The sequence below is a fragment of the Gorilla gorilla genome, chromosome 20 (assembly GCF_029281585.2).
Source record: "Gorilla gorilla gorilla isolate KB3781 chromosome 20, NHGRI_mGorGor1-v2.1_pri, whole genome shotgun sequence".
In the NCBI taxonomy this organism is placed as follows: Eukaryota; Metazoa; Chordata; class Mammalia; order Primates; family Hominidae; genus Gorilla; species Gorilla gorilla.
The window spans coordinates 67423927-67486531 of record NC_073244.2 but is presented as its reverse complement, the minus strand read 5'-3'; the positions used below and the strand labels follow the sequence as shown (position 1 = coordinate 67486531).

Sequence of the window (62605 nt, the reverse complement as noted above, 5' to 3'; positions counted from 1 at the left end):
GCCATTTTGGTCTCTGCAGTAGTGAAAGGGGCCCTCAGCTCAGCCCCCCTCATTTACCTGCCCACGCAGAGGCATTACAAAAGGGATGGGACACCCAGCCTGGGCAGTATAGCAAGACCTCATTTCTACAAAAAATAAGTTTCCTGTGGTGTACATGCCTGTAGTCCCAGCTACTCAGGAAGCTGAAGTGAGGGGATCGCTTGAGCCTGGGAGGTTAAGTCTGCAGTGAACCAAGATTGTACCACTGCACTCCAGCCTGGACAAGAGAGCGAGACCCTCTCAAAAAAAAAGAAAGAGAGATTGGCATGGCTAAGACTGGCTCTTACTCTCCTTAACATTCCCCACTTTGCAGCCAGAAGGTGAACAAAGGTTTTGAAGTCAATGGCCTTGGGCAACCTGCTGTCTCTGAAAAGGTGGTGTGGATTCAACAGGTTTGTTTTCAGAACAGCCTCGCAGCCCCTTGGAGACAGTGACGGGAGGAAACTCAGGCCAGCCTTGTGTCCAGCACTTTCCAGGCCAAGGAGGAGTCTCAGGGACCCAGATGGGGAGGTGGGGTTGTCTCCCAACCCCCCGGAACATCTGTGTAGCCCTTCAAGGGATGTTGTCAGGTCCCTCATGCTGACAAGTAAACAGAATCAGCTGGGTGCAGTGGCTCACGCCTGTAATCCCAGGCCTTTGGGAGGCTGAGGCAGGCGGATCACAAGGTCAGGAGTTCGAGACCAGCTTGGCCAGCGTGGTGAAACCCCCCCCCCCCCCCCCACCGACTCTACTAAAAATACAAAAATCAGCCGGGCATGGTGGCGCGTGCCTGTAGTCCCAGCTACTCAGGAGGCTGAGGCAGGAGAATTGCTTGAACCCAGGAGATGGAGGTTTGCAGTGAGCCGAGATCGTGCCACAGCACTCCAGCCTGGGCGACAGAGCAAGACTCCATCTCAAACAAACAAACAGACAAAAACAGAATCAAATAGCCAAAAACATGGATAAGATCACACAGAATCCTCAGCTGCAGCTGTTCCAGGCCCAGCAGCGCTCCCACTCACAGTCCAGACCAGGGCTCCACCCCAGGTCCTGCCCTGGGAGCTGGGTCATAGCAATGTGGAGGGGGAAAACCAATAAAAAACTTACCATCCCAGTGAGCTCACAAAACCTCCCAGGGCATGCAGTGGTAACAAAGAAGACAGACTACCCGCTGCTCAGTGCTGCAGGGAAAAACCCAGCAGGGGATAAAGCTCCAGGGCAGCAAGGGGACCTCCAGAGCCTCAAACGCAGGACCAAGCAGACGCCCGGATGCGCACCCCTGCACCCCTGCAGGCCCCAGACGTTTCTGTTTCTGGCCAACAACACCTCGCACCAGGTGTTTTGGGGGCACGGTTCCCCCCACCCCAACTAGATCAGCCTCCTTGCCCAGCCTCAGACTCTGAGCCCTGCCCCCTGCCAGCCAGGTAAACCATTCAGCCCCTCTAGGTACCCACCCTTTCCTGGGGACTGCGCTGTCACTTCCACCCAGAGGCCCTGCACGCACTTGGGAGATTCTTCTCCATCCACCCCAATCCCAGGAGGATCAGCCGAAGGCTTTAGAAGGGACCTGCCACTCCCTTTCCCTCCCTCTCCAGAAAGTGGGGTCAGGGAGTGAAGGAGGGATCTGGGGTAATGACTGGATTCCCAGGGCCAGCGACAAAAAATAAAACGTCCATTTCCAAACAAGTTGGGTAAGGAACCAGAGATGCATTTTAGGTTGAAGGCGGAGGGGACGGGCAAAGGGAGTCAGCGGTTGCCGGCCATCCCCCAGGACAGGGGACCCAGGGGGCAGGCCCATGCCTCCCACAGACTCAGGATGCTTCCTTCTTTTTTTTTGAAACAGAGTCCCATTCTATTGCCCAGGCTGGAGTACAATGGCACAATATTGGCTCACTGCAACCTCGGCCTCCCGGGTTCAAATGATTCTCCTGCCTCAGCCTCCTGAGTAGCTGAGATTACAGGCATTTGCCACTATGCCCAGCTAATTTGGCTGGTCTTGAACTCCTGACCTCAGATGATCCACCCGCCTCGGCCTCCCAAAGTGTTCAGATTACAGGCATGATCCACCGCACCTGGCCAGGATGCTCCCTTCTGACATCTCTTAAGGCCCCCGTGGCAGCCCCAGCCGGCCCCAAGCTAACGGGCCTCTCCACTCAGAAGGGGTGTGATCCCCATTTCACAGTGGGGTAAGGCAAGGCCCTCTGAAGTCTCATGGCCAAGCCACAGAACCAGGAAGTGATGTAGTGTCCTGTAACCAGGAAGGAATTCATACAGCCCAGAAGTGGTTGGACCAGGAATGTGCCCAACCCCAGAGTCCACCCACTTCCAAGGCCTATCGAGCAGGTCTCACATGCATGGTCAGGCACTCATGGAGGCTGCCCAGGACATGGGAGCCAGGGGAGACTCCTTGTGCATCCTGGGGGAAACCAGGGCAGACTCCCTGGAGGAAGCAACAATATACAGCGTTCCATCTGTACAGGTAAAACATTCCTCATGCATCCTGGGGGAAACCAGGGCAGACTCCCTGGAGGAAGCAACAATATACAGGGTTCCATCTGTACAGGTAAAACCTTCCTCACGCAGCCTGGGGGAAACCAGGGCAGACTCCCTGGAGGAAGGAACAATATACAGGGTTCCATCTGTACAGGTAAAACATTCCTCCATTTTAAGTGCAAAAACGGACAGGGACAGATACATGCTAAATTTCCTCCCTAAGAGTGGCTGCTACCTTCTACGATGACCCCCAGGGACCCGTGCCCTTGTGTGAGTGCCTTTGCATCATGTGGATGTGATGGTTATGTGATATGGTGAAGGCAAGGGGGGTCTTGGCAGATGCAATCAAGGATCCTGAGGCCAGGCGCGGTGGCCTACATCTGTAATCCCAGCACTTTGGGAGGCCAAGGCGGGTGGATGACCTGAGGTCAGGAGTTTGAGACCAGCCTGGCCAACGTGGTGAAACCCCATTTCTACTAAAAATACAAAAAATCAGTAGGGCATGGTGGCGGGGCACCTGTAATCCCAGCTACTTGGGAGGCTGAGGCAAGAAAATCGCTTGAACCCAGGAGGCGAAGGTTGCAATGAGCTGAGATCGCACCACTGCACTCCAGGCTGGGTAACAAGAGCGAAACTCTGTCTCATTAAAAAAAAAAAACTAGGATCCTGATTAGTGGACTTTGAGTTCATCAAGGGGAAAAGTGACGGTTAAATTTTATGCATGTACTGAACTGGGCTGCGGGATGCGCAGATACCTGGTTAAACATGATTCTGGGTGTGTCCGTGACAGTGTTTCCGGAAGAGATTAATTGGCAGCATGAGCCAAGCAGGCAGCCTCCCGCAGGGTGGGTGGGCCTCAGCCTCAGGGGAAGGTGGAACTCCATCCCTGCCCTCAGGCTTGAGCTGTAGCATCAGTCTTCTCCTGCCCTCGGGCCTCCTGGTCCTCCAGCCTTCAGACTCATGCTGGAATCTACTCCATCAGCTCCTGGTTCTCAGGCCCTCCAACTACACCACTGGCTTTTCTGGTTCTCCAGTTTGCAGACAGCAAACATGGGGCTTCTTGGCCTCCATAATCACATGAACCAATACCTTCTAATCACTCTCTTTCTGGAGAGATATATCTATATTGTTGTAGCTATTCATATCTATCGCTATCCTCATAGATCAATCTATGGATAAATAGATGGATTTATAGGTTGATTGATGGGTGGATAGACAGACATAGCCTATTGATTCTGTTTCTCTGGAGAACCCTGACTAATACAGGAAGATTACCCTGGGTGGATCTGACCTAGTCAGTGGAGCTCTTTAAAGCTGGGCCTAGAGATCAAAGATGGGAAGCACTGAGGTTCTCCTGCTGGCCGTGAACCCAGGGCTCCATGCCTTCCTCAGAAGCACGGAAATGAGGCCGGGCGCGGTGGCTCACGCCTGTAATCCTAGCACTTTGGGAGGCCGAGGCGGGCAGATCACGAGGTCAGGAGATCGAGACCATCCTGGCTAACACAGTGAAACCCCGTCTCTACTAAAAATACAAAAGATTAGCCGGATGTGGTGGCGGGCGCCTGTAGTCCCAGCTACTCGGGAGGCTGAGGCAGGAGAATGGCGTGAACCCGGGAGGCGGAGCTTGCAGTGAGCTGAGATCGCACCACTGCACTCCAGCCTGGGCGACAGAGCGAGACTCCGTCTCAAAAAAAAAAAAGAAGCACAGAAATGGATGCTGCTTTGTAAACTTGGGAGCGGACCCCAACCTCAGATGAGACCACAGCCCTGGGTCACTCGAGGATTGCAGCGATCCTGACCAGAGGACCAAGATAAACCATGGTACTGGACTCCTGGCCACGGAACTGTGAGATAATGAATGTACGTTGTTTAAAGCCATTGCATCAGTGGCTATTTCTTACACAGCGTAGATAGCGAATACACTCATTATATATACGAGTCTGCTGGGACCCCCATAACAAAGTTCCACACTGAGTAGCCCCAACAACAGAAACTTATTTTCTCCCGGTTCTGGGTACAGAAGTCCGCGGTCAAGGTGTCGGGAGGGTTGCTTTCCCCCGAGGCCTCTCCCCTTGGCTTGCAGACGCTTGTCTTCCTTGTGGGGCCTCCATGGTGGCCCCTCTGTGTATGTCTGTGTCCTAATCTCTTCTGTAAGGACACCAGTCAGATTGCATTAGGGCCCACCCTAATGGCCTTGTTTAACTTAATTGCCTCCCCTCCCCTCCCCTCCCCTCCCCTCCCCTCCCCTCCCCTCCCCTCCTCTCTCCTTTCCTCTCCTCTCTTTTCTTTTCTTTCTTTTTTTTTTTGGGGATGGAGTCTCGCTCTGTCGCCCAGGCTGGAGTGCAGTGGCCCGATCTCGGCTCACTGCAAGCTCCGCCTCCCGGGTTCACACCATTCTCCTGCCTCAGCCTCCCAAGTAGCTGGAACTACAGGCTCCCGCAACCATGCCCGGCTAATTTTTTGTATTTTTAGTAGAGATGGGGTTTCACCATGTTAGCCAGGATGGTCTCGATCTCCTGACCTCGTGATCCGCCCGCCTCAGCCTCACAAAGTGCTGGGATTACAGGCTGAGCCACCGCGTCCGGCCTCTTTTCTTTCATCGAGACGGAGTTTCACTTTTGTTGCTCAGGCTGGAGTGCAATGGTGTGATCTCGGCTCACTGAAACCTCTATCTCCCAGCTTCAAGTGATTCTCCTGCCTCAGCTTCCAGAGAAGCTGGGATTACAGGCATGAACCACCACATCCGGCTAATTTTGTATTTTTAGTAGAGACGGGGTTTCTCCATGTTGGTCAGGCTGGTCTCGAACTCCTGACCTCAGGTGATCCACCTGCCCCGGCCTCCCAAAGTGCTGGGATTACAGGCGTGAGCCACTGAGACTCAGATTAATTGCCTCTTTAAAGACTTTCTCCTAATACTGTCTCACTCTGGAGCATGGGGGTTACAACTTCAACATCTGAATCTGGGGGGACACATGCAGCCAAGGCCTGCCTTCTCTCAGAAGAAGAGTTGTGAACCAAATACGACAGGGTTGGCCCCTCTGCGTCTGGGTTGGGAACACTAGGGTGATACATTGTGACTCTGCCATCTGTACATTTTTATAATAAATTTTAAGGGGGCCGGGGGCGGTGGCTCACGCCTGTAATCCCAGCACTTTGGGAGGCCAAGGCAGGCGGATCACCTGAGGTCAGGAGTTCGAGACCAGCCTGGCCAACATGGTGAAACCCCGTCTCTACAAAAATTCAAAAGTTAGCCGGGCGTGGTGGTGCACGCCCGTAATTCCAGCTACTTGGGAGGCTGAGGCAGGAGACTCTCTTGAACCCAGGAGGCAGAAGTTGCAGTGAGCCAGGATTGCACCACTGCACTCCAGCCTGGGCGACAGAGAGAGACTCTGTCTCAAAAAAAAAAAAAAAAGACTAGTCATGCAGTGGCTCACGCCTGTAATCCCAGCACTTTGGGAGGCCGAGGCGGGTGGATCAAGAGGTCAGGAGATTGAGACCATCCTGGCTAACACGGTGAAACCCCATCTCTACTAAAAATACAAAAAATCAGCCAGGCGTGGTGGCAGGCACCTGTAGTCCCAGCTACTTGGGAGGCTGAGGCAGGAGAATGGCATGAACCTGGGAGGCGGAGCTTTCAGTGAGCCGAGATCGCGCCACTGCACTCCGGCCTGGGTGACAGAGCAAAACTCCATCTCAGAAAAAAAAAAAAAAAAAATTAAGGGAAACAAGGTCCCACAATGACCGGATGAGAGGGAGCAGGTAGCAGATGAGCAGGTGGGGACAGGGAAGGACACACCCTGGGTTGTCCCTGGCTCCCTGGCCTGGCCCTGACACCCCCATCCAGATTGTAGGGGGATTGGAGGGTGGAGTCTCCACATTCCAGCTGTAGCAAGGCCTGCAAAGAAGGTTGGGTCAGACCCTGCCCCAAACCCTCTATGGTTCTCCATCATGCTTACCCTCATAGCCCAACCCTTGCCTGGCTCACAAAGCCCTGCAGGTCTGCTCCCCGCGCCACCTCGGCTTCTCTGACTTCACCTCCTCCATTGCTCAGTAAAGCAAGGTGCTCAATAAATGTTTGTTGAATGACAATCCACCCCCAACACACACACAATTTCAAGGGCTGGGATAGGGGAGAGGAGGCTGGGGAAGACCTTCCAGCACCTGGAAGTGCAGGTCCTCAACAACGACCCCATGAAGCCAGCTCCCTGCTGTGGCTGATTGTTCTCAATGACAGGAGACAGGAGAGGGCCCCAAGTTCTCGGGCCGCACCCCTTGAGCCGGGCCGCCCAGCACCGGCCGGGTGGGCGCCCCCTGGTGGACAGTCCCGAGGCCGCAGCCTGCAGGCGGCCGCCCTGTGCATTCCTGGCCGGCCTGAGTGGGACAGAGCTGGCCGGCGGATGTTGCTCTTGGCCCCTGGACTGTGGAATGCAAATTTTGAAATAAGAGCTACCAGATGTGAATACACACGATAAAGTGTGTATCAAGGTAGCAAAGGTCATACCCCAGCCACGTGGCGGCGGCCCCTTCCCGGCCCTCAGAGCCAATCCTTCCCTTCCCATCCTCCAGAGACCCAGGGGTCTGCTCCCTTTGGCCTCTTGCCAAGGGACCCTGGACCCTTCCCTCTGTGCCTGAGACCTGGAGCGGAACAGGACAGGAAACCTTCACCTTCAGGCCACCCCCAATACCACAGGCGTGAACCAGACTCACGGACATCTTGAGGCAGGAGAATAGCAGAGGAATTCGGGGGGCGAAGGGGACCGTTGGACATAGGTTAGCTTAAGCAGAAGCAAAACGTGTCAGATGGCAGAAGCAGGACATGAGAAATAAGGGAGGAAGCAGTGAGTTGGAACATGCAGGATAAGGAAAATAAGCCAGAAGGACTTGCAGTAGCAGTTTGGCCACGAAAAATACAGCTAAAGATGAGCAATTTTGTCAAAAGAGATAAAGTAAGATTAGGCAAGGATGAGCAATTAACTTACAAGAGATAAAGTGAGGTTAAGCAAGTGATGAAAAACATATAAAAGACCATGAAATGTACGGCCGGGCGCGGTGGCTCATGCCTGTAATCCCGGCACTTTGGGAGGCCGAGGCGGGCGGATCATTTGAGGTCAGGAGTTCGAGACCAGCCTGGCCAACATGGTGAAACCCCATCTCTACTAAAAACACACAAAAGTTCGCCGGGCATGGTGGTACATGCCTGTGATCCCAGCTACTCTAGAGGTAGAAGCAGGAGAATCACTTGAACCCGGGAGGCGGAGGTTGCAGTGAGCTGAGATCGCACCACTGCACTCCAGCCTGGGCGACAGAGCAAGACTCCATCTCAAAAATAAAAAATAAAAAAAAATTTAAAAAGAGTCCTTTAAAAAAAAAAACGCCATGAAATGTAACAAACTGGGGCTGATCTCATCTCGGAGAGCTCAGTCCGCTCTCCCCTCTGAGAGTGGAATACTGTGCTTCATAAACGTTCGCTCCTTTCCTTTGCTGTCTGTGCGCGTCTCATCCAATTCTTTGTTTTGGACACCAGGAGACTGGAACTGCACAGTACCATCCAGTAACAATCACACATGTGCACACACACACACACACACACACACACACACCATGCCCTGGGGAAGACAGAGAGACAGAAACAGAAAAGCTGAGAGACAGGCAGTGAAGAGCATCCAGAGTCTAAAACATAAACACTGAGAGAAACTCCAGAGACTGTGAAAGAGACAGAGACAGGGAGAGGAACCAGAACACAAATGGGAGAGATGAAGTCAGAGAGACAATACAGAGGAGAGAGGCTGGGCACGGTGGCTCTCGCCTGTGACCCGAGCACTTTGGGAGGTCAAGGCAGGAGAATCACTTGAACCCAGAAGTTTGAGACCAGCCTGGGCAACATAGTGAGACCCCATCTCTACAAAAGAAAAAAATTAGCCAAGCATGGTGGCAGGTCCTGTAGTCCTAGCTTCTCAGGAGGCTGAGGTGGAAGGACCCCTTGAGCCCAAGAGGTCAAGGCTGCAGTGAGCCAGGATCACACCACTGCAGTGCATCCTGGGTGGCAGAGCCAGACTCTGTCTCTAAAAATAGATATATACATACATACACACATACATAGATGATAGATCCATAGATAGGCAGGTGATAGATAGATGATAGTTGAGAGAATTGTGGATAACCCAGGGATGGACAGAAAGCCAGGAGGAGCAGAAGAGGAACGAGCAAGGGCAGGCGAGATGGAGAGATAGCAATGGGGCTAGTGTGAGTCACAGACAGCTGGCAGGCAGAGGGACCAAGGGGCAGAGTACAAGAGGCTGTCTAGGAGGCTGGAGACCGTTGGAGACACCCGAGAGAAACATGGGAGGCCAATGATGTCCCCAACACAGACACCAGCCACACCAGGCCCAGCAGCCCCACCTGTGCAGTGGTTCAGCACAGTGGTAGTGTTGAGCATGGCAGGGGTAGCAGTCAACGTGTACGTGCCATGGCTGGTGAGGGCACTGGGTGTCTGTCTGTCCTACTGCAGCTGGTCTCACCATGTCCTGCTGACAGGAAACTGGACCTCTGGCAACATCACTGGCTGCACTCAGCCCCAGCTCCCAATATGCCCCCACCTGCCTGCTGGCCCCCACCCTAGGCCTGGTAGGACCTCAACTGCTGACCTTGCCCATAGTACTGCTGGCCAGTGAGTGGGCCTGGGAAGCAAACTCATGCTGTCAGCTTTAAATCCCTGCTTCAGGCAGGAGAATCGCGCGTGCGGTTCTAGGTACTGAGCCGTGGTCATTTGTTACACCAATTTCGGGAAACATCCTGGCTTCCCAGAGCAGACCCCCGAGGGTAGGGGTCCAAGCAGAGACTGAGGCTGTCACACCTGGTGCTCCCCTACCCAACCTGAGACCCAGGGTCCCCGCTCCAGCCAACACCCTTCCAGAAACAAGGGGACCCGGCCCATCCTCTGCCTCCCACAGACACCAGGGGTCCCAGTGCCTCAATAAAACACCCTGGGGGAGACTGCGCCCTGTTCTCCCGTCCCCTCCCGTCCTGCCACACCCTTCCCCTCTCCTCCCTCACTCTACTGCTCAGGATTCTATGAGCCCCAGGATTTCAGGGGTGACCCTCCAGGAGCCAACCCCTCCTGCTGGCTGGAGACCTCGGCCTGCACCAGCCCCTTTGGGAGCCTCGGTTTCCCCTCCTAAGGTGCCGGGCTGAGCAGAGGGAGGGAGGCACAGGTGTGTCTGAGGGTGGGTGGGCAGGTGCAGCCCAGCTCCCCTCCCTCCCAGCCCCCTCCCCACAGCTCCAATTAAGGGTCCTCCACGCTCAATCGCTGCATTTGACTTACTGGCGGCCTCGCCTCCCGAACGAGGCCTTTGTTCCCTTAATTGGCCATCTCCAGGCACCATTCTCTGTCCCCCGCCAACGCACGGCGGTTCCATATCCCAGGTCCAACTATGCGCTAATTGGGCACTTAGAGGGTCCCAGAAAGCCTCCTCCCCTCCCTGTTCCCTGCCTTCCTATATTAGCCCCCACCTGCCGCTCCCTCAGACTTCAGGTTGGGCTCCTGGGAGGTGGGGACAGGGTTAGGGCACAGTGGGGAGGCCTTGGCCCAATTCCCAGCCCTGCCTCCTCCCCAGCCTGGGGTGCCTGGGCCTCCAGAGTCCCCTGTCCCTCCCTGCTCACAGATTTGGGGGGCGCTTTGGTCAGCAATATTGTGGGGAGTTACTCCAGACCACCCTGGCCATGCACCCCGGGGTCCCCGAAGGCTCTGGGGTCTCCGAGCCCGGCCCCCGGGAGCTGTGTGCCTTTGTGAGCGGGGCGGCCGCCCACATGCTGCGGGCCCTGCAGCCCCGGCGCACCCGGCCCCCCAAGAGGCGGCCCAACCACAGAAGGTTTCTGCACAACCAGATCTGCAGGTGAGGGGGCTGGTGGGGAAGGTGGGCACGGGAGGGGGAAGAGGGGAAGGAGCAACCAGCACCCTTGGCTGGGGGAGACCAGGTACAGACAGAGAGGAGCAGCCCCCAGGGCTGGATGCCAGCAACAGTCAACGTGCATTTATTGAGTGCCTACTGTGTGCCAGGCCAGTTAGCAAAGCAGGTAAAGTTCCTTGCTGTCGTGGAGGTTGTGTTTTCATGGGGGTGGCGGACGGTCAGGAATCACCAAAATAAATAACTAGCATGATGTGATGCGACCACATAGGTGACCCTTGCAAATATGCTGGCCGGGGGTGGTGGCTCAAGCCTGCAATCCCAGCACCTTGAAAGGCCGAGGCAGGAGGATCACTTGAGTTCAGGCGTTAGAGACCAGCCTGGTCACATCTGTCTTTACAGGCAGTTCACCAAGATTGAGGCCGCCACCCAGCGCCTGGCCCTCTCCATCCTGTCCCAGGAGGCACCTCCCCAGAGACCCTCGCTCCAAAAGCCACCCCCGCCGCCTCCATCCCCCTTCCTGGGAGTGGCCTGTGCTGTGGCCCCCACTGAGGCTCCCCATGCCAGCGCCAGCCTGAGTCTCGCTGCCCTGGACACCTCTACCCTCGACCTCTTTGACAACATTGCGCTCACCCCAGAGTGTGCCTCAATGCCATGGGACTCCTCCTCTGGTCCTGATGCTCCCCTGCCAGCGCCGGGTCTGTCCTATCGCAACCTGGGCCAGCTGGACCTGAGGCAGGTCCCACATTTCTGCGGCCCCCTGCCCCTTCCCCAGCATGCCCTGGGGGAAGAGGCTGATCTCGTGGCTCCCGACTGGGGTTGGGTGGACTGCTGGGAGGTGCCTCGTGCCTGGGATTCTCAGGGGATCCCCGAGGGTTGGGGGACCAGCTCCCCATGAGGCCAATCACAACCCAGCCCAGAACCCAGGACAAGCCAGAGGCCCCTCCACGACGGCTCTACAGCCCTCTCCAGGAGCCCCCAACCTATCCACTCCCTTCCTGGCAGCCCCTGGGAAAATAAACCAACCCAGAACCCCACTTCAGACCACTGCCTCAGGGGTCTCAGCCCAGGGGACCCACGTCCACCTCTTCTTGCTTTCCTGCCTTCCCCCTTCCTTCTGCCCAGCCTCATCTCGGCATCCACCCCTCACTCTCACCCAGGCTCACCTCTGCCTAATGTTTGTTCTCCTGTCATTTATTCCCAAAGATGTATCGAGTGCCTACTATGGGCCAGGCCCAGGTCTAGGACTTGAGGATTCAGCTGTGAACGAGGCGGATGGGACCCCTGCCTCAGGGAGCTCCCTGTTCTGTGTGCATGTGTATGTTTTGGCGGGGAACAGACAATAAAAGAGTATATCCATGCATTTTTCAAAAAGCAAGATTCATTTCCAATTCAGATTGGAGTTAGTGCTGAAAAGAAAATAAAACACAAGGCCGGGTGCGGCGGCTCACACCTGTAATCGCAGCACTCTGGGAGGCCAAGGCAGGCGGATCACTTGAGCCCAGGAGTTCAAGACCAGCCTGGGCAACAGAGTGAGACCTCCATCTTTACAAAAAAATTAAAAAATTAGTCAGGTGTGGTGGTGCATACCTGTGGTCCCAGCTACTCAGGAGGCTGAGGTGGGAGGATCGCTTGAGCCCGGGAGGTTGAGGCTGCAGCAAGCTGTGATTGTACCATGGTACTCCAGCCTGGGTGATAGAGCAATTTTTTTCTTTTTTTTTTGATGTTTCAAAAAAAATAAAAACAGCGACCTGATGGAAGGGCTACCTGACACCAGGTGGTCAAGAAAGGCTTTGAAAGCCTGGAAGTTTGGGCCATGGGGAGTCCTAGGATTCCAGGCTGAGGCAGCACACGTGCAAAGGCCCTGTGGTGGGACATTGAAGGAACAGCAAGAGGAGACCCATGTGGCTGGAGCGGAGTGAGCAGGGGGAGTGGTGAGAGGCGAGGTCTGCAGGGACCAGGAAGGCCGACCATGAATTGGGAGGAGTTTGGATTTATTCCAAGACAGATAGGAAATTCTTTCTCTCAACCTCCATTTCCAAGCACAGAGTCTAAATTATTCTAAACACCACCGGAGGAGGCAGGTGCTGTACAGATGGGGAAACTGAGGCAGCACAGAGCGCAAAGGACAGGGGGGCGTCAAATTCCTCACTTGATCGCTCCCTCAGCCAGCCCCTTCCTGGAAAGTGCTTGGGTATCTTTGTAAGCCTCCATTTCTTGAGAGAGGGCCAGGGTTCGAACCGCAGACATGCCTCTACTCTAGGTAAGACCCCTCTCTCTCTCTCCCGGCCTCGGCGGTCTGCTCTATGCAATGGGGCCGGCCGAGACGCCCTCTCTCCAGCCAGAGTCTGACCCTTCGGAGACCACCGCGCGACTCCGCCCCGTCGGCCGCCACTCACGCCCTCTACGGCTCTCCATTGGCAGAACGACCTGCTGCCCCACCCCCACGGCGCCTTTGCGAGCTAATCATTTTCTTGAGACTGACAGCCTTGCCGGCACCGCCCCTCCCCTGGGGCGGGAGCAAAGCAGCGGCATATGTGGATTGGTTGAGAGGCAGGGGGCGGGGAGAGTTGGTGAGCGCCGATTGCGGGCAGAGGCAGTGGCACATGCGGATTGGCCGGAGAGAGGGGCGAGGCAGAGCATGATGAGTGTCGATTGGACGGCTGGGCCCAAGTGGGCGGAAAACGGACGGTGCAGGGGGTGGGCCACGTGTCCAACCCTAACGAAACGGTAACCAGCCCTGGGAAGCCCGCAAGAGGCCTCAGCGGTGGCCGTCCGAGCGCCGAGAGGTGAGGGTGCCCCCGGCCTCACCTGCAGAGGGGCCGTTCCGGGCTCGAACCCGGCACCTTCCGGGTAAGTCCTCTCTCGCTGCCGGCGCTATTTGGAGACCGACCTTACCGCCTAGCAGATGGGGAAACTGAGGCTCTGCCTGGGCGTCCCGGGCCAAGGTCACAGGACCAGAAGGAGGACTCCACCTGGCCCCGCCAGAATTGGCTGGCCAGAGATTGGAAGCGTCCCCGGGTCGCGCCTGCCGCCTCTGTAACAGCGCTGGGGGGTGGGCAGGTTTAATCCCCATTTCTCCGACGAGAAAACTGAGGCTAAGACAAAGAGAAACTTGCCCAAGGTCACACAGCCAGGAAGTCCGGGCTCCAAGGCCGGGTTTCCGAGACCGGGTGGGGAAATCAACGGCCCTACCCCGCCCCCTGTTGCCGCCCACCTCCAGCCACGCCCCCTTTGGCCTTGGGTACCCTCCACCCAGGCTGAATCTCTCCTCGTTCCGCAGGACACGCCCAACCCTCTCCAGCCCAGACCTCCCCTCCACATCTCTCTCTCTCACACACCTACCCTCACCCCAATTTTTCATCTCCCAAAAACCAGTTCCCCTCCCCGGGATCCCCTATGAATCTTCAGATCATGCCCCTCGCTCGACCAGAAACTGGGGGCCTTTCTCCCCGACTTTCCCCACCGTCCCAGCTGCCCCTTCCTGACTCTCCCCTGTCCCACTGGGCCCCAGCGCCGACCTCCTGCTCTCTGGCCTTTGCCTCCAGTTCAACCGCACGGCGGGGGCCTGAAGCCATCTTTGTATTTTGCATTTTGAACACTTTTTCTGGAATAATACCACATACGCAGAAAATCGAACCGTTTGCAAATACACAACTTAAATAAATATTTATAAAGGGAGCACCCTGGTGTAAACAAGTATCCAAAGAAAAAAGTCAAACATGCGCCACATCCCAGGATCTCCCGCCCTCGTCGTTTCCATCGCTGTGGTCCAAGGGCAGTCACTGTCCTGGCTTCTGACGCCATAGATCAGTTTTGCCGGGTTTTGGCTTTATGTCATCCCTTTATTGTGTATAGTATTGACTAGACAACTTGTTGCACATTGTCCAGAATTCAGAAGAAACAGAATAGGACCCAGTGAAAAGGCTCCTACACACTTCCCCGGTGCCTGGTTCACCCGCCTGAGTCTCCCATTTCTTGCTTGTTTGCCAGAGATAGCAGATATAGATATAGGCAACACAGACACATTTTCCTCTCCCTTTTTTCTTTGGCACAAAAAGGAGCATTCCATACACACTGTTCTGCTTCTTTTTCACTTCTCTCAAACATGTTTTCGTATTGTTACTTAAAGAGCTTCCTCGTAATTTTTTCTGGCTGCGAGGAATAACAGAGTATAGTTATGGCATGACTTACGTAACCAGTACCCTCATTGTGGACATTGATACTTACTTCTGCTCCTTTGCTCTGGGGAAGAGTCCTGCTGTGTTGTTTCACATGAATGTCTGTAGGATAAATGCTTAGGAGCAGCTTTTGAGGTCAGAGGGTTTGTGTATCCATCATTTTGAGAAATGCAGCTGCTCGCCTGTCCCTAGGAGTTGCTGTGACCCACACTCCTACCAGGCCAGAGGGGAGTTCCTGGGTGCTACACATGCCTGTCCTAGGCTTTTGGACATGCTGGCCCCTAGATCTGCCCCTCCATGGCTCCTCACTGCCCTCAGCAGAGAGACTCCAGGACCCTTGTGACCCACCTGTCAGCTCTCCAGCTCCTGGTTCCCTCAGAACCATCCCTTGGGGCCTGGGTGTCCCAGGTCCCGCCTCCTGCACAGGGGAGGAAGAGTTAGCACATGAGTGGGCGTGAGAGGGTCACTCCATGGGGAGGAAACCGCAAGGGCTGTTTGAGAGGAGGGAGTGGCTGGGCTGAGGCTGGAGGGTCTTCAGAGCAGTGCGGGGCCGGGGGGAAAGGGGTGTCTGCATCTTAATCCTGAGGACAGAGAGAATCCACGGGGGTCAGGGGACAGTTTGAGACAGGGGAGTAATAGTCAGCTTTGTGTTTTGTGAAAAGATCATTTTTCTGTCTTCAGTTTCTCTAGGAGAACACTGCAGCCCCTGCCACGCTGTATCTGTTTCCCTCCAAATCCCACTTATCACAGCTGTAATTATGGGATTAATTCACTGTGGTTTTGTTTCAGAGGGAGTTTCCATTCAATTTTATTTAATGAGATAAAATTTGCACAACATAAAATTGACCATTTTAACCATTTATTCGTTTTTAAACTTGAGATATGGTGCACATAGAAAACATTTGCTATGGTAGATGGATTATGTTGAAAGAATAATAGGCCAGGCGCGGTGGCTCACGCTTGTAATCCCAGCATGTTGCAAGGCTGAGGCGGGAGGTTCGCTTCAACCCAGGAGTTCGAGACCAGCCTGGGCAACATAGCAAGACCCTGTCTCTAAAAATATAAAAATACAAAAATTAGCCAGGTGTGGTGGCATACACTTGTAGCTCTAGCTACTTGGGAGGCTGAGGTGGGATGATCACTTGAGCCCAGGAGGTTAAGGATGCAGTGAGCTATGATTGCGCCACTGTACTCCAATCTGGATGACATCATGAGACCATGTCTCAAAAAGAAAAAATAGTACAGGGAGGCCAAGGCAGGAGGGTTGCTTGAGGCCAGGACGAGAGAGAGAAAGAAAGACAAGGAACAACAGTGTCCTCACTACCCAGCTTTGAAAATAGCAGCTCAAGGCCAGGTGCGGTGGCTCACACCTGTAATCACCAGCACTTTGGGAGGCTGAGGCGGGTGGATCACGAGGTCAGGAGTTCAAGACCAGCCTGGCCAACATGGTGAAATCCCATCTCTACTAAAAATACAAAAATTAGCCGGGAGTGGTGGCACAAGCCTGTAATCCCAGCTACTTGGGAGACTGAGGCAGGAGAATCCTTGAGCCTGGGAGGCAGAGGTTGCAGTGAGCCAAGATCGCGCCACTACACTCCAGCCTGGGTGACAGAGCAAGACTCCATCTCAAAAAAAAAAAAAGAAAAGAAAATAGCAGCTTCTTGTTGAGTGCCCTGCCTCCCTCAGCTTCCCAGAACACCTTCTGTCTTGCTTCCAATGAGCCTCCAGGGTCTCCCATTTCCCTGGTGAATTAATGAATAAATGAGTTAAGTACAAACAAATTGTACACACAGACGGGGAGAGAGCTGCAGACAAAAGCCCAGCCCAAACCCTCACTTGTGCAGCAAACTCGGAGACCCAAAAGCACAAGCCTCCCAGGGACGTAGGCCAAGACGTGCTGATTCAGGGCCCCTGCGGTATAGACACTCTGACAGCGTAGACGCTCTGACCGAGTGGAAGTCAGGTGTGCCCTGTATGGCTGCAGGACCTAGGGCAGGTTAACGGGCCCTCTGGATCGAGGTTTCCTCCCCTGCAAAAGAATTGCTGGCCAGGTGGCTTCACCAGCCTGTCCTTTTTTTCTTTCTTTTCTTTCTTTTTTTTTTTTTTTTTTATTGTAGTAAAATGCGCTTAACATAAAACCCTTTCAGCCATTTGAAAACGCAGTGGAGTGGCATTCATAGTCATGCTGTTCTGCAGCAGTCACCACCAAGTCCCAGAGCATTTTCACCATCCCAAACTGAAAACTACACCCCCCAGCAGTCAACCTGAATTCCTCCCAGCCACAGCCCCTGGCAGCCAACCATCTGCTTTCTTTCTCTTTTTTTTTTTTTTTTTTTTGAGATGGAGTTTTGCTCTTATTGTCCAGGCTGGACTGGCAGTGGTGCTATCTCTGCTCACTGCAACCTCCGCCTCCCAGGTTCAAGTGATTCTCCTGCCTCAGCCTCCCAAGTAGCTGGGACAACAGGTGCGTGCCACCGTGCCTGGCTGATTTTTTGTATTTTTAGTAGATACGGGGTTTCACCATGTTGGCCAGGCTGGTCTCAAACCCCTGGCCTCAGATGATCCGCCCACCCCGGCCTCCCAAAGTCCTGGGATTATAGGCGTGTGCCACCAAGCCCAGTCTCTTTTTTTTTTTTTTTTTTTTTGAGACAGAGTCTTGCTCAGTCACCCAGGCTGGAGTGCAGTGGTGTGATCTCGGCTCACTACAACCTCTGCCTCCTGGGTTTCAAGCGATTCTTCTGCCTCAGCCTCCCGAGTAGCTGGGTTACAGGCACCTGCCACTGCCTGGCTAATTTTTGTATTTTTAGTAGAGACAGGGTTTCGCCATGTTAGCCAGGCTGGTCTTGAACTGACCTCAGGTGATCCGCCCGCCTCAGCCTCCCAAAGTGCTGGGATTATAGGCGTGAGCCACTGCGCCCGGCCCCATCTGCTTTCTGTCTGCGGATTTGCCTGTTCTGAGCATTTCAGGAAAACGGGATCGCACACTCTGTGGCTTTTGTGTTGAGGTCTATCCAGGTTGTGGCCTCTGCAGGGTCCCCCTTCTTTCCTATGGCTGAAGAATATGGCCTTAGTTTCCTCTTGGAGCGGGGTGAGGATCAGGGTGGACCCTTCATTCAGGAGGCCCTGGGGAGTGGGCTGGCCCAACACAGGAGGACGCCCAGCAGAGCCTCCGTTTTGGGGCTGATGGTAACCAGGGCTGACAGTAACTGGGGCTGATGTAACCGGGATCTGATAGTAACCGGGGCTGACGGTAACCGGGACTGATGTAACCGGGATCTGATAGTAACCGGGGCTGACGGTAACCGGGACTGATGTAACCGGGATCTGATAGTAACCGGGGCTGACGGTAACCGGGACTGATGTAACCGGGATCTGATAGTAACCGGGGCTGACGGTAACCGGGACTGATGTAACTGGGATCTGATAGTAACCGGGGCTGACGGTAACCGGGACTGATGTAACTGGGATCTGATAGTAACTGGGGCTGACAGTAACCGGGACTGATGTAACCAGGATCTGATGGTAACCAGGATCTGATAGTAACGAGGGCTGGTGGTAACCGGGATCTGATGGTAACTGGGGTTGATGGTAACCAGGGCTGATGGTAACCAGGATCTGATGGTAACCGGGACTGATGGTAACTGGGGCTGTTGGTAACCTGGATCTATTGGTAACCAGGATCTGATAGTAACGGGCTGATGGTAACCAGGACTGATGGTAACTGGGATCTGATAGTAACCGGGGCGGATAGTAACCGGGGCAGATGGTGACCAGGGCGGATGGTGACTGGGGTGGATGGTAACTGGGGCGGATGGTAACTGGGGTGGATGGTAACCGGGGCTGATGGTAACTGGGGCAGATGGTAACTGAGGCTGATGGTAACCAGGGCTGATGGTAACCGGGACTGATGGTAACCGGGACTGATAGTAACCGGAGTAGATGGTAACCGGGGCGGACGGTAACCGGGATCATGAAGCACTCCTTGACATTGTGCACAGTCCTCAGCAAGGAGAACGCAGGGATCAGGAGAAGGACACCCAGAGCCACGTGTGGATGTGGCCCAGAAGGCTTCCCAAGGAAGTCACCTCCCTGCTGAATAGGACAGAAATAAGAAAGAAGCCCATTCCAGGCCCAGGGAACAGCAGACACAGAGACCTGGAGGTGGGAAGAAGGTTGGCAAGGTGCCCCGGGCCCTGCCAGGCTGAGTGTGAGGACCTGGACGCCAGCTGGAGACACTGAGAGGAGCCCTCGGGCCTGACCCACCGTCCCTCTGCCCACCCCCAGAAAATGGCGGCTGCCAGGCCCAGCCTGGGCCGAGTCCTCCCAGGATCCTCTATCCTGTTCCTGTGTGACATGCAGGAGAAGTTCCGCCACAACATCGCCTACTTCCCACAGATCGTCTCAGTGGCTGCCCGCATGCTCAGGGTATGACCTCAGCCCCCCACCCTCAGACCCAGGATCCAGGCTCAGCCCTCCACCCTCAGACCCAGGATACAGGCTCAGCCCTCCACCCTCAGACCCAGGATCCAGGCTCAGTCCTCCACCCTCAGACCCAGGATCCAGGCTCAGCCCTCCACCCTCAGACCCAGGAGTCCAGGCCCAACTCCTCTTCCTTCAGACCCAGGGATCCGGGCCCACTTCCTCTTCCCTCAGACCCAGGAGTCCAGGCCCAGCTCCTCCTCCCTCAGACCCAGGAGTCCAGGCGTAGCCCCTCCTCGCTCAGACCCAGGAGTCCAGGCCCAGCCCCTCCTCCCTCAGACCCAGGAGTCCAGGCCCAGCTCCTCCTCCCTCAGACCCAGGAGTCCAGGCCCAGCCCCTCCTCCCTCAGACCCAAGAGTCCAGGCCCAGCCCCTCCTCCCTCAGACCCAGGAGTGGCCCAGCCCCTCCTCCCTCAGACCCAGGAGTCCAGGCCCAGCCCCTCCTCCCTCAGACCCAGGAGTGGCCCAGCCCCTCCTCCCTCAGACGCAGGAGTCCAGGCCCAGCCCCTCCTCCCTCAGACCCAGGAGTCCAGGCCCAGCTCTTCTTCCCTCAGACCCTGACCTTTCTTCCCCATCACTGGCACAGGTGGCCCGGCTGCTTGAGGTGCCAGTCATGCTGACGGAGCAGTACCCGCAAGGCCTGGGCCCCACAGTGCCCGAGCTGGGGACTGAGGGCCTTCGGCCGCTGGCCAAGACCTGCTTCAGCATGGTGCCTGCCCTGCAACAGGAGCTGGACAGTCGGCCCCAGCTGCGCTCTGTGCTGCTCTGTGGCATTGAGGCACAGGCCTGCATCTTGGTGAGATGCTGACTGACCCCAGGGGTCCCTCGTTCTAACCTGGGACCCCCATCCTAAATAGAACCTCCTTCCCTGACCAGAAACCTCCACTTCCCTGCAGGACCCCCATCCTGACCTGGGCCCTCTCTCCTCACCTGTGGGCCCCATCCTATCTTGGATCCCCTCCTGACCTGGGGGCCCCCTGCTCTGATCCGAGCCTCCCTCCTCCCCATTCTGGGCCCCTAATTCTGACTCACCATCCCCAATTCCTTACCCAGGACCCCCGTTCTTATCCGGGGTTGGCCCTGACCTCTCTCTACCCACAGAACACGACCCTGGACCTCCTAGACCGGGGGCTGCAGGTCCACGTGGTGGTGGACGCCTGCTCCTCACGCAGGTGAGAGGGCCCCTCCCTGGGTGGGTGTACGTGGGGGCCGTCAGGGGCTCCCAGGAAGGGCCACAGGCGGCATTCCCACCAAGGTGCCTGCGTGTCTGGGTGTCCAGACTGCGGCGTCCACACCACCCTTCCCTCCCTCCCTCCCACTCACAGCCAGGTGGACCGGCTGGTGGCTCTGGCCCGCATGAGACAGAGTGGTGCCTTCCTCTCCACCAGCGAAGGGCTCATTCTGCAGCTTGTGGGCGATGCCGCCCACCCCCAGTTCAAGGAGGTAATGCCTGCCTGGCCGCCCCCACCTCCGCTGCATCTGACAAAGGTCTGGTCTTTGGGCTCTGAGAATACATCTCGGCACCAGCAGGCTGCCGCCTCCAGGGGGAGCCAGGTTCTTGGAGGGGAGGCTGCTGGTCACTGTCACCGCCATAAATCCATGAAAGGAGCCCACAGATGGACCACAAGGACCACAGAGAACAATAAAATGGGGGAGGCGATCCAGAGCGTCAGGGCACAGAGGAGGGGGTTTGTATTGGAGGGTCTGGGGGGCATCCTGGAGCAGGTGACTTTAGAATGAACTGAAGGAGGGAGTGACCAGGCGGACACTGGGGAAGAACAGGTCAGCAGAGACCCTCTAGATAGAAGCCCCTTGACCCGTCCACACCCATCTCCAACTCTCCATCTCCTCCGCCTCTGCCCCTTCCGGCCCGGGTGCCCCTCCTCCAGTTTCTCAGACTCCACTGGCCACCCTGCTACCGGGGTCAGCCAGGTACTGGGCCCCCCTGCTTCAAGCTGTTGGCCCTCAGGATGCTGGAGAGGCCCCAGACCTTGACATTCCCAGGCCCTCCCAGGTCTGCTCATTGCCTTCCTTCTAGTTCAGCTCTGTGGGACATTCACCGAGCACCCACTCTGTGCCAGCCACTGTGGTGAGCCCTGGAGTCTGCAGCAATCCACGTTCAGTGACACATTGTGACCAGCAGCTGGGGCAGGAATTGCAGAGGGATGAGTGAGAGTGGCAGAGGTGGCCCTGAATTCTGACCTGCCGGGGAAGGGGGCATCAGGCACTCACAGTGTTCCCAGGGGTGGGGGGACTGAGCTTTCCTTGAGGAGCTGTAGCAGGCCAGGGTGAGCACCGCGCGGGAGGAGCCAGCAGCCTGTCTTCGCGCAGGAGTCGGAGCCCAGAGGTTTGGGATTTCAGCCACGGGCAGCCATCAGGGTTTGATGCAGGGGAGCTGGCCATATCAGATCGGCAGTTTACAAAGTTCTTTCTGGCCCTGTGTGACCAGTGGATTAGGGAGTGTGGCATAGAGGGGAGGAGGGAGACCTGTCAGTAAGGAGGTTAATTTGGGCACCCAGGCAAGCGGTGATGAGGCAGTGGGGATGCAGGCTTTTTTGTTGTTGTTTTTTCTTTATTTTTATTTTTTTTATTTTCTGGAGATAAACTTGCTGGGACTTGCTGATGGATAAAATGCGGTTGGTTGCTCATGTCTATGTAAGAGGCAGTTAGATAGATGAGTCGAGTTCAGGGGCAAAGTCCAGGCTGGATTTGTGAGCTGAGGGCCCAGAAGAGGGATGGGAGAAATGAGGTTACTTAAGAAGAGGAAGGTGTAGACAGGAAGCCCCAGCACAGAGCTGTCCACCCTTAGTGGTCCAAGCCCGCAAAGCACACCAAGATGGCGGGCAGTGAGGAGCTCAACCAGTCACGTGTAATGAAAGGGAGGCCCCAGGAAAAGTCTTGAGAAGAGGGAGTGTTGTCTTGGGCAGCTGCTAGCCAGAAGGTCCGAGAGATGAAGACGGAGAGGTGTCCCTCAGATTTGTCATCCATGGAGATCGGGACCCTAGACGCTTCCTGACCCATCGCCCTCTGCCCTTACAGATCCAGAAGCTCATCAAGGAGCCCGCCCCAGACAGCGGACTGCTGGGCCTCTTCCAAGGCCAGAACTCCCTCCTCCACTGAACTCCAACCCTGCCTTGAGGGAAGACCACCCTCCTGTCGCCCGGACCTCAGTGGAAGCGCGTTCCCCCATCCCTGGATCCCAAGAGTGGTGCAATCCACCAGGAGTGCCGCCCCCTTGTGGGGGGGGGGGGGGGGGGGGGGCAGGGTGCTGCCTTCCCATTGGACAGCTGCTCCCGGAAATGCAAATGAGACTCCTGGAAACTGGGTGGGAATTGGCTGAGCCGAGATGGAGGCGGGGCTCGGCCCCGGGCCACTTCACGGGGCGGGAAGGGGAGGGGAAGAAGAGTCTCAGACTGTGGGACACGGACTCGCAGAATAAACATATATGTGGCTGTGGACCAAACCATTCTTGGGTTGGGGGGGGATCCCGGGGGCGACTGGGGGCTGCAGGAGGGAGAAAGCGGGGTCCCCAGCAGGTGGGGAGGGGGAGGTGCCTCTCCTCGGCTCGAAGCCGGCGCGAGGCAAAGGCGAGGGCTGGCGGCTGACACATCTGCACGGACGCGGCGCATCTGCTCGGAGGAGAACTGCGGCCGGGGTCGCCCCCAGCCGGCGCGCGCACGCCCAGCCCAGCTGCCGGCAGACACGCGCTCCGCCGCCGCCTCCGGCCGCCCCCCACGCCGCCACCCCCGGCTCCCCAAGGGTCCCGCATCCGGAAAGCGAGGTGAGCGAGACCGCACCCAGGTGCGGAAGGGAAACTGAGGCAAGGGGACATGGAGACGGGAGGAAGGAAGACACAGCCATGTGGATGGGTGGATGGATGGATGGAAGGATGGATGGACGGATGGAAGGAAGGGCTGAAAGCCTTGTAGTCCCGGCTCCCCCAGACGCAGGAGTTCCGGGACCCACATGGGGGCTCCCAGAATTCTGCAGATCTAGGAGTTGGAACTCTGCAGACCCCCAGGGAGAGCTCCTCCGTTCCAGATTTGCAGCCCTTGCCTCTTCCCCAACCTTGGAGACCTGAGAGGCCACCCCTGAGTCCTCAGAGACACCGGCGTCAGAGCTGTCAGTCAGCCCGCCCCGCGTTGGGCAATCGGAGCCCCCACCGCCGACCCTGGGAGCCCAGACCCCTCCCAGAAGGTCCGGTCCCCTGGCCCCCAGCGTCGGAGCGCCCAGCATCCCTCTCCCCAGGGATCTAGGAGGAGCCCCTGGGACCGGGCGGCAGCGCCCCCGGCCCCCGCCTTCCGGATCCAGGTGTCCCCCCTCCTCACCCCCCAAGCCCGAAGCCTCGCGTCTCGGAGGCCCCGCGCGCGTCGCCATGGCAACGAGAGTCTATTTTGCGCTGGGAACACACAGCTCCCGCCGCAGCGCCCCCCCACCCCACCAACCCGGGCCTGAATGGGAGTGGGGGACCCGGGAGGGGGCTCGGGGGTCCGGGTCGGGGGCGAGTGGAGACACAGACACTCAGACAGAGATCAGACGACAGCAAACCTGGGACAGAGAAAGAGACGTGGAGCCAGGAAGGAGAGACAAGCGGGATGTGGAGACAGAGGGGTGACGGAGACCGGGCGGGGGAAGGAGGGAAATGGAGGCGCGCAGGGAACTGAGGCTCGGAGCTGGGGACAGCCCGGGACAGAGGCGCCGGGACGGAGAGAGACGCGGAGAGAGACGCCGAGATGCGAGGAGACCCGCAGCGACAGACGAGGGCTGAGACCCCCCCACCCCAGAGACAGAGACGGGCGGGGGAGGCGGGGGTCCGGGAGGAGGCGTGGACGGGGCGCCCCGGGACGCGAAGATGCAGAGACCCAGAGACCCAGAGACAAGCACGCGGGCCGGGCGGCGCAGGGATCTGGGCGGGGGCGCCGGGACCGGCCGCCGCCTGGGCTGCGGGTCGGGGGAGGGTCCTCCTCCCTCGCTCGGTCCCTGCCTTCCCCGCGGCCCGCGAGGCACGGCGCCCCCGTGCAGCCCCCAGGGTCTCCCCGCCCCGCCGCCCCTGGCGCCCGGAACTGGGGTCCCCGCGCCCTCCAGCAAGATCCCGCCCCTTCTCTCTGGGCTTTCCCCACCCGCCTGGGCCCGCCTCCTCTTGAACGCACACCCCTACCCCAAACCGACCTGTCAACCCCAGAGGAGCTCCACCGTTCGCACTCGGACCGGCGCCCGCCCGGCCCAGCCCTGGCCTCTCTCTCCATACCCACTGCTCCCCTCAGCCCCCCACCCACCCCCTGCGGACCCCACTCCAGCCCAGCTCCCGAGACCCCAGAGGCGCCGACTCTCTCGGGCGTCTGTCCCCTCGGTAGGTCAGGTCCTCCCCTCTCTGGCTCTCTCTCCTCTCAGGGTCTCTGAACCCCACTTCTCTAGGACGCTGCATCCCCTCTGAGCATTTGTCTCCCGCCCCCCGCCCGTCTCTTTTGCTTCTCTCTCTCGGTCTCTGTCCCCTCTTTCTCTGGGTCTCTGTCCCCTCTCTGGGTCTCTGTCCCCCCTCTCTCTCTGGGTCTCTGTCCCCCTGTCTCTGGGTCTCTGTCCCCCTGTCTCTGGGTCTCTGTCCCCTCTCTGGGTCTCTGTCCCCCCACTCTCTCTGGGTCTCTGTCCCCCTGTCTCTGGGTCTCTGTCCTCCTGTCTCTGGGTCTCTGTCCCTCTCTCTCTCTCTGGGTCTTTGTCCCCCTGTCTCTGGGTCTCTGTCCCCCTCTCTCTCTGGGTCTCTGTACCCTCTCTCTCTGGGTCTCTGTTCCCTCTCTCTCTGAGTCTCTGTCCCCCTGTCTTTCTGGGTCTCTGTCCCCCTGTCTCTGGGTCTCTGTCCCCTCTCTGGGTCTCTGTCCCCTTCTCTCTCTGGGTCTCTGTCCCCCTCTCTCTCTGGGTCTCTGTCCCCTCTCTCTCTCTGTACCCTCTCTCTCTGGGTCTCTGTTCCCTCTCTCTCTGAGTCTCTGTCCCCCTGTCTTTCTGGGTCTCTGTCCCCCTGTCTCTGGGTCTCTGTCCCCTCTCTGGGTCTCTGTCCCCTTCTCTCTCTGGGTCTCTGTCCCCCTCTCTCTCTGGGTCTCTGTCCCCTCTCTCTCTGGGTCTCTGTTCCCTCTCTCTCTGAGTCTCTGTCCCCTGTCTTTCTGGGTCTCTCTCCCCCTGTCTCTGGATCTCTGTCCCCCTCTCTCTGGGTCTCTGTCCCCCATCTCTCTGGGTCTCTGTCCCCCTGTCTCTCTGGGTCTCTGTCCCCCTGTCTCTGGGTCTCTGTCGCCCTCTCTCTGGGTCTCTGTCCCCCATCTCTCTGGGTCTCTGTCCCCCTGTCTCTCTGAGTCTCTGTCCCCTCTCTCTGGGTCTGTTCCCCTGTCTCTGGGTCTCTGTCCCCCATCTCTCTGTGTCTCTGTCCCCCTGTCTCTGGGTTTCTGTCCCCCTGTCTCTCTAGTCTCTGTCCCTCTGTCTCTCTGGGTCTCTGTCCCCCTCTCTCTGGGTCTCCGTACCCCCTTCTCTCTCAAACACACACAATCTGCCCTGCCTTTGGCTCTCTGTCCTCTCTCCCAGGACCTCTGTTTCCCCTTCAGTATCCCTGTCCCTTTCTTTGAGCTTCTGGGCATCCTGGCCCCCAGCCCCCAGCCAAGAGGGTTGGGAGGGGACACAGCAGGTGGAGTGTGCAGCACAGAGCTGGGCAGGGGGCTGGTGGGGGGTGGGGGAGGAGCTCCCAGGAGCCCAGGGACCCTGCCCAGGCTGGCTCTCTGACCTGTGTCCCCACATCTGTGTCTGTCAGGTCCTGAGCTGGGGTTCAGCGTGGCATGCAAGATGCAGACGTGAAGCCTGGGGTCCCGGGCCCCTTCCCCCTCAGCTGTGGAGGAGGAGAGCGCCGTTGTGTGCGTGAGAGCCGAGGTGGGGGCGGGTGTGGGGCGGAGGTGTCACATGGCGCCTTCAACACTCTCCAGTGCTGGTGAGGGTGTATTTGCACACGTGTGTGCACCCCTGAGGTTGCGTGGCTGTGAGCTGTGATGTGTGTGGTCGCGGGCCCACGTGGAGCCAGGTGGGGCAGGTCCCTGGTCCTGTCCCAGAGCTGTAAGTGGTCCCAGTGTGTAGGGGTTGAAATGTGCAGAAGCCATGTTTGTGTTGTGTGTCCACGTGGAGTGGTGTGTATGTGCGTCCGTGTGCCAGGAGGAGGCCACAGGAGTGCCACCAGGTCCTTTCGTGTTGTGTCTGGGACTATCTGGGTGCCCTGTGCTCTGTGTCAGCGTGTTCGGCGTGTCTCTGCGCAGCTTTGTGTGAGGTCAGGGAAGAATTCATCCAGTGTCTGGATGGGGCCACTGTGTCTGCAGGTGCACGTCCTCTCTCCACCCACCTATAGGTGCTGCCCTGACCAGGAGGGGTAGAGAAGCTGTGTGTGGTGTGTGTGCATGTGGTGTGTGTGTGTGGTGTGTTTGTGGTTTGTGTGTGTGTGTTGTGCTTGTGGTGTGTATGTGTGTGTGTGTTGTGTGGTTTGTGTGTGTGTGGTATGTGGTGTGTGTGTATCTGGTGTGTGTGGTATGTGTGGTGTGTGGTCTGTGTGTGGTGTGTGTGTGGGGTGTGTGGTGTGGTGTGTGTGGTGTGTGTGTGGTGTGTGGTTTGTGCACTGTGTGTGGTGTGTGGGGTGTGTGTGGTGTGTCGTGTGTACAGTGTGTGCAGTGTCTGGGGTGTGTGTGATATGTGTGGTGTGTGGTGTGTGTGATATGTGTGGTGTGTGGTGTGTGTGGGGTGTGTGTGTCTGTGGTGTGTGTGGTATGTTGGTGTGTGTGTGCGGTGTGTGCAGTGTGTGGTGTGTGGGCTGTGTGTGGTGTATGTGTGGTGTGTGTGTGGTGTGTGTGGTGTGTGTGTAGGTCTGTGCATCTATGGTGTGTGTGTGGTGGGTGTGGTGCATGTGTTGTGTATGTGTGTGGTGTGTGTAGGAGGTGTGTGCGTCTATGGTGTGTGTTGTGTGGTATATGTGTGTGTGGTGCCTGTGTGGTGTATGTGTGTGGTGTGTGGTGTGTGTCTGTGTTGTGTGTGTTTTGTGTGTGTGTGGTGTGGGGTGTGTGTGGTGCATGGTGTGTGTGTGGTCTGTGTGTGGTGCGTGGTGTGTGTCGTGTGTATGTGTGTTCTGTGTGGTGTGTGTGTGTGTGGTGTGTGTGTGGTGTGTCTGCGTGTATCGCTGAGTTTGAGGGGAGGTGCGCCACTGCTCCTGCTCTCCCTCCCTGTCCCCCTGCTGGAGTTGTCAATGGCCTAGAGCTGTGTCTCCTTGGGTGTGTGCACCACGTGCGTGCAGTTGGAGCAGCCAGTGGGACTCTGTCAGCAGAGGGAGAAATAGTGTCCATGGAGCCTGGCGGAGGCTTGGCACAGAATGCGGAGTGAGCAGAACTGCCAGCCCATACAGCAGCCTCTGTGCAGATGAGACAAAGGCACCCCCCACCTTGCCCAATCAGCTCTCCCAGGTCTGTGGTTTGGCAGGCAGATGGCACCCTTGTGTGAGCTTGGAAGGGGCACTCCTTACCCCAAATGGATGCAGCCCCACTGGCACATGCCCTGGGAAGCAGAGCCCAGCAGGATTTCAGCCTCTCAGCCAGACCCCCTTGTGCAGTGCACGACCTGCCCAACCCTACGTGGTAGCCCTCAATGAATGAAGGAATCTGCAGTGCTGCATGCATGTGCCACTTCTGGAAGGGATGTGTCTCTGTGTGGGGGAAAAAGGCATCCATGCTGTACAGGTCACAGTGCTCAGAGACCTGAGTTCAAAGCCCAGCCCCACTCTTTGGGCACCTTGGGTCTCAGGCAAATGATGTGACCTCTTGGAACCTCAGCGTCCTCATCTGAAATGAGTGTGTCAGTACACACACATGTGGCCAGCAGAGATGACAGCTATGAAAGTTGCAAAGCAAGTGAGGAATTGGGAGCATGTCTGGGGCTGCTGTTACCGCTAGGACAGGAAGGCTGGCTGAAATGACGTGCTAGGGACATCCTGAAGGAAGAGAGAAAGGAGGCAGGTCAGAGCAGGATCTGTGGAAAGGAAGGGGCTCCCAGACGAAGGGAACAGCAGGTGCACAGGCAGGAAGGTGGAGCGTCTTGAGCATGAACTTGGAAGGTATGAAGGGAAAAGGAAAGGATGAGAAGAGGAGCTACTGGCAGAGTTGGGGTTTTATTCCAGGTGTGACAGGGAACCAGAATGTGGACAGGGGAGTGGTTGATGCCATTTGACCTGTTTCCTTTTTTTTTTTTTTTTTGAGATGGAGTCTCACTCTGTCACCCTGGCTGGAGTGCAGTGGTGTGATCTCAGCTCACTGCAACCTGAGCCTCCAGGGTTCAAGCGATTCTCCTGCCTCAGCTTCCTGAGTAGCTGGAATTAAAGGCGCCCGCCACTGCGCCAGGCTCATTTTTGTACTTTTAGTAGTGACAGGGTTTCACCATGTTTGCCAGGCTGGTCTCGAACTCCTGACCTCAAGTGATCTGCCTGCCTCGGCCTCCCAAAGTGCTGGGATTACAGGCGTGAGCAACCATGCCAGTCGCTGTTACCTTTTTAATTGTGGGGAAATACACCATTTAACCATTCTCAAAGTGTTTGATTCGGTGGCATTAGTGTATCCACCAGGTTGTGGAGCCATCACCACTCTTTAGTTCCAGGGTGTTTTCCTCACCACACGAGGAAGCCTGGCCACCCTTTAGCGGTCACTCCCCATCCCCCTGTCCCCAGCTCCAGGCAATTATTAATCGGCTTTCAGTCTCTGTGGATTTGACTATTGTGATATTTCATATTAACGAAATCATACACTACATGAGATTTGTGGCTGGACTTTTCCACTGAACGTCATGTCTTCAAGGTTCGTGCATGCTGTGGCTTGTATCTCAGCCCTTGGTACCTGTCACGGTTGAGTAATATTCTGTGGCATGGGTAGGCCGTTGTTGGTTTCTCCATTCCCCCATAATGGGTGATTGCATTGTTTGCAGTGTTTGGCTGTTGTGCAAGGTGCTGTTATGAACATTCAAGGATAAGGTTTTGTGTGGACACACGTTTTGAATTCTTTGGGGTAGACACTGCAGAGTGGAAGTGCATGGTAATCCTAGTTAACTTTTGTTTGTTTGTTTGAGACGGAGTCTCACTCTGTTGCCCAGGCTGGAGTGCAGTGGCACGATCTCTGCTCACTGCAAGCTCCACCTCCCGGGTTCACGCCATTCTCCTGCCTCAGCCTCCCGAGTAGCTGGGACTACAGGCGCCCGCCACCGCACCCGGCTAATTTTTTGTAATTTTAGTAGAGACGGGGTTTCACCGTGTTAGCCAGGATGGTCTCGATCTCCTGACCTCGTGATCCACCCCCCTCGGCCTCCCAAAGTGCTGGGATTACAGGCATGAGCCACCTCACCTGGCCAACTTTTTTTTTTTTTTTTTTTTGAGACGGAGTCTCACTCTGTTGCCCAGGCTGGAGTACAGTGAGTGCAATGGCATAATCTTGGCTCACTGCAACCTCCACTTCCGGAGTTCAAGCGATTCTCCTGCTTCAGCCTCCTGAGTAGCTGGGACTATAGGCGCACGCCACCACGCCCGGCTAGTTATTTTTGTATTTTTAATAGAGACGGGGTTTCGTCATATTGGCCAAGCTGGTCTTGCAAGTGATCATATTGGCCAGGCTGACCGCAAGTGATCCGCCCACCTTGGCCTCCCAAAGTGCTGGGATTACAGGCGTGAGCCACCGCGCCTGGACCAATTCTAGTTAACTTTTTAAGGAACCGCCAAACTCTCTTCCACAGTGTGGGGTCAAGCCACTTCTAAGACTCCCATTAAACACCCAGGAGGAAGTGTCCAGTGGGCAGTGGGGTATTCTAGCACCGAGTCAGGGGAGGGGTCCAAGCTGGAGCTGAAAAGGAAAGGTGAGGCCCCAAGCAGGAGGGCGATGGAGCTCACTGAGGCTCTGGAAGGTTCACCTTCCAACCCTCTGCCCATCCCCACCAGCAGCAATGTTGTTGACAGTGGTGTGGTCCCTAGACACACACACGACGGAAAGTGGCATATAATAGAAAATAACACCGAGTGATATTTATTGACTCAATCCCATCCACCCCCTCCATCCCTTTATGCTGCTTTCATTTCTTCACGGCTTCCTTCATCATTCCTTTTTATTTCTTCACAATTGGCGTCAACATGTGTCCCATTCATTTGTGTCCATCTGCTGACTGTCCCCCCTCACTAGCATGTAAACCCCCGTAAAGGCAGGAACGCTGTGGGCTTACTCACGGCTGCATCCTCAGCCCAGGGAGGCTGCTCAGGAGACATTTATTGAATGAAGATTTGCAGAACGAATGCACACCCCGTGCATCATGCCTGCTCCTGGGAAGCTCTGTGGCAGCCTCTCGGCAGCTAGCTCAGGGCAGGGGCTGTTCAGATCAGGTTCTTGCAGAGAGGAAACGTAAGACTCCGTGGGCAGTCACCCCAGACCCCTGGGGGGTTCCTCTTGCAGGTAGAGCTCAGACGTTTCCTTCTCCCAGAACCCGAGGCCAGGCATCCTTCCCACCCCTATCATCCCTCTAGGTCCACGGGGGTGGGCGTGTCTGGGACTTGGCTGGACTGTTGCCACAGAAACAGCTGGAAGACCTGCCCACCACCACCACCACCAACTCCCACCTCTCTTCTGCATCACCTTTTCTCTCTCTTTTGAGACAGGGTCTCACTCTGTCAACCCAGGCTGGAATGCAGTGGTGAAATCACAGCTCCCTGCAGCCTTGATCTCTGGGACTCAAGTTATCCTCCCACCTCAGCCTCCTGAGTACCTGGGACTACAGGTGCGCACCACCACACCAGGCTAATTTTTTTTTTTTTTTTTTTTTTTGTAAAGACAGGGTTTTGCTGTGTTGGCGAGGCTGGCTGGTCTCCTGCTTGAGCGATTTGCCCACCTTGGCCTCCCGGAGTGCTGGGATTTACAGGCGTGAGCCGCCGCACCCGGACGACCCTTTCTCAGCCTGTATCTCCCTTCTGAAATAGTTAGCAGCAGCAGCAAACACTTTCATATTTCACCTGCAATATGCCAGGCACTGTTCTAAGCTCTTTACACATATTCCCTCAGTTCATCCTCCTGACCACTCAGAGATAACCGTCCTTATCCCCATTTTACAGATGGGGGACTTGGGGCACAGGGAGCTTAGATAAGAGCCTGTCAGCGTCAGGCAGCTGGCAGGAGGTCCAGTCGGCAGAGGAACCACCCTGCTGTGGTTGTGGTTCAGCTGTGGACAGAGACCCTTCAAACCCGACGCCGTAAGAGTGGTGTGTGTGTGCGTGTGCATGCCAGGGAGAGAGAGAGAGAGAGAGAGAGAGGGAGGGAGGGCACCTAAGATCCCTTGATTATCAGATCTAAATAAAGGAGAGAAATTGGCATTTCGGGGCACTGAGGACCATAGGGGTGTAAGTCAGTGGTTCTCCACGGGGGCAGCTGTGGCTTCCTCCCACCAGGGGAACATTTGGCAATGCCTGGAAACATCTTACATTGTCACAACTCGGGGGAATGTGGTGCTGCTGGCATGGAGAGGGCGCTGCTGAACATCCTACAGCGCTCAGGACAGGCGCTCACCACAAAGCAGCATCGGTCCCCGAATGTCAGTGTTGAAAAACCGTGCAGTGCCTCTTCCCACTTGCCTGGTCTATAAACTCAAATTCTCAATTTCTCTCTCTCCTCCTCCCTCCCTTTCCTCCCCCTCCTCCTCCTCCCCCTCTTTTCTCCCTCCTTCCCCGTCTCCCTGACTCCTCCTTTCCCACCCACCCCTCATCTGTCTCCCTTCCTTCCCTCCCTCCGCGGTCCCCACTCCCCTCGCCACCCTCCCCTCCCCTCCGCGCACCTCCCTCCAGCTGCCTCCCCTGCCCTCTCCTCTTCGCCGCCCCCGTTTCTTCTCCTTACATCGCGCCTCGCTTCTCGTCCTAATGTCTGCACACCCCTCTGGTGTCTGTCGACCCTCCCAATCGCTTCTCCCGCATTCATCTCTCGCCTGATCCCGGTTCTGTCCGCCCATGCTCATTTCTCTCCCCCAGCCGTGCCCGGGCGCGTTTCCATTACTCTCCCATCGTCGCCCACCGCGCGTGGGGCGGCCAACTTGGGCCCACGCAGCTCAGCTCCCTCCGCCCTTCCTGCCTCCTGGCGCCTGTTGCTCCCCACACTCTGCCGCCCCCCGCCCGCCCTCCCCAGCCTCTCTGCCCACCCATCTCTACGTTTCTCACCCTCTGACCGTTTCTCTCCCGCCCAGCGCTCCAACCTCTGCTCTCGTTCTCCCCGCAGCCTGGCGGCCCAGTGCGACCCCCTGCAAGCCCCATGCCGGCCCTCCTGCTCCTCGTACTCCTGGCCTCTAGCGCCGGCCAGGCCAGGGCGCGCCCGTCCAACGCCACGAGCGCCGAGCCCGCGGGCCCGCTGCCCGCCCTGCTGGCGCACCTGCGGCGCCTGACCGGGGCGCTGACGGGCGGCGGGGGCGCGGCGAGCCCAGGCGCCAACGGCACCAGGACCGGCCCCGCGGGCGGGGCGGGCGCGGCGGCCCGGGCGCCCCCTCCCGCCGAGCTCTGCCACGGCTACTACGATGTCATGGGCCAGTACGACGCCACCTTCAACTGCAGCACCGGCTCCTACCGCTTCTGCTGTGGCACCTGCCACTACCGCTTCTGCTGTGAGCACCGTCACATGCGCCTGGCGCAGGCCTCCTGCTCCAACTACGACACGCCGCGCTGGGCCACCACGCCGCCGCCGCTAGCTGGGGGCGCCGGGGGCGCTGGGGGTGCGGGCGGGGGGCCAGGGCCCGGCCAGGCCGGGTGGTTGGAAGGGGGCCGGACTGGGGGTGCCGGGGGCCGCGGGGGCGAGGGCCCCGGGGGCAGCACAGCCTACGTCGTGTGCGGGGTCATCAGCTTCGCCCTGGCCGTGGGCGTCGGCGCCAAAGTGGCCTTCAGCAAGGCGTCCCGTGCGCCCCGGGCGCACCGGGATATCAACGTGCCCAGGTGCGTGTGCTCTCGGGCGGGAGGACGGCGAGCCTGGGGCGGGGCCCAGCAAGGGAGGTGGAGCCATCCGAGGAGGAGGGGCTGCAGGGAGCCATCCGAGGAGGAGGGGCTGCAGGGATAGGGCGTGGTCAGAGACCCAGGTGGCGGCCGCCGGCGTAGCTGAAGGTGGGCAGGGGCTGAGAAAGTCGCGCCAGAGCCGGCCCGGCTGTTGCGGAGTGATGCAGGGAGAGGGAGAAGCTCAGACTCTCATTCATTCGACACATATTTCTTGAGCACCTTCTGTGGGCCAGGAGCTGGGGATACACCAGTGAACAAAACAAGGTCTCTGCCCTGGTGGAAAAGCCTGACTTCCAAATCCAAGTTCACAGCCTACAGGCTATGTGACAGTGGATGAGTTGCTTAACCTCTCTGTTCCTCAGTTTCCTGTCCGCACAATGAGACTAATCATCGTCCCCACCTATTCGGATTGTAATTAACTGAGTTGATTCGTGCAGAGTCCTGGCACACGGTAAGGGCTCATTAACTATCAGTGGCCCAGTCCGTAAGCATGTGCAGTGTAATTTTAGATGACTGCTGTGAAGAAAATCAGCGGAAAGTGTTGAGAGAGAGGGCGCTGGATTAGAGGAAGTGATCCGAAAAGGCCTCTGAACGGAGACCCGAAGGGAGGGAGCGAACCACGCAGAGATCTGCGGGCGAGAGGTTTTGGGCAGGGGAACCGCGTGCAAAGGCCCTCGGTGGCCTGCAGGGCAGGGAAGCGCCCGTGCAGCTGGCGGCGGTGGGCAGCAGGAGGTGAGGAGAAGCAGGCGGGCCCGGGTTTATCCTAACTGTGATGGGGCCACTGCAGGGTCCTGAGCTCGGGCGTGATGCCATCTGTCCATTTTTTAAATTATGCGGGCTGCGCGTGAGACTGGATTGTACGGGGCTAGGGTGGGAGTGGGGAGACCCGTGAGGGGGCTGTTGCAATGATCCAGGTGAGAGATTGCAGAGGTGGTGAGTAGTGGTCTGATTTGGGATATGTTTTGGAGGTTCGATCCGTAGGATTGCTGAAAGGTATGAAGGTAGGGGAAAGAAGAGTCAAGGTGATTTAATGTTTGAGGTCCGCATCACTGGGTAAATGGAGCACCCTTTGTTGCCATGGGGAAGGCTGCAAAAGGAACGGGAATGGGGTCCCAGATTCAGGGTGGGGCGAGCCCACAGGGAAGCGAGAGGGACCACAGAAGCGATGGCTTCCACACGAGTTAAGGCAGCAGCGCTTCAAGCAGGAAGTGTGGCCTGAGAAAGGGGGTCATTCTAGGGGGCGTGGCCAACGAGAAAGGGGCGTGGCCAATGGCGAAAAAAGCAGGCTGAGTGACAGATTACCCAAGGGCGAGAGCAGGGAGCGGAAAGAAGCCTTCCTGGTACCCCTGCCACCCTCAGCCCCCAGGCCTTTGACCACCTCTCTGCCACCTTTAGAGCTCTGGTGGACATTCTGAGACATCAGGCGGGGCCTGGGACCCGCCCGGACCGGGCCCGAAGCAGCTCCCTGACCCCGGGGATCGGCGGTCCCGACAGCATGCCCCCAAGGACGCCCAAGAACCTCTACAACACCGTGAAGACCCCCAACCTCGGTGAGTGGAACGTGGGATCCGGCGCAGCCTCCGTCTCTGGCCACGCCCCTTCATCACGTAGCCCCGCCCTCCATGGCGGCTCCACCCCCATCGCCCAGGACCCGCCCTCACCCCCTACGCCCGCCTTGCACTGCCGGGTCCTGCCCTGCGAAAGGCGGACGGGGGCTAGGAACTCCGTAGAGAGCCAGACCCTCTCCTTGCCCTCCTGTGGACCCCCCTGGGTGGGCTCCATGGGCACCTTGGTGATGTAGGTTTAGACATTCTCAAGCCCCTGCGCTCGGTGTCAGACCACCCAACAGCCAACTACACACAAGGGCACAACTACCAAATTCGAATTTGTCAGGAGCCAGACCGACTGGGTTTGAATCCTGACTCTGCCACTGTGTGACCTGGGGCAAGTGACTTCACCTCTCTGGGCCTCAGTTTCTCCATCCGTAAAATAAGAAACATAACAATACTCACTTCATGGGGTTATGGTGAAGAGCAAATGAATTGGCGAGGCAGGTGTTTAGAATAATGTGTAACACAGAAAAAAATACTATGTAGGTGTGGGCTGTTGCTATTGTTAAATATACATAATTATATATTTAAAATATGATATATCATATTTAATATTGTATATCATTTAAATATGATCTATATTATTACAATTTATGATGAATGCATCAGTGGAGAGGTCCAAGGAGCTGTCAGGGGAACTGAGAAGATGTGGTCTGGTTTGGGGGCAGAAGGGCTTCTCCGAGGGGGAGGTATTTGAGCAAAGGCCTGGAGGAGGAGAGGCGTTAGAAGGGCTTCTCCGAGGGAGAGGTATTTGAGCAAAGGCCTGGAGGAGGAGAGGCGTCAGAAGGGCTTCTCCGAGGGAGAGGTATTTGAGCAAAGGCCTGGAGGAGGAGAGGAGTTACTGGGGCTGGGAAGCTCCTGGTGGCAGAGCTTGTGAGGTGACCAGACTTGAGGCCAGGGAGAGGGTGGTTGGTGACCTCAGAGAGGGCCTTGAGCGCCAGGCTGGGCTGAGGAACTCCGCCTCCGTCCTGAGGGTGATGGAGAGCTGCGGAGGAGTTCCAGCAGAGGAGCAACACAGCCAGCAGTGGGTGGGAGAACTGGTCCTCTGGAACCCATGCAAAGGGCAGAGATGAGAGGAAAGAGGCCCAGGAGGAGGCTGGGATGATGGTCCAGGCAGCAAGAGGACAAGGACGGAGCTGGGATCAGGGGTGGAGAGGAGAAGAGACATCTGAGCTGGATCTTGAGGCAGATGGGAAGAAGGGCTTCAAGACAGTGAGAACAGCATGGTGGCATGTGCAAAGGCCCTGTGGCAGGACCACGCTGGGCTCACTGGAGAGAGCAGTGCGGCTTGAGGGAAGGGATGGGAGATGGGGCTGCAGACATCCAGTGGGTCCAGGTTTTGAAGCCTCAAACACCATTCCTGGGTTCAACTTTGTCCCGTGGGTGATGGCGAGCCAATGGGAAGGCTGTTGAGCAGTGGAAGGGCAGCTACTTCGGTGAGGCTGATCATGGAGATGGATGGGCTGGATGGCCAGAGGCTGCTTTGGTGATCCAGGAGGGAGAGGACACATCAGGGCAGAGATTCAGATGTCAGAAGGAACCAAGTGGACATGAGTGGGAGGTGGAGGGAGGTAGCAAGGCGACCCCCTCAGATCTCTAGCCTGGGCACCAGGGAGGGGGGTGCTAGGAACTTGGGACAGACCACTTACCCAGCCCTGAGCCTGTGCCCACACTTTCCACCTTCAAGACCCCCAGCCTCAGTTTCCCCCATGTGGCCAATGGCATGGGTTGATCTGTGGAGCTCTAACGAGGTCCTGCATGTGGGGCCGAACTTGGGGCCAGAGTCCTTCCCAGAGATCAGGGCCACGGTGCCAGCTGGGAGTCAGTGATGGCAGTGACATCACCTCCCTTCTCAGTCCCCCCAGATAATCTGCACCACAGCTACCTGCACCTCAGCGTCAACAGCCCCAAGCACCACGCTGCCACACTGGGTGCGGAAGAGGGCCCAGCTGTGGGAAAGAGCAGGCCTCCTTCCCTTCCCCCTTTGCGTTGGGCCAGCCATGCCAGGTGCCCAGTATAGAGCAGGAGTGAGACCCCTGTGAGCCCAGTCCTCATGGCGCTCACGGTCTGGCCAGGTCAGCAAGCGAGCCTGTTTCCTCGTGTGGATGCGAAAGTGGTCATCTCTCTCCCACACTGTTGAGGAGAGGGCGCATAGAGCCTGGGGCCAGGCACTCAGTGGGTGCTGACAAATGCCCAGTACCCCCCTCTTGGGGCCCTCTTCCCCAGCATCAAGCCCGTCTCCTAAGCAGAGGGGCTGGGGTGAGAAGAGGGAGCCTGAACTGCTGGAACTGATGGGCTACAATCTCAGATTTCTAACTCCCCAAAGAACTGCTGGGTCTGAGGGAGGAGGGGCTGGGGGCCTGGAAGCCTGGGTCTGAGGAAGGAGGAGCTGGGCGGTCCCGGACGCCTGGGTCTGAGGGAGGAGGGGCTGGGGGCCTGGACTCCTGGGTCTGAGGGAGGAGGGGCTGGGGGCCTAGACGCCTGGGTATGAGGGAGGAGGGGCTGGGGGCCTGGACTCCTGGGTCTGAGGGAGGAGGGGCTGAGGCCTGAATTCCTGGGTCTGAGGTGGAGGGGCTGGGGGCCTGGACTCCTGGGTCTGAGGGAGGAGGGGCTGGGGGCCTGGACTCCTGGGTCTGAGGGAGGAGGGGCTGAGGCCTGAATTCCTGGGTCTGAGGTGGAGGGGCTGGGGGCCTGGACTCCTGGGTCTGAGGGAGGAGGGGCTGGGGGCCTGCACTCCTGGGTCTGAGGGAGGAGGGGCTGGGGCCTGGACTCCTGGGTCTGAGGGAGGAGGGCTGAGCCTGGATCCTGGGTCTGAGGGTGGAGGGGCTGGGGGCCTGGACTCCTGGGTCTGAGGGAGGAGGGGCTGGGGGCCTGGACTCCTGGGTCTGAGGGAGGAGGGCTGAGCCTGGATCCTGGGTCTGAGGGTGGAGGGGCTGGGGGCCTGGACTCCTGGGTCTGAGGGAGGAGGGGCTGAGGCCTGAATTCCTGGGTCTGAGGGAGGAGGGGCTGGGGGCCTGGACTCCTGGGTCTGAGGGAGGAGGGGCTGAGGCCTGAATTCCTGGGTCTGAGGGAGGAGGGGCTGGGGGCCTGGACTCCTGGGTCTGAGGGAGGAGGGGCTGAGGCCTGGACTCCTGGGTCTGAGGGAGGAGGGGCTGGGGTCTGGACTCCTGGGTCTGAGGGAGGAAGCTGACTGACCCTGGCCCTGCCCCCTCTAACCCAGACTGGCGAGCCTTGCCGCCGCCCAGCCCCTCCTTGCACTACTCCACGCTGTCCTGCTCTCGGTCCTTCCACAACCTCTCGCATCTGCCCCCGTCCTACGAGGCTGCGGTGAAATCCGAGCTGAACCGCTACTCTTCCCTCAAGAGGCTGGGTGAGTCCTAGCAAGGGCAGCGCGGCGGTGAAGGGGAGGGGGCGGGGCCAGAGCCTGGGTTCAGGACCGTGGACAGTGGCCCAAGAGCCTTCCAATGGTTTAGCTTCTCTCCCAGGTTTTACTCCAAGTTCGTTCTGGAATTACCTGTGGTACTTTTGTATCAGAATCACTTCTGATTTTTTTTTTTTAATGCAACCTTCTGGTCTCCCCTCCCAGGACATATTATGGTGTTCATCAGGACTTGGACTTGCAATTAATAGAAATACTACTTAAGCTAAAGGAAAAAAATATGTTGACTTGATCATGGAAAATCTACAGGTCACCAGATTGCGATGTGGCTGTTTTGGGGGCTCAAGAGCTGTCTCTTAGCTCTCTACGCCACCGGCGGGCCTCATTTTCAGACAGTCTCCCCTCGTGGTGGCAACGATCACCCTGCAGATGTTCAGGCTGCCGTTCTACCAGCTCAGGAACCCTGGCAGAAAAGAGTCTCTCCCAACAATTCCGGCAAAAAATCCCAGGCCTGGATGCCATTGGTGCAAGCTGGGTCACATGCCCATCCCTGAACCCATTCCTGTGACTCTCATTGGACATTTTGCCGTCCGTGGCCCATTGCTGGCAGTGGAGCAGCCTTCAAACATCTTAAACTGAGAGCTTCACTAGGAAACAATTTTTCTTCTTTATTACCACTATGTTTTCAAGACAGGGTCTCACTCTGTCACCCAGGCTGGGATGTAGTGGCATGATCATCATTCACTGCAGCCTCTACCTCCCCAGGCTCAAGCATGATCCTCCCACGTCAGCCTCCCGGCTAGCTGGAACTAAGAGCTCTTGCTGCCATGCCTGGCTAATTTTTGTATTTTTTGTAGAGACGGGGTTTCACTGTGTTGCCCAGGCTGGCCTCAAACTCCTGGGCTCAAGCAAGCCACCCACCTCGTCCTCTCAAAGTGCTGAGATTACAGGAGTGACCCACCATACCCAGCCAGAAACAATTTTTTTTTTTTTTTTGAGACAGAGTCCCACTCTTGTCGCTCAGGCTGGAGTGCAGTGGCATGATCTTGGCTCACTGCAATCTCCGCCTGCCGAGTTCAAGTGATTCTCCTGCCTTAGCCTCCTGAGTAGCTGGGATTACAGGCGCATGCCACCACACCTGGCTAATTTTTGTATTTTTAGTAGAGACGGGGTTTCACCATGTTGGTGAGGCTGGTCTCAAACGCCTGACCTTGTGATCCACCCACATCGGTCTCCCAAAGTGCTGGGATTACAGGCGTGAGCCACTATGCCCGGCATTTTTTGTTTTGTTTCATTTTTTTTGTTTTGTTTTTTTGAGACAGAGTTTCACTGTTGTTGCCCAGGCTGGAGTGCAATGGCACCATCTCGGCTCACTGCAACCTCTGCCTCCTGGGCTCAAGCGATTCTCCTGCCTCAGTCTCCAGAGTAGCTGGGATTACAGGCACACGCCACCACTCCTGGCTAATTTTTGTATTTTAAATAGAGACGGGGTTTCACCATGTTGGTCAGGCTGGTCTCGAACTCCTGACCTCAGATGACTCACCTGCCTCGGCCTCCCAAAGTGCTGGGATTACAGGCGTGAGCCACCGTGCTCGGCCCAGAAACGATTTTCATATTGTGACCCGTGAGACACACACACACATATGTGTATATTTTTAATTACAGGAAAGATTTGAAACTTTTTATTACGGACATTTGCAAACATACATGCGAGTAGAGAAAATTATAAAATGAGTCCCATGTTCCCATCACTCAGCCTTAATAATTAGCCACATTTTGTTAATCTATCCTCCCTCCACCCCAATTTTGGTGGATCCTTTTTTTTTTTTTTTTTTTTTTTTAACGAGACAAGGTCTCACTCTTTTGCCCAGGCTGGAGTGCAGTGGTGTAATCATGGCTCACTGCAGGCTCAACTTTCTGGACTCAAGCAATCCTCCGACGTCTGCCTCCCAAGTAACTGGGACTACAAGCATGAGCCACCATGCTTAGCTAATTTTTTTTTTTTTTTTTTTTTTTTGTAGAGATGGAGTCTCACTATATTGCCCAGGTCGGTCTTGAACTCCTGGGCTCAAGGGACCCTCCTGTTCAGTCACCCAAAGTGCTGGGATTACAGGAGTGAGCCACCTCATCTGACCTTGATGGATTCTTTTAAACTAAATCTCATCCTTTAATATTTCAATCACACACACACACACACACACACACACCACACACACACACACTCCCACACACACACCACATATACACCACACACACACACCACACACACACCACACACCACACACACACCACATACACACACACACACCACACACCACATATACACACACACCACATATACACACACATGCACACACGCACACACACACCATACACACAGCACACACACCACACACATGCACACACACCATACACACACCACACACACCACACACACATACACACCACACAACCACACACACACCACACACCATACACACACCATACACACACCACACACACACACCATACACATACACCACACACACCACACACACCATACACACACACCACACACACACCACACACACACCACACACACATACACACCACACACACCATACACACCACACACACCACACACACACCACACAACCACACACCCACACACACCACATATACACCACACACCCACCACACACACACCATACACACCATCCACACACCATATATACACTCACACACACCACACACACACCACACACACACCACACAACCATACACACACCACACACACACCATACACACACACACCATACACACACACCACACACACACCACACACACCATACACACACACTACACACACACTACATACACACCACACACCACACACACCACATATACATCACACACACCACACAACCACACACCCACACCACACACACACCACACACACCAAACACACCACACACACACGATACACACACCACACACACACCATACACACACACCACACACACCACACAACCACACACACACACCACATATAAACCACATATACACCGCACACACACCACACACACACACTATACACACACACCACACACACACCACACACACACCATACACACACACAACCACACACCACACAACCACACACCACATATACACCACATATACACCACACACACACCATACACACACACCACACAACCACACACACACACGCACACACACCACACACCATACACACACCACACACACACCACACACACAACCACACACCCACACACCACACACACACACCACATATACACCACACACGCACACACACCACACACACACACCACACACCACACACACACCACACACACACCACATATACACCACACACCCACCACACACACACACACACACGTGTCTGCAGTAAGAATTTTATGAACCAACACTTACCCCTGATTCCTTTATTACATAAACACTTTGATAGTTTTCTCTTCTGTTCTATTTGATTTCATTTTTCAAAATGCTGCTCACTACCCGCAAAATCAACTTCACAACCTAACAGGTCACAACTCCAAGTGTGAATCACATTGCTACAGGATGAGAGGGGGTCAGTGGTTCCCCAAAAGCAAGAGTTGGGTTCTACTCCCAAAAGAAGGGATAGGCAGAGGCCGGGGGGGGGAAAGAAGAGGAAGTCCTCCACATCTACTGACCCAGCATTGTGGGCTGGGCCTGGGAATCTGCATTTTGGCCTCACAGCTAGCCTGATGCCCAGGATCCTTGTGGGGGCACAAGGAGCATAGGAGCGGGATGTGACAAGGTGGGAGGGGGAGGGCTCTGGATGCGCAGGGGACCCACGGCTGTGGCTTTTCCCCCTCTCCCCGCAGCCGAGAAGGATCTGGACGAGGCCTACCTGAAGCGCCGGCCCCTGGAGTTGCCCCGCGGCACGCTGCCCCTGCACGCGCTGCGGCGGCCGGGCACCGGGGGCGGCTACCGCATGGAGGCCTGGGGCGGCCCAGAGGAGCTGGGCCTGGCGCCCGCGCCCAACCCCCGGCGGGTCATGTCCCAGGAGCACCTGCTGGGCGATGGTGGCCGTTCGCGCTACGAGTTCACGCTGCCGCGCGCGCGCCTGGTGTCGCAGGAGCACCTGCTGCTGTCCTCGCCCGAGGCCCTGCGCCAGAGTCGCGAGCACCTGCTGTCGCCCCCGCGCAGCCCCGCGCTGCCCCCCGACCCCACCGCCCGGGCCAGCCTGGCCGCCTCACACTCCAACCTGCTGCTGGGGCCCGGGGGGCCCCCAACACCGCTGCGCGGGCTGCCGCCACCGTCCAGCCTGCACGCCCACCACCACCACGCCCTGCATGGCTCGCCGCAGCCCGCCTGGATGTCCGACGCCGGCGGGGGCGGGGGCACACTGGCCCGCAGGCCGCCCTTCCAGCGCCAGGGCACGCTGGAGCAGCTGCAGTTCATCCCGGGCCACCACCTGCCCCAGCACCTGCGCACGGCCAGCAAGAACGAGGTGACTGTCTGAGGCCAGGGCCGGGTCTGGGGGGCTGCGGCCTCCCGGGCCCCCCGTCCCAGCCTGGATCCCCCGCGACACAGGCGCACACATGCCAGGGGCCTGGGGCCCAGATCGGCCCTTGGACAGGAGTGAAAGCCTCCTTCTGGGATGTCCTGGCAGACAAGATTCCTCCTCCTATTACTTCACTGCTTGAGCCAAGGCCTCCTTCCCATGATGTCATCCCAGAGGAAGAGGCCGGCCCATGAGGTCATCACTAGCAAAAATGTCTGTGTTCTGTGACGTCATCACAGGGACAAAGCCTCGTTCCCATGAGGTCATCACAGAGGAAGAGGCCGGCCCGTGAGGTCATCGCTGGAGGCCATGTCCATGTTCTATGGTGTCCTCAGAGGCTTCCTTCTTGTGGTGTAATAACAGAGACGACGCCTTGTTCCATGACATTCCTTCCTGTGGTGTCACTGCAGAGACAATCTCACCTGGATGATGTCATCTCTAACTCCAAGGCCTCTTTTGGCATCATCGCCATGGGGAAGATATTTTCTCCCTGTGTCTTTGCAGCAGAGAAGATGCCTCTGTCCTATGATGTCATCATTACACACAAAGCCATCTTCCTGGGACACGTCGCAGGGGAAAATGCCTCACCGATTGTGTCCTCACTAGACATAAGGTCCCCTTTTCACAACATCATCACAGGGACCCTGCCTCCTTCCTGTGATGCCATCACCAGAGAAGGTGCCTTGCCCTATGACGTCATCAGAGGGACCGTGCCTCTTCCTGTGATGTCATCACCAGAGAAGGTGCCTTGCCCTATGACGTCATCAGAGGGACCGTGCCTCTTCCTGTGATGTCATCACCAGAGATGACCACCCACTCTGGGACCTCTCCAGGAGGAGGTCCCTTCTGTGATGTCGCCCAGATGCTACGTGCTCTGAGATGGCACAAAGAGATGCCTCCACTGCTGCCACCATGTTGTAGAAGGCAGGGCAGGCCCAGAGTCCAGGACCACCCCAGGGAAGATGCCAGGGAGCAGAGAGGGGCCCTGTCCTGAGATGTTGTCTGAAGGAAGCATCGCTGGGGAGCCGCCCATGTGGAGGGCCTCCTCCAGAGATGATGGTCTGTGTAGGCTGTTGGCAGTGACACCCCTACCCCCAATGCTGTGATGGCATCACCAGAGCTTCCTCCTCAGAGGCACTGCCCACTCTGGAAGGCCATCGGTATTGGTGGTGTCACCAGAGTTACTGCCTTGTCCCACCATGACTTAGCTTGGTTGCTCCCTCCCCAGACTCCAGGGACATGTCCAGCAGGATCTCTGCCAGACCCTCTGAGGGGAAATGGGGCCTTGGATCCCACATCTGTGCCATGACTCCTGGGAGACAGGACCTCCAGATGGCCTTCTGCTCCCAGGAGGCCACCCTGGATCACCAGGATCCTGGAGCTCTGGCACTCATAGGTGTCCCATAGCCTGGCCTCACTTTTCTTTCTGCCATATCTAGAGACAATCACCTCTGTCAACAAAGTCCTAGCCTTCTACTGGGGGGAGGTGCTTGGGGTACACCTACTCTTGCCCTCACTGACACTGTCAGCATCACACAACACCCGCCACTCATGATGGCACCACACCCAGGGTCAAGTGTTACCCATGTCTGAGGATGGAATCCTTCCCCAGGATTCCCTATGACCCACAACTATGGTATCATCTTCTTCCAGGATTTACCATGACTAATGGTGTCACCATCTGCCAAGACTCCCCATAGCCAATGGTGTCACCATCCTCCATGATTCCTCACAACCATGGTGTCATCATCTTTCAGGAGCCACCACAGCTGACGGTGTCATCATCTCCTAGATTCCACCATGACCAATGATGACATTACCTTCCAGAATCCACTACGCCTGACAGAGACATCCTCTACTGAAATCCACTAGGACTGATGATGCCACCATTTCCCATAATCCCTCATGATTTTGGTGTCATCACCTCCCAAGACCCATGATGCCCAACAGTGTCATCATCATTTGCAGGGACCCCATGGTGTCATCATCTCCAGGGATCCACTTCAACCATGTGCCACCACCTCCCAGGATTTCATTCAAACATGTGCCACTACCTCCCAGTATCCACTTCAACTATGGTGTTATCACCTGCCAGGATCCACGAGAGCCAATGCTGTCACCATCCACTAGGATCCACCATAACCCTGGTGTCATCATCTCCTGTGATCCATGAGGTCCAGTGCTGTCACCATCCACTAGGATCCACCATGACCCTGGTGTCATCATCTCCTGTGATCCATGAGGTCCAGTGCTGTCACCATCCACTAGGATCCACCATAACCCTGGTGTCATCATCTCCCAGGATCCATGAGGTCCAGTGCTGTCTGTCACCATCCACTAGTATCCACCATAACCCTGGTGTCATCTTCTCCCAGGATCCATGAGGTCCAGTGCTGTCACCATCCACTAGGATCCGCCATAGCCCTGGTGTCATCATCCGTGATCCATGAGGTCCAGTGCTGTCACCATCCACTAGGATCCACCGTAACCCTGGTGTCATCATCTCCCAGGATCCATGAGGTCCAGTATTGTCACCATCTACTAGGATCCACCATGACCCTGGTGTTATCATCTCCCAGGATCCATGAGGTCCAGTGCTGTCACCACCCACTAGGATCCACCATAACCCTGGTGTCATCCCAGAGTCCACTGCAACCATGTGCCATCATCCCCCAAGAGCCATCATCTTAGGAGCCAAGTACCGTGACGGGCTGTATTTCAGTTGTCCTCTGGGGCCGCATGGTACTTACAGTTGTTCACTTAAGGGGAACCAGCACAACAGGCCATATTCCCGTTTCCACTAAAAGGACAGGGGTGGGGCCAGCTGTCCCCCTCTGAAGACTTCACCCCTACTCTGGCCCTCCTTATGTCACTGCCTCACTCCTGACCGAGGATGATGCCTGCATCAATCCCACCACAGATGTGGCCTCAGCCAACCTCACCTTACCCCCCGGTGAGGCACCCAGGCCCCTCCTGACAGCAGCGCTGCCCCTCACCCAGCCATCTGATTGGTGACAGGGTCAACCCAGCAACCTCTCATTATCACCAGAGGGGAAGCATTTCAACCCTCAGGTGACGCCACTGCCCCCTGCCCAATCCCTGTCACTTGGGCCCCTACCAGGATCAGCACTCCACTGGCCCCGGCCAAATTCTCCTCAGAGATCCCTGACCCCCGCGGGATGGGTCAAAGCTGGTGACCGACCTGGGGCCTTCAGTGCTGTCTTCTGCTGGCCTCATCCTGCAGCAGGGACACTGGAGAGCAATGGTCCCTGCCAGCACATCTGCAGGGACCAGGGGTGCTCCTTCACCTCCCTCCCTAACACCCTAACACCCGGGGAGCCTCCAGGGGTGGCAGGAAGTCCCCAGCACCCAATGCATAATCTTCCCTCAATTCTCTTTGTACATAGCCATGTTGCGGGGGCGGCCATTCCCCCACTCTTAAAGGGCTACACGCCCCTCCCCCAGCCCCTAGGGCGAGGTGGGGGGGGCCTCTTCTTCCTCCCCTGGGCCGTCCCCCTCCCTCTTATGTCTCCCCGCAAACACTGGCACCTCACACTCCTTCTTGTCAGGAGCTTGGGGCAGACAACTGGCCCTTGGTTCCCACCACACTGAGGAAATGGGGGTTACCCAAATCCACCTGGGCCCTGGTGCCAGTTTTTCAACCCCACGGCTTCTAGCTGCTCTGAGGGGCTCCTCCCATCCCTTCCAGGGCCTCCCCAGCCCCGCACCGCTCAGGCCGACTGTGACTTCCCCAGAAAGGAGCCAGCTTGAGCACCTGCCCCCTCCCAGCCCCCTCCCCTCTGCTCAACACCTCCGCGGAACACTCAGCTTTCTCCAGCTGCCGGGATTTAGGGGTCTGGGCCTTTCAGCTTTTTTATCCCCCCCTCCACTAGCTCTAGCCCAGCCTGGATTCCAGGGATCCCACCCCTAGCCCTGTCCCTATTCAGTCGGCATAGGCTGCCTGACCCTGGGGCCTTGATTTGATCTCAAATAAGCCATAGAGGAGAGAGGTCTTGAGGGGTGGGAGCAGGTGTGTACTGACAATTCCCCTCCACGTCTTGAGCTGGGACCTCGTCATCTGAGACTTCCCCATGCCCCAACAAATGCAAATGCACACAAACCCATGCATACACAAGCACACACACACAGGCATCTCCCCATCTGGTTGGGGGAGCATGGGAGGGGGCACTTCACAGGGAAAAGATAAATAGTTCCACACCTGAAGACCCTCCAACAGCTTCTGCCTCCCTCCTCATCACTTCCTCTCTCCACCCCCCCTCCAACACTGGCCCCTTCCCCTAATTAATTCCCTGGTGAGGACAGCCAGAGGAGCTGCGACTTGGTATTTTTTGGAATAAATAGACATTTTCCTGATCGAAGGTCTCAAGGCTTACTGTGGAGAAAGGATGGATTTCCACCCACGTTTATGGGTCACAGGGGAGGCCCCCTGGCCTCAAACGTGTAGCTGGGTGTAGTAGGTGGGCAATTTGCCAAAGGTTGGGCTTGAAGCATTTGTTCCCAGGCCAGGGCCCACCACCAAGCTGAGGGGTCAGGGGATGGATGTGGGGGTGCACTGTAGGGTGCTTCTAAGTTCAGGGTTTTGTCCTAAGAAAGCCCTCTGTCCTCTGAGCATGTGAGCATTTGTTTGTAGATTCTAGAGGTCACCTCCTTATATTCAAATTATTTGGCTGAATAGCATTAAAGCGTAGGGGCGTGGGTGGGGTGTACTAGTTTTGCAAAACTTCATGGCTCACGGTTCCGGAGGCTGGAAGTCCAAGATCAAGGAGGTGGCAGGCGGGCCAGGTGCAGGGGCTCATGCCTATAATCCCAGCACTTTGGGAGGCCAAGGCAGGAGGATCACCTGAGGTCAAGAGTTTGAGATCAGCCTGGCCAACATGTTGAAACCCTGTCTCGACTAAAAATACAAAAAAAAAAATTAGCCGGATGTGGTGGCAGGCACCTGTAATTCCAGCTAACCAGGAGGCTGAAGCAGGAGAATTGCTTGAGCTTGGGAAGCGGAGGTTGCAGTGAGCCGAAATCCTGCCACTGCACTCCAGCCTGGGCAACAGAGTGAGACTCTGCCTCAAAAAAAAAAAAAAGGTAAAAAGGAGGTGGCAGGGCTGGTTTATTCTTTCTCAAGAGGGGATCTGCTCAGGCCTCTCTCAGGCCTGGTGCTTGGTTGGTATCTTAGGCATTCTTTGGTTTGTAGCTGCGGTTCTCCCTGTCTTCACATAGTCTTCCCTCTGTGTCTGTCTGTCTCTGTATCCAAATGCCGCCCCACACTTTTTTTTAATTTTTTTGAGACAGTCTCTCTCTGTCACTCAGGCTGGAGTGCAGTGGCGCGATCTTAGCTCACTGCAACCTCCGCCTCCCGGGTTCAAGCGAGTCTCCTGCCTCAGCCTCCCAAGTAGCTGGGACTACAGGCGTGCACCACCACGCCCAGCTAATTTTTGTATTTTTAGTAGAGACAGGGATTCACCATATTGGTCAGGCTGGTCTTGAATTCCTGACCTCGTGATCCGCCCTCAGCGGCCTCCCAAAGTGCTGGGATTACAGGCATGAGCCACCACACCCAGCCCAAACTCCCCCTTTTTATGATGACACCGACGACGTTAGATTAGGAGCCTCCCAGATAACGTCATTTTAACTTGCTCGTCTGCAAAGACCCTCTCTCCAAATAAGGTCACAGTCACAGGGACTGGGTAGTTAGGACTCAAACGTCTTTTTTGAGAGACATAATTCAAGCCATAAGAGGAGGCATGGCATGGTGATGTCCACTGAAGTGTCCATTTTTATGACAATTAGGAAGCATTTTCCAACTGGACATGGTGGCCCACAACCATAATCCTAGCACTTTGGGAGGCTGAGATATGAGGATTGCTTGAGGCCAGGAGTTCAAGACCAGCCTGGGCAACATAGCAAGGCCTCATCTCTACTAAAAATTTAAAAATAGGCCAGGTGTGGTGGCTCATGCCTGTAATTCCAGCACTTTGGGAGGCCGAGGCAGGTGGATCGCCTGAGGTCAGGAGTTCGAGGCTACAGTGAGCTATCACTGCATCACTACACTCCAGCCTGGGCAGAGTGAGACCCTGTCTCAAAAGTAAAAAATAGCCAGGTGTGGTGGCTCACGCCTGTAATCCCAGCACTGTGGGAGGCTGAGGTGGGAGGATTACTTGAGGTCAGGAGTTTGAGACGAGCGTGGCCAATGTGGTGAAACCACGTCTCTACTAAAAACACAAAAATCAGCTGGACGTGGTGGTGCGCACCTGTAGTCCCAGCTACTCGGGAGGCTGAGGCAGGAGAATCACTTGAACCCGGGAGGCAGAGGTTGCAGTGAGCTGAGATCGCACCACTGCATTCCAGCCTGGGCAACAGAGCAAGACTTTGTCTCAAAAATAAAAAATACAAAAAGGAAGCATTCTCCCTGCCTGCTTCCCTTTCCCACCCAGTGCATTAAAACATTTGCACAGTGCTGACGAGAGTTGCCTCCTTGCCTTAGTGCTTAGTGCAGACTCTGGCCAGGAGGGGAGGTTCCTCTATGTACCAATTTTACGAACTTTAGGAAAATTCTCCCTAGGTGCAACTAAATGTTTGTCTCTAAGCGTCAGGCTTTCACCTTGCATCTGAGGGTTTGTTTGCGCATCACTCTGGAAAGAGAACTGGAGAGACACAGATAAAAGAGAGGTAGAAAAATACCATGAGGCAGCAACTACCCATTCCCAGTTTGAGACTCCAAGGGGCACGGTTGAATTTTATTTTCTGCTATGCCAGTTCACTAATTCAGTCAACAAAATACAGTGAACGGCACAAACAAGGTCCTTGTTCTTGAGGAACAAGTGAACCCATGGAAGTCCCTCAGTTCTCCCACAAACCTCTCTTGGCTTCTGTTCCTGGCAACCAAGTGCACTCTGACAATGACAGTGATTGTTATAGGGGAAAAAAAAATTAGAAAATCCAGAGAAGGAGATAACAAAATGGAGATCTCCTGATTTCTCACTGCTTAGAGTCAAATGCTGTTTACATTAGCTATGTTTTCTTCTAGAAATTTCCACATGAAAACAATTTTTTTTTTTTTTTACAAATCAGCCTTCCTATATATAGACTGCTCTGTAACTTCTTTTTTCTCTTATTTCTTTTTTTATTTTGTTTTGTTTTTTGAGACGGAGTCTTGCTCTGTCACCCAGGCGGGAGTGCAGTGGCACAATCTCGGCTCACTGCAACCCCCGCCTCCCAGGTTCAAGCGATTCTCCTGCCTCAGCCTCCCTAGTAGCTGGTACTACAGGCGCGCACCACCATGCCTTGCTAATTTTTGTATTTTTAGTAGAGATGGGGTTTCACCATACTGACCAGGCTGGTCTCGAACTCCTGACCTTGTGATCCACCTGCCTTGGCCTCCCAAAGTGCTGGGATTACAGGCGTGAGCCACCGTGCCTGGCCCTTTTTTTTTTTTTTTTGAGACAAAGTCTCACCCTGTCTCCCAGGCTGGAGTGCAATGGCGCGATCTCAGCTCACTGCCACCTCTGCCTCTCGGGTTCAAGCAATTCTCGTGCCTCAGCCTCCTGAGTAGCTGGAACTAGAGGCGTGCGCCACCACGCCCCACTAATTTTTGAATTTTTAGTAGAGACCAGGTTTCATCACGTTCACCAGGCTGGTCTCGAACTCCCGACTTCAGGTAATTCTCTTGCCTTGGCCTCGCGAAGTGCGGGGATTACAGGCATCAGCCAGCGCACCTGGCCCCTGCTTTTTTCATCTAATAATAGAAGGACATCACGCCATACGTTTAGTTAACTTATCCGCACCCAACTGTATATATACAAAGAGAAACAGAAATTTAATAGTGCAAGTAAGCTGTGTAAAAGAGAATGAGGATGCCTTGGATGTTGCCCACATCACCCAGTGTGAAATAGTCTCCAAGGTTTATTGTTAAGTAAGAAAGCAAGATATAGAATAGTGTGCATGAATGCTACCATTTGTGTAAAAGGAGCGGGGGACAGAATCTGTATATAAATTTGCTGCATCAAATATTTCCAATTCTCCTCCTGGGCACATGGTAGGATTCTATTTCCCTGCCCCCCGAAGTTAGCTGTGCCCGTGCGACTTGCCTTGGCCTATGAAGTGCGGGCAGAAGTACCTTTCCAGGCAGAAGCTTGTGAGAGCCAGGGTGTGGTTCTCCCATGCTCTGTCTTTTCCCTCCTCCATGGGCACTGGCATATTTCAGGTCATAGCTGCTCTGCTGGCCTGAGTCCCACGCAGATCACCCAGGGCCCCAGAGTAAGGATGATGCCAAATAGGGGCTCCACCAGCCACAGATGCACATGTAGCACGAATGAGAAATAAACTCTTGTTGCTTTAACAACCAGGGCTTTGGGGCTACTTGTTACTGCAGCCTAGCATAGCCCATTCTGGCTGACAGGGTTGCTTATGGAGAGGGGAACTGGATGGCTGGGGCTTTTTACTTCTAAATGCCCTTTACACTTCTGGATTTTTGTATCGGCAAGTGTACTGTCTACTGTTTTGTTTTGTTTTTTAGACAGGGTGTTGCTGTATTGCAGAGGCTGGAGTGCAGTGGTGCAATCTCAGCTCACTGCAGCCTTGATTCCCCAAGCGATCCTCAGCCTCCTGACTAGCTGGGATTACAGGTGCCCACGACCACGCCCCCAGCTAATTTTTGTATTTTTACTAGAGACGGGGTTTCGCCACATTGGCCAGGCTGGTCTCGAACTCCTGACCTCAGATGATCTGCCCACCTCGGCCTCCCAAAGTGCTGGGATTACGGGCATGAGCCACCATGCCTGGCCCTACTTTTTTTTTAAATAGAATTTTTAAATTCTGCAGCAGGAGAATCGCTTGAACTCAGGAGGAGGAGGTTGCAGTGAGCCAAGATCGCTGAGATCGCCGAGATCATGCCACTGCACTCCAGCCTGGCTGGCAGAGTCAGACTCTGCCTAATAAATAAATAAATAAATAAATAAAATAACAGAAAAGAAAGAAAAAAGAATTTAAAAAAAATATAAACGTAGAGATGGGAATCTGGCTATGCTGACCAGGCTAGTCTTGAACTCCTGACCTCGAGCGATCCTCCCACCTCAGCCTCCCACAGCGTAGATTTAAATGCAAATGGTGCAGACTTTGCCTGCCATTCCCCTCACTAAGCATATGCCAAGACACGTGAGAGAGATGGGCGACTGGAGTCTCATTCCTCTCCCTCAGAGGGTGATCAGCTTCCCACTCTGAATCGGAACTCCAGTGCTTCAGTGTATGTATTTTCATTCCTCATGGATGCCACATGCCAGCCAACGGATTCATCTGTGTTCAACAAGAGAAGAGCAATCTGCTCCACACCCACTGTGTGCGGGGCGGGCAAGTCAAGGATAAGATCTGACATGAGCATTCTGCCTTCAGTGTTCGCCTTTGTCACCTAACACTCGCTCAACTGGCAACCCGACTGTGCCAATAAATGCAGCCTCTCAGCAGCTATTCTTAACCTGCATTTGATGGGTGGGCTTGTGAACGTCTCAAATCTATGCCAGATGTTGTGTGCATGCTTTTTCATTTCACTTTTCTTGACTTTATATTTTGAAATAATTTCAAATGTACAGAACAGTTACAAGAATAAGTCAAAGAACTTCTGTGTCATTTTCACCAACTCACCATTTGTTACCATTATATGACATCATTGTATGGTTTTCTTTCCATATAAATATTCATCTCGGCTGGGCACGGTGGCTCATACTTGTAATCCCAACACTTTGAGAGGCCGAGATGGGTGGATTGCTTAAGCTCAGGAGTTTGAGATCAGCCTGGGCAACATGGTGAAACCTCATCTCTACCAAAACAACAACAACAACAACAAAATATATATATATACACACACAAAAAAAATTAGCCGGGCATGTTGGCATGCACCTGTAGTTCCAGCTACTCAGGAGGCTGAGGTGGGAGGATCGCTTGGGCCCAGGAGGTAGAGGTTGCAGTCAGCCAAGATCATACCACTGCACTCCAGCCTGGGCCACAAAGCCAGAACCTGTCTCATAAAAAAAAAAAAAAAAAAAAAAAAAATGCCGGACATGGTGGCTCATGCCTGTAATCCCAGCACTTTGGGAGGCTGAGGCAGGTGGATCACCTGAGGTCAGGAGTTTGAGACCAGCCTGGCCAACATAATGAAACCCCATCTCCACTAAAAATACAAAAAACTAGCTGGGCGTGGTGGCAGGCGCCTGTAATCCCAGCTACTCGGTAGGCTGAGGCAGGAGACTTGCTTGAACCCAGGAGGCAGAGGTTGCAGTGAGCCAAGATCGTGCCATTGCACCTCAGCCTGGGCAACAAGAGCAAAACTCCATCAAAAAAAAGAAAAGGAAAAAAAAAGCCAGGCGCAGTGGCTCACGCCTATAATCCCAGCATTTTGGGAGGCCGAGGCGGGCAGATCACGAGGTCAGGAGATCAAGACCATCCTGGTTAATATGGTGAAACCCTGTCTCTACTAAAAATACAAAAATTAGCCAGGCGTGGTGGTGGGTGCCTGTAATCCCAGCTACTCAGGAGGCTGAGGCGGGAGAATCGCTTGAACCCGGGAGGCGGAAGTTGCAGTGAGCTGAGATCGTGCCATTGCACTCCAGCCTAGGTGACAGAGCAAGACACCGTCTAAAAAAAAAAAAAAACATGGTTTTTTTTTTTTGGAGATATTTGGGAGTAAGTTGCATCCATCACATCCCTTTACCCCTAGAGGCCATTCTGAAGAACAAGGCCACTCTCTTACACATCCGCAGCATAATTATCACACTCAAGAATTTAGCATTGACCAAGTCCATGTTTGAATTGCATCAAGCGTCCTGCTACTGTCCTTCAGAGCAGCTTTCAGTTTGTGACACTCCAGGATTGGGTGTTGCATCCAGCTATTGTGCTTCTTGAGGTGGCTTCTTTTTCTTTTTCTTTTTTTTTGAGACAGATTCTCGCTCTGTTGCCCAGGCTGGAGTGCAGTGGTGCGATCTCAGCTCATTGCAAGCTCCGCCTCCCGGGTTCACGCCATTCTCCTGCCTCAGCCTTCCAAGTAGCTGGGACTACATGTGCCCGCCACCAAGCCCGGCTGATTTTTTTCTATTTTTAGTAGAGACGGGGTTTCCCCATGTTAGCCAGGATGGTCTCGATCTCCTGACCTTGTGATCCGCCCGCCTTGGCCTCCCAAAGTGCTGGGATTACAGGCATGAGCCACTGTGCCCGGCTGAGGTGGCTTCAATCTGAAACAGTTACTCAGTCTTTGTCTTTCTTTTCTATTTTTATTTTTTATTATTGCACACAATTCACGCAGAGATTAAGGAGACTTTTTTTTTTAAGAGAAGGGGTCTCACTATGTTGCCCAGGCTAGAACTCCTGGGCTCAAGTGATCCTCCTGCCTCAGCCTCCCAAAGTGCTGGGATTACAGGTGGCAGCCACCACGCCCCGCCCAGTCTTTGCCTTTTTTAATGCTGATTTTTTAAAGAATCCAGGTAGGCCATTTTATAGAATGTCCCCTGCATTTAGGCGCATCTGATGTTTCCTCCTGATTAGATCTGGGCTACATGTGTGAGACAGGAAAACCACAGAAGGGATGCCAGAGTCTCAGCGCTTTGGCTGAAGGAAGCCCATGCTCTCATGCTTCCCGAAGTTCACGTGCTCAGAGCTCATATGCTCAAGGCTGGAGTGCAGTGGCACAAACGAGACTCACGGCAGCCTTGGCCTTCTGAGCACGAGCGATCCTCTCACCTCAGCCTCCTGAATAGCTGGGATTACAGGTGCACAACAACATGTCCGGCTAATTTTTAAGCTTTTTTTTTTTTTTATAGAGATGGGGGTCTCACTGTGTTGCCCAGGCTGGTCTTAAACTCCTGGGCTCAAGCCATCCTCCTGCCTCAGCCTCCCAAAGTGCTGGGATTACAGGTGTGAGCCACTGCATCTGGCCAACAACAGAAGTCTATTTCTTCACAGTTCTGGAGGCTGGAAGTCCAAGATCAAGGTGTCAACTACCCAAAGTGCTTGGATTACAGGCATGAGCCACCACACTTAGCCTGATGCTATGTAGTTATCTTTTTTCTCCTCAAACTTTCACATGCTGCTTTGGCCTCCACTGATGATTCTCTTGGCTGAATCAATTTTTTTTTATTTTTTTTTCGAGATGGAGTCTTGCTCTGTCATTCAGCCTGGAGTGCAGCGGTGTGATCTCGGCTCACTGCAACCTCTACCTTGCGGAGTCAAGCGATTCTCCTGCCTCAGCCTCCCGAGTAGCTGGGATTATGTGCCACCATGCCCAGCTAATTTTTGTATTTTTAGTAGAGACGGTGTTTCACCATGTTAGTCAGGCTGCTCTCAAACTCCTGGCCTCATGATCTGCCCACTTCGGCCTCCCAAAGTGCTAGGGTTACAGGTGTGAGCCACTATGCCCGGCCTTGGCTGAATCAGGCATTACAACGATGTTTGAATATTGGAAATCTTCAAAGCATCTGAATATCACTCTCCAAAAGTTGAACAGCAATCTTCAGATGATAATTTTCCAAACTCATTATTCTTCTCACATGTATTAGTTAGCATTTGTACTTGCTTTTTTCAGGGAAATGGATCCAGTACTTTCATCAGATTCTTCGAGACACCAGTGATTCAAAAAACAACAAACCCTCCCTCATTTTCAGTGGCTATAGCATATTCTGTTGTATGGATGCAGCATAATTTTTTCCCAGTTCCTACTGCTACAGGATCTTTGGGGCGTAGATTTTCTTCCCCGCTGGAAACCTCTGTTCCCAATGGTGCCTTTGCCTGAGTTCTTGTCCTGAGTCCAGGAAAAATGAGGTACACAGACAAGTGAAGGGTGAAGAAGACAAGGATGAGCTTGATTTAGTGTTACAACAGCTCAGAGGACCCACAGTGGGTAGCTCCTCTCTGTAGGCAGGTCATCTGTTGAGTGTTCAGTTCTCAGCAGACAGGAGGTTCTGGAGAGGGTAGCTCCTCCCTGCAACTGGTCATCCTAATGTCTGCAATTCTTAGCAGAGAGGAGGCCCTGGTGGGGGTGGCTCCTCTCTGCCAGCAGGTAGTCTCTGCAGGTAGCTCTTCTCTGCCACTGGTAGTCCAGTTGTCTCTCCTCCCTCTTCCTTCTCTGGCTGTCCCCTGCCCTGCTCTGGCTGAGCCCAGAGCTTTTATGGGCCTCAGAGGGGAGGAAGTCCATGCTGATTGGTCCATGGGTGGCCATGGGCAGCCCAGAAGAGGCACCGCGTGTCCCCACTCTGGTCCTCAGGACTGATAGCCCAGCCCCCAGCCTTCAGGCCCTCCTTAGGACTGCCCCCTTCTGCCCAGGCCTCCTACTGCCATTCACAGCCCCGGGGCTCTGCCCTAACCACTGATCTGAGATGGGAGCAGGAGCCAGGAGCGGTGAGAAGCCAGGCAGTGGGAACAGGCACCCCTGAGACTGAAGGGATGGGGGGCCCTTCCTGGGGCCCCCAAGGGTGCAGGCTGCAGAGACTCTTGAGTCCCGTGCCTGGGAGGGCAGTTACCACTGCACCTAGAAGCTCCCACCCCACCAATTCAGAAGGGGCAGGGCTCCCACTTGTCCCAGCTCCTGCCTGCTCTGTGGAGCTGGAGGCCCAGATTTGCAGTACTGGGTCTGGTGGCTGCAGCTGCACCCAGGAGGACAGATCCTGCCCGTTCCTGGCACCACCCCCCTCACCTCCAAGAGCACAGGGAGGCTCAGATCCACAGCCACAGTTTGGGCGACTGCAGTGACACCTGGGGAGCTCTGCCCCAACTCAGAAGGGGCAGGGCTCCACCGGCTCCATGAAACGTGCAGCCCCAGCTGCACCTTCCTGCTGCAGCCAGCATGATAGCAGCAGCCCCTGCCATCACTACCAATAGATGTTTCGGTTTTCCCTAGTTTTTACTACTCTAAACAATACTTGAGGAACATCTTTTTGCACACCACTTGGTGCATTCCCTTAATTTTTTCTTTTTTCTTTTTTTTTTTTTTTTGAGACGGAGTCTTGCTCTGTCGCCCAGGCTGGAGTGCAGTGGCGCAATCTTGGCTCACTGCAGCCTCCGACTCCCTGGTTCAAGCGATTCTCCTGCCTCAGCCTCCCAAGTAGCTGGGATTACAGGCACTCCCACCACATCCAGCTAATTTTTGTACTTTTGGTAGAGACAGGGTTTCGCCATGTTGGCCAGGCTGGTCTCAATCCCCTGACCTCGTAATCTGCCCGCCTTGGCCTCCCAAAGTGCTGAGATTACAGGTGTGAGCCACCGTGCCTGGTCACTCCCTCGATCCGCCTTGGCCTCCCGAAGTGCTGGGATTACAGGTGTGAGCCACCGTGACTGGCCACTCCCTCAATCCGCCTTGGCCTCCCGAAGTGCTGGGATTACAGGTGTGAACCACCGTGCCTGGCCACTCCCTCAATCCGCCTTGGCCTCCCGAAGTGCTGAGATTACAGGTGTGAGCCACCGTGCCTGGCCACTCCCTCAATCCGCCTTGGCCTCCCGAAGTGCTGGGATTACAGGTGTGAACCACCGTGCCTGGCCACTCCCTCAATCCGCCTTGGCCTCCCGAAGTGCTGGGATTACAGGTGTGAACCACCGTGCCTGGCCACTCCCTCAATCCGCCTTGGCCTCCCGAAGTGCTGGGATTACAGGTGTGAACCACCGTGCCTGGCCACTCCCTCAATCCGCCTTGGCCTCCCGAAGTGCTGGGATTACAGGTGTGAGCCACCGTGCCTGGCCACTCCCTCAATCCGCCTTGGCCTCCCGAAGTGCTGGGATTACAGGTGTGAGCCACCGTGACTGGTCACTCCCTCGATCCGCCTTGGCCTCCCGAAGTGCTGGGATTACAGGTGTGAACCACCGTGCCTGGCCACTCCCTCCATCCGCCTTGGCCTCCCGAAGTGCTGGGATTACAGGTGTGAACCACCGTGCCTGGCCACTCCCTCAATCTGCCTTGGCCTCCCGAAGTGCTGGGATTACAGGTGTGAGCCACCGTGCCTGGCCACTCCCTCAATCCGCCTTGGCCTCCGGAAGTGCTGGGATTACAGGTGTGAGCCACTGTGCCTGGCCACTCCCTCAATCCGCCTTGGCCTCCGGAAGTGCTGGGATTACAGGTGTGAGCCACTGTGCCTGGCCACTCCCTCGATCCGCCTTGGCCTCCCGAAGTGCTGGGATTACAGGTGTGAGCCACTGTGCCTGGTCACTCCCTCGATCCGCCTTGGCCTCCCGAAGTGCTGGGATTACAGGTGTGAGCCACCGTGCCTGGCCACTCCCTCAATCCGCCTTGGCCTCCCGAAGTGCTGGGATTACAGGTGTGAGCCACCGTGCCTGGCCACTCCCTCCATTTTCTTTAGGATGAGCTCTCAGGAGATAAGTGGCAGGTGTATTTTGAAGACTTTTGCTAGACAATGCCAACTACAACTCAGAGGGCCTGTGCCAAGTCCATGTATGTGAAAATGTCCGTGTGCTCCCACCCTCCCCAGCACTGGGGATTTTTCTGTTTAAGCTTAGTGTGCGTCACCAGTGTCGGTTATACAGTCATTACAAGAAATTCCTAGCGCACTCAAGAAGTCTCTGCCTTGTGCTCAGGGATTTGCGAAGCAGGATCGACCCGGGTAATGCATTTAATTACTGCTGTGTCTGTCACTAGAGGGAGCACCCGATCCACTTAAGGGCCTATTTTTGCATTGATCAGGGCCTCTCCCACCCAGGAGAGTTCCAAGTTCAGCTCCAGAAGCACAGAGGAAAGTAGTTTTTGTCAATTACCTACCCCAGCGTGTGCAGACACCTCAAGCTGGGAAGGTCACAAGTGTCTGCTCAGAAGTACTCAGGAACTAAGGAGCCGAGAACCTGCTACCAACCACAGACTAGCAGACACAGAAACTCAGGAAAGGATGCTCAACTTCACTGGGAAGAAAGGAGATGCAAATAAAAGACGGGACACCTTGACTTGCCCATGATGTGGAATCTTTTGAAGACTGCTCATCGTCAGGCTCACTCCTATGAGGGGACTTTGACACTGGCAGTTTCCTCTGCCTGGAATGGCCTTTCTCTGGATTCCCACAAAACTTGCTCTCTTACTTCCTTTAATTTTTTTTTTTTTTTAAACAAAGTCTCGCTCTGTCACCCAGGCTAAAGTGCAGTGGCATGATCTCAGCTCACCACCACCTCCACCTCCGCCTCCTGGGTTCAAGTGATTCTCCTGCCTCAGCCTCCCAAGCAGCTGGGACTACAGGCACGAATCACCACACCCTACTGATTTTTGTATTTTTATTAAAGACGAGGTTTCACCATGTTGGCCAGGCTGGTCTCGAACTCCTGACTTCAAGTGATCCACCCACTTCAGCTCCCCAAAGTGCTGGGATCTGGGTTTACAGACATGAGCCACTGTGCCCGGCTGCTTCATTTAAATCTTTATTCAGATGTTACCTTCTCAATTAGTTCTACCATATTTAAAACTGTCCCCCTTGGCCAGGCGCAGTGGCTCACACCTGTAATCCCAGTACTTTGGGAGGCCAAGGCAGGCGGATCACGAGGTCAGGAGTTCGAGACCAGCCTGGACAAGATGGTGAAAGCCCGTCTCTACTAACCATACAAAAAATTAGCCAGGTGTGGTGGCGTACGCCTGTAATCCCAGCTACTCGGGAGGCCGAGGCAGGAGAATTGCTTGAACCTGGGAGGCAGAGGTTGCAGTGAGCCGAGATCACGCCATTGCACCCCAGCCTGGGCAACAGGGTGAGACTCCATCTCAAAAAAAGAAAACTGTACCCCCACACCAGGTGTGGTGGCTCACGCCTGTAATCCCAGCACTTTGGGAGGCCGAGGTGGGAGGATCTCGAGGTCAGGAGATCAAGACCAGCCTGGCCAACATAGTAAAACTCCATCTCTACTAAAAATACAGAAATTAGCCGGGCATGGTGGTGCGCACCTGTAGTCCCAGCTACTTGGGAGGCTGAGACAGGAGAACTGCTTGATTCTCCTGGGAGAATCTCTGCCTGGGAGGCAGAGGTTGCAGTGAGCCGAGATGGTGCCACTGCACTCCAGCCTGGGCAACAGAGCAAGACTCCGTCAAAAAAAAAAAAAAAAAAAACTGTCCCCCTCACAACATTCCTGAACCTCCTTAGCCTACACTAATATTTACAGCAATTAATATCTTTATTCTGTTTTTCAGACAGGGTCTCACTATGTTACCCAGGCTGGAGTGCCATGGCGTGATCATGGCTCACTGCAGCCTCAACCTCCTGGGCTCAAGCAATCCTTCTGCCTCAACCCTCCTAAGTAGCTAGGACTATAGGCATGTGCCACCACTCCTGGCTAATTTTTAATTTTTTTGTAGAGACAGGGTCCCACTATGTTGCCCAGGCTGATCTCAAACTCTTGAGCTCAAGTGATCCTCCTGCCTTAGCCTCCCAAAGTGCTGGGACTGCAGGCATGAGCCACTGTGCATTGCCAATATCTTTTAATACTACCAACTTGACTTACCTATTAGTCCAGGACTTCCCCAGTGTGAGCATGCAAAGGCCTGCATCCTGGGCTGCCACCCAGTCCCAGGAAGACTTTTAGTCTCCCCGCTGGAATGGAAGCCCCAGGAGGGCAGGGATTTTGTTTCCTATCTTGTTCTCGGATGTGTCCCAAGCACCCAGAACAGTGCCCGGTGTATATCTGGTGCTAAAGAAACACAGGTTAAAGGAGCAAGTCACATCTTGGGAATCCAAATAAGGAGAACCCTGCCGAGGGCCACTGGGCAGAATGGCAAGCACACATACTTTTTCATCTTGAAAGTTCCTCTAAGACTTTGTCCTTCGGAAATGCTCACGGCTGTACCCAAAGATGAACAGATGAAGGAGGATGCTCATGGCAGTGTCTACCTATGCGCTGGGCTCAGCCTTGATGCCCATCAGTCAGAGAGTACGAAGAAACTACAGTGGGATCTTTGACCTTTTTTGTTGTTTTTTGAGAGTTTTTGTTTTTGTTTTGCAACAGGGTCTTCCTATGTCACCCAGGTTGGAGTGCAGTGGTGTGAACACAGCTCACTGCAGCCTCAACCTCCTCAGCTCAAGTGTTTCTCCCACCTCAGCCTCCTGAGGAGCTGGGACTACAGGTATACACCACCATGCCTGGCTAACTTTTTTTTAATTATTTTTATTTTGGCTGGGTGCGGTGGCTCATGCTTATAATCCCAGCACTTTGGGAGGCTGAGGCAGGTGGACCATCTGAGGTCAGGAGTTTGAGACCAGCCTGGCCAACATGGTGAAACACTGTCTCTACTAAAAATACAAAAATTAGCTGGGCGTGGTGGCGCATGCCTATAATCCCTGTTACTTGGGAGGCTGAGGCAGGAGAATTGCTTGAACCTGGGAGGTGGAGGTTGCAGTGAACCGAGATCACGCCATTGCCCTCCAGCCTGGGCAACAGGGTGAGACTCTCTCTCTCAAAAAAAAATTAATTTCTTATTTTTTTAGAGACAGGGTTGTCCTATGTTGCCCAGGCTGGTCTTGAATTCTTGGGTTCAAATGATCTTCTCTCTGAGGCCTCCCAAAGTACTAGGATTACAAGCATGAGCCACTGCACCTGCTCTATAATGTGACTGTATTGAGTGACACTTGCTGTGCAGCAGTTTAGTTGAAGGCTACTGATCGATGTGGACAGGAAGGGCTGTGGAGAGAAGTGTGGATGTGGAGGGAGGAGGGGAAGGAGGGCTAGAGCAGCACCTCCAGCCTTCATTTCCCATGCCTCAGTAACTGTGGATTTCCCTCCAAACACATATTTCTTTTGTAATTTAATACAGATGGACAGAAATGAAGATTAATTTCTGAAGCCAGAATTCAAGCCAAAGGGACAATTTAGGTTTCACTGAACAAAAGTAAATTCTTTTGAGATAGAGTCTCACTCTGCTGCCCAGGCTGGAGTGCAGTGGCGTGATCTCGGCTCACTGTAACCTCCGCCTCCCAGATGAAAGCAAGTCTCCTGCCTCAGCCTCCTGAATGGCTGGGATCACAGGCATGCACCACCGTGCCCGGCTAATTTTTGTATTTTTAGTAGAAATGCGGTTTCACCTTGTTGGCCAGGCTGGTCTTGAACTCCTGACCTCAGGTGATCCACCTGCCTAGGCCTCCCAAAGTGCCGGGATTACAGGCATGAGCCACCACGCCTGGCCCTGAACAAAAGCGAGTTCATGGGTTACTAGTACTTAGCAAAGAAAGGGTGCCCCTTCCCAATCCCATCCTCTGACAATTCCTGTCTCCCAAAGGATTTGGAAGGCTGCCCATCACTAGACCACCTTCTGATTAGTTCTCACATCTGCTCCCTTCCCTCCACCCCTTTCCCAGACGGTCGCCACCCTCGCCAAGCCACAGTCCACTTGCTGCTGGATTTTCTGCTTCCAATCTGGACCCTCCAGTCCAGTCTCTACCAGCAGCCCTGAGCTACAGTCCCAATATGAGCACCAAATCCAGTCACCCCTCTGCCCAAAACTCTTCAATAGGCCAGGCGCGGTGGCTCATGCCTGTAATCCCAGCACTTTGGGAGACTGAGGCAGGCGGATCACGAGTTCAGGAGATCGAGACCATGCTGGCTAACATGGTAAAACCGCGTCTCTACTAAAAATACAAAAAATTAGCCGGGCGTGGTGGCATGTGCCTGTAGTTCCAACTACTCAGGAGGCTGAGGCAGGATAATGGCGTGAACCCAGGAGGCAGAGCTGGCAGTGAGCTGAGATCACGCCACTGCACTCTAGCCTGGGAGACAGAGCGAGACTCCATCTCAAATAAAAAAAGAAAAAAAAAAGAAAAAAAAAAAACCTCTTCAATAGCTCCCTAGAGCTCACGCACACTCTTCACGGTGGCCTTCTGGAGTCTGCAGAGCCTAGCCTTTCCCGGCCACCTCTCCCAACTTGGAACACTGTCCCTCAGATCTCTCTCTCTCTCTTTCTCCCATCCCTATGACTTTCTTTGAGTTTC

The 62605-nt window shown here is 55.4% G+C and overlaps 4 protein-coding genes across 8 annotated transcripts; all 4 read left to right on the top strand.

Annotated features, from left to right (window-relative positions):
• Positions 1–10045: 10045 nt before the first annotated feature.
• On the top strand, positions 10046–11313 carry C20H19orf85 (chromosome 20 C19orf85 homolog). Its single transcript, XM_055370615.2, has 2 exons — positions 10046–10403; positions 10818–11313. The coding sequence occupies exons 1-2, from the start codon at positions 10231–10233 to the stop codon at positions 11311–11313; spliced, it is 669 nt and encodes a 222-aa protein (XP_055226590.1). The 5' UTR covers positions 10046–10230.
• Positions 11314–13020: 1707 nt separating this feature from the next.
• On the top strand, positions 13021–22537 carry ISOC2 (isochorismatase domain containing 2). Of its 3 annotated transcripts, none has more exons than XM_055370611.2 (6): positions 13021–13268; positions 18881–19021; positions 19661–19870; positions 20176–20246; positions 20400–20517; positions 22114–22537. In XM_055370611.2, the coding sequence occupies exons 2-6, from the start codon at positions 18884–18886 to the stop codon at positions 22192–22194; spliced, it is 618 nt and encodes a 205-aa protein (XP_055226586.1). In that variant the 5' UTR covers positions 13021–13268; positions 18881–18883; the 3' UTR covers positions 22195–22537. The 3 variants fall into 3 exon arrangements, with proteins under 3 accessions (XP_055226586.1, XP_063557730.1, XP_063557731.1); XM_063701661.1 differs by having other exon boundaries at positions 13105–13268; positions 18595–19021; XM_063701660.1 differs by lacking the exon at positions 20400–20517 and having other exon boundaries at positions 13041–13268.
• On the top strand, positions 22520–42959 carry SHISA7 (shisa family member 7). 3 transcript variants are annotated; one of them, XM_055370604.2, is made up of 5 exons: positions 22520–22855; positions 32358–33061; positions 34514–34668; positions 37949–38098; positions 41977–42959. In XM_055370604.2, the coding sequence occupies exons 1-5, from the start codon at positions 22520–22522 to the stop codon at positions 42615–42617; spliced, it is 1986 nt and encodes a 661-aa protein (XP_055226579.1). In that variant the 3' UTR covers positions 42618–42959. The 3 variants fall into 3 exon arrangements, with proteins under 3 accessions (XP_055226579.1, XP_055226581.1, XP_055226582.1); XM_055370606.2 differs by having other exon boundaries at positions 22769–22855; positions 31934–33061; XM_055370607.2 differs by lacking the exon at positions 22520–22855 and adding an exon at positions 29647–30876.
• On the top strand, positions 42697–44729 carry LOC129528898 (uncharacterized). Its single transcript, XM_055371902.2, has 3 exons — positions 42697–42705; positions 42866–43337; positions 43403–44729. The coding sequence occupies exons 1-3, from the start codon at positions 42697–42699 to the stop codon at positions 43651–43653; spliced, it is 732 nt and encodes a 243-aa protein (XP_055227877.1). The 3' UTR covers positions 43654–44729.
• The last annotated feature ends 17876 nt before the right edge of the window (positions 44730–62605 follow it).

What these genes read in the sequence shown, in the direction of transcription:
- LOC129528898 (XM_055371902.2), top strand. An exon ending in TGATGCCATCACCAGAGAAG is followed by an intron (nt 43,338 to 43,402) that starts GTGCCTTGCCCT and finishes TCACCAGAGAAG; the next exon opens with GTGCCTTGCCCTATGACGTC.
- ISOC2 (XM_063701660.1), top strand. Translation starts at nt 18,884, where the DNA reads ATGGCGGCTGCCAGGCCCAGCCTGGGCCGAGTCCTCCCAGGATCCTCT. An exon ending in AGGCACAGGCCTGCATCTTG is followed by an intron (nt 19,871 to 20,175) that starts GTGAGATGCTGA and finishes CTCTACCCACAG; the next exon opens with AACACGACCCTGGACCTCCT. An exon ending in GACGCCTGCTCCTCACGCAG is followed by an intron (nt 20,247 to 22,113) that starts GTGAGAGGGCCC and finishes CTGCCCTTACAG; the next exon opens with ATCCAGAAGCTCATCAAGGA.
- SHISA7 (XM_055370604.2), top strand. Translation starts at nt 22,520, where the DNA reads ATGTGGCTGTGGACCAAACCATTCTTGGGTTGGGGGGGGATCCCGGGG. An exon ending in TCCCGCATCCGGAAAGCGAG is followed by an intron (nt 22,856 to 32,357) that starts GTGAGCGAGACC and finishes TTCTCCCCGCAG; the next exon opens with CCTGGCGGCCCAGTGCGACC. An exon ending in CTCTTCCCTCAAGAGGCTGG is followed by an intron (nt 38,099 to 41,976) that starts GTGAGTCCTAGC and finishes CTCTCCCCGCAG; the next exon opens with CCGAGAAGGATCTGGACGAG.
- C20H19orf85 (XM_055370615.2), top strand. Translation starts at nt 10,231, where the DNA reads ATGCACCCCGGGGTCCCCGAAGGCTCTGGGGTCTCCGAGCCCGGCCCC. An exon ending in CTGCACAACCAGATCTGCAG is followed by an intron (nt 10,404 to 10,817) that starts GTGAGGGGGCTG and finishes CTGTCTTTACAG; the next exon opens with GCAGTTCACCAAGATTGAGG.